Below are 72,089 nucleotides of genomic sequence, written 5' to 3'. Positions count from 1 at the left end.
GGTGTACATATCTAACAGAGTGAGCATAATGGAAGTGATTGACAACCTCTGAAGACCACTACCCCATTCGCAGGTGTCAATCAATTTTAATTTACAGGATCACAGCTTCAGAATTGAAACATTTTCAATAATAATTATTTACAACAAAATCATTGTTGTTATTCATTTACCTTAAACAGCTTACGTCCATTGATAAAGCCAATAGTTCTGGTTGGTTTCAGGTGCGTCAATTACTGTACTACAATACACGTGATTTGGTAATCAATGTATAAACATCAGTCTCTAATTTCTTTGTATTTGGTAACTTGTGAAGCACGAAGTTGCTGAATCTATAGAAAAGACACCAGAACTAGACTATTATAAGTTATTACAGCCGAGTTCTAATGTCACAGTGCCTGCTGCCAGAGTCAGCAGCTGAGTTGAAAGGCAGGTCTGGTCACAGAGCATAATTGAAGCTGTTGTTTAAAAAAGCTTTCTTCTGCTCTATTTTTTAGCTTATAATGACAAGCAGAAAGAACATGTTTATATTTTTACACTCCTTGGAGAAAAGCTAGACTCTTTCTGTGTGTTTTTACACATTCCAAGTTACTTTAAACTGACTTGTATTGAACTGTGTCTACCATCTATTAGCAACAAATATCTAAAAGGTTTTTGATGTGTTTAATTTGGCACTAGAGGTTTTATTTTCATTCGTCTTGTTTGCATACATACTCGCTCTATTATGTGAAAGAGCTATGTACCAAGGTTTTGAGTGGTTAGTTAGGAGGGTGATAGTGTGACCATTTATTATATAGGATAAAGTACCCCATGGTGGACATGATAAGGACTTTGCAAGTCACCTCGAAGTTCCATAACCTTATTATGGAACTTGGTCTCTTGCCTCATTCCTCTATATTGTTATGGAACTCCTCATCAATTTGCAATGTACTGCAGCTGGTACTTTATCCCTGATATGTATCTGGATGCAATAAAAAAAAACTCAGAGAGGATCCAGCATACTGGTTGGGTGGTACCCTATGGGAATCACAGAAATTTAGTTTGTGGTTATTCCACACTCTTATCTACATAGGCCACGCCCCGTTAAAGACACCCCCACTCCCACTTTTTCCACCCCACTTAAAGCTCTGATATAGGCTTGCGTTTCTGACAGAGGAGTTGTCCATGTGATGGCCCAACTCTGTTAGAATGGAATGGAGCATTCAGTTGCCTTTATCACTTACAGACTCATCCAGAGGGCAGAACCATGTTCTTAACGAGCATTTTGTATTATCATGCCACTAAAGTGCTTTAGGCCCAAGCTGCGTCAGACTCATTTCATGGTCCAGATTCCATACATCAGCCCCTAAGGTGGTCGATTGCAATGAAGGAAGTAAATGCTTCTGTGTTGGTCCATTCCCCACCAAGGGATAGATTTTTTCCATCGAGCCCAAGGCAAGGATGTCACATGGGTTTCTCAAATGTTTTCTATCATCATACATCTGGAAGGCTCCTGGAGATGGGTAGACTCTGCACATATGAGGGAAGACACCACTTGGATAGTGTGGGAGGCAATTCCACTCTGCACTTACAGCTTTTTTGCAGCAACAGCACAGTGTTTTGTGCTGATCTTTCACAACAGAGCCCTAGTTAGTGGAGATGCAACCCACGTGTGCACTACCACTGCATGAGGGTGGCTGCTTTATCCAGATGTGTGACTGCAGCAAGGTTGGGAGTGTAAAGCTGGTTGTTTTCTTTTACTCACAAAAAACTAAAAGTGAACTAGCCTTAGTGCTGATTTTTCAATTCATTGAATTCACTTCACAGTCTTTACATGGGCATCGATTCACCAAAATGCCAGGGGTAGTGGAGGTGACATCATGTGTCCTTTGACGCTCTGTGACATGACCAAAAGTGACATCACTTTATCATAATGACAGCCCAGGAAGTGACATCACATGACCTTTGACTCTGATTTTGTGATAGAAGAAGTGACATGATGCTGAATTGAAACAATGGACGTTGCACGATGTGACATAGTAGATCAAATACTATGCTACATTAATTAAATCACTTTGAAATTTGATTGGAGCACTTGCAAACATCCCAAAATAAACACAGTTAACTATAATGAACCCAAATCATATCAAATTGTTACCAAATACCCATAGGATAAAAAGATAAAAGTGTATACAGAACTCAAAATTAATATCCAAAGATATTAATAAACACTGCTCTAATTTATAAGGTATTCATGCCAGCAACATGTGCATTGTTACCCTGCAGGGAATTACCACAGTAGTCTCTATGCCAGTGCAGCTGGTGTTCAAATAAGGTGGTGACAGTGACGCTGTGCAGTACGCATGTAGCACAATAGTTCTCTAAATGTATAGGCTGTGTACTCCGATGAAACAGTGTTAGACGCAAAATGGGCAATACCTTCGTATGTCTCAGAGTTAGTAATACAGGGTGCAAACATCTGTATTAAACCATTCAGATTTTTCTGACAGATATAATTGAAATAATAACATGGAAAGGACCAGGGTACAGTCGTTAACCAATACAAATTTCTTGGAATGAAATAAATCTGTAGTTGCCTTTCTTTTCGCATATCGTCACAGACACTCCTGTTAATACAGGAACCCACATGCAGCTTTGCCTTGCACCTCCTGCCCTCCAGTTCCCACCTACTCTATTCCAGTTTTGGGACTTATGTACAGCTCCTTCCATGTGCTTCCTAACCCGAAACAACCGCCACCTATCTTTTAGTACTGGGACTTACAGGCAGCTCCACATTCACCTCATTCCATAGCAATACATGCACCAACATGGAGCTCTGCTGTTAAAGCCCAAGCCTCATGTGAAACACCCAGCCCAATTCTTCCAGCAATGGCACCTCACGTTTGACCTGCAGCACTCAACGCTAATCCTTCTGAGATGTGGTATGTTGTCAAATACCTCAGTCATAACTTACAGACAGACACTGCTGTTCTTTCAGTGCAGGGACCCACATGCAATCCATACATCTCAGTCGTAACATTTTTGTCCAACTCTGGTCTTCCAGAAATGGGACACACGTGTAGATCTGCCATTTACCTCACTACTTGCACTTAACATTCATAAATTTTTCCACCTATATTAGGATGCCCCACCTTCTCTATAATGTACCTCGTACTCCACCCAATGTTCTGCTAGGGCTGGATCCCAAAAGCACCTCTATTGTACTTCTGAGTCTTGACACGCAGCAATCAGCAGTGCCCTTCCAGTTGTAGGACCAAAGGAAGATGTGTAGTTCCCATCCACATACCTGCTAATTTTCCAGTTTGTCTATGTGTGACGTTTCCCTGTTTTCAGTGCGCTTGTGTGTCAACTTTTCAATCCCTTATGTGTGACATGTTGACACTTTATTGCAGGGCCAGACTGGGAACCCAAAGCAGCCCTGGAAAATGTTATCAGACCAGCCCCCTTATGGTGCATAGTAAATGCAGCGAGGGAGCCTCACCACTACATGGAGGGTTTGGCAGGGTTCTTCCCCCTCCACCCCAAGAAAATCTGGGCAAAAATGGTGCATTTCATTTGTTTTATATCACCTCTCTTACCAGTGTAGGGTATAGTAACACTTTACATCACACAGAAATTCAGAGACAATGAATTGTACATGTGTATAGGAAATGTTACATGAGACAAAGGGGACTACAAGGTGTAGGATTAATATCATTCATATTGATAGGCATTTTCTAAGAGTACTTGGCCTGGAGAAGCACAAACTCAAGATTCAGGACGTAATACAGTGGTTAGGGTTAGCTTTACTAATAGGAACTTATTTCTACCCAAACAAACAATTTTTAGCAACACTGTGATATTGAAAGGCTCGGAAAAATCATAACCTTCTAACCTGTCCCATGCAATTCGTATGGTGCTCTTTGATTGCATTTCATAGCTCAATGTGCTAGATTATGATTGTAATTTATGAACTGCAGAGTAACAAAAGGGTCTCTGTGAAAAAGCAATAACCCACTGAGCTATGAACATAAAATACTGTTCCGTGATATATGCATAGTACACTACTTTGCAGCAGGCATATTAACTCTCTGCGCTATTGTAGAGGAGTCAAAACTGTCACTAGACAATCTCTCTAGCAGAAACATCAATCACCAGAGTTATATTGACACTTTTATTGCTGTCTGAAAACTATTACATATACAAGGCACTTTGCAGCAGGTGTTTTGAAAACTGATGCACTGTTACAAAAATGGCCACCAATAACAAAACCGGCCCCATTTCAGGCGTGACTCGAGGGAGGGAATAGGGGCAGGGTGGCGCGGCCCGTGGCGAGGAGTGGAACCAGGAAGGGGAAAAAAACCCCAAAAAATGTAATCATAAATTTTTTTAAAAGCTCCTTTTTTCCACGTAGCAACGCCGCCGCCGCACCGCTACATCCACTCCGTCTAGCAGTTCCAGGCACAGGCACCCAGCCTGCCCTGCAGCCAATCCTGATGCTGCTCAGAGCAGCATTAGGATTGGCTGGGAGTGCCCAGCCAGGGCACTCCAATGCAGACTGGGAGCCTGTGCTTGCTATGTCCAGCCCAGCAACACAGTGCGGGGCTGGTGAGAGCCTTGTGCGCTTGGGTGTTTGACCATCCCTAGACGTCCGGCCAAACATACACACGCACTGTGGGGGAGTGCTGTGCACTCCCCCTCATCTTTGTCACAGCCCCATAGTCCCGCCCCTTTTACAAGAAAACGATGATAAACATAGTTTATTATTGTTTTCTTGTAAATGTTTTGCAGCTGTTGTTGCTGGCGGGGGAGGGAACGCTCATCTGCCATAGCGGAGGAGCCGCTCCTGTCCCAAACCCTTCCAGCCTCTCGGGGAAACAACCGATGCTGGGTATGGCCAGTCTGGCTTTGCTCTATTATGTATAGAATACAGCAATTATGTCAGGTAATCAGATAAATGGGATATTGCTGTCATTTCCACAACAGAATGGCCTAGAAAGAACCTTAAAACACTGCTAGTTCACCTGAAATGCTTATGTAATATTCCTTACCAATTTTGTTTTCCTAGCATGATTGTACTAGAAATATTTGTGATGAGGGTTCGACTGGCCTATAGGACAGTCAGGCAGTGCCCGAAGGGCTTGTATGACGGTTCAGTGTGTGGGCCAGTTCTTTTGCTGTTTGTGGGCAAGTTTTATGGTACTCTGGGCTGCTCTTTACTACTGATTTCCCTGATGCTGGCCCAATTGGCAAACACGGGCCATTTTTTTAACCATCTAATTAACCAATTGGGCCACTTTTATTATGGTACCTGGGCTTATTTTCTGCCCCAGCCCAACCTTGTTTGTGATGCTGGCATAAACAATATACAAACTCTTTTCGTGGTTGTCCTTTATTTATTGAATTTGTATGTTATTTCCAATACCAGTATGAAAATACAAGTCCACAGGATCCAATGTGTTATTGACTTAGAAGGCAGGGAGGTTGAAAGTGACACACACATAAGTTGGAGGTTATTGAAAGCTACGTCAAAGGTTGCCAAATCAGTATGTTTTTGCTTGACGTTTTTGTCACTAATTACTCATGGCAACGTTTAAAAAATGGTGCAAAATGTAACACTAACTAAAGGTTTACTAAATGAAAGTGTACAAGGTTTATATGCAAAACATATAACAAATATAGAGCATGTACCACAACCCTGCACACTTTGTGGCAAGAATTCATGACTTGACCTGTAAGACTTCATAATCAATATCATTTTTCACATACCTCACTCACAGATGCATGGGTTACTATCATGCATTTTAATAGTGAGTAACATTATTTTATAGTGACATTCACTAGAGGATATTTTCAACCCAGAAATTATCTGACAAGTAAGATACCTGTCCAAAATGATGGAATGTATATTTTTGTAACAATTGTAAACACTACCTAAAATATACAATTTTCTAGAAACTTGTATTGATTAAGCCAAAGTCTTTGACTAAAAGCTGCTACGAAAAATCACTGTGGTTGTTAGTGCAGCATTTTTAAGTCATGATAAGGTAAACAAGCTGTTTCTCATAGCTGCCAAGTGACCTCATTATGTGACATTGTCAGCAAGCACTGTCTTTTTGACTAATATATTGTTGCATTCAGGTTGATGTGGATTTTCTTATCATCATTGCAAGTATGGTGGGTTGGCTAAAATGCCTCAACTGGCTGAAGATATCACACATGACAGCTGTATATAATTTACATAGTTAAGTTACTTGATATAAGTGAAAGCCTAGGGGTAGGGTGCTGCTAACGGTGGCTCCGTTAAGGAACAAGCTGCTCTTAACAATCAACAATGCAAATAAAACATGTACTGGTGACTTTTGTTCCCATTTGTAGTAATTTGTGCACAGACAAACATATTGCGTTTTTAACACATGAAGTTGTGGAGGGTATTGCAATCCCAGACTGAGAGTGAGATGGCAGGCTACGAATAGTGGTGGATTCTTATGAGTGCCTCACACTGAACTCAGCGATGGTGAGCCCAGGAAGCATTTGTTACCAGACTCTCACCTTCCTCACAATACCTCAGTTAATTCTGTTTGCAGCTATTCATTGACCTAACCACCAATGCATGAGACAATAAATAATATTTTCCAAAATAAAACAATATTATGTATTACTTAGCACATTGCCATATCACTAACCATGAATTAATTAATTTTCTCTGGTAGCTAAACCTGCATGATCATGTTTCCCCGCATTCAGAGGATGACAGCTGACAGTCTGAAAGCTAGACTTTCACTCCATAGAACCAGACTTACCTGACGGCCTGAAGAAGTGTGACTAGCAGAGGTCTTGTAAGTGAAATGGACAGATTGTGCATTTTAAAGAAGCACCAGAAGTCTATGATAGTGTTAGTCATAGGCACCACTGTCTCAGACAGAGAGGGAAGAAGGGAATGAAAATGTCTGAAAAGCAGGTGCATTGCTATCTACGGTGCAACAGATGCAGTAGCACAATGTTCCAGAGCCGGAGTGGGCCTCATGAGCCTGATTACTGCTGTACTTTACCACTCAACCAGCAGTTAGGAGGCCCATTTTACTTACCTGCACGAGGGCCCTTCCACAAATAGTGCACCACTGCTGAACTATAGTGTTTTGGAAAATGTAATGCTACAGCAGTAGCAAACTAAATATGCACTGATCTAAACAGAAACAAAATAAATGAAAGCACCACTGACTATGCCAATGCTTAATTTGTAAAATAATAAGTGTCGGCGGTGCCCAAAGTATTCCAGGGCTAAAAAAATGTCTGTGTAGTCTTGATTTCACCCCTGCCTTTTTCATCCACCTCCAGACACTTTCTGCCACCTTATCAAACTATTCCAGATGTTTGCCCCCTTCTCAGTGGTGGCTGGTGAAATGTGAAAGTGGTGGGGCGTAAAAGTTGGGTATGACTGTTGTGCCACGAATGATCAAATTGTGTGATCCTGGGCAGAGACTGCAACTATGTGTAATGATTCAGTTGCATGAGACGACAGCTGTTATTAACAACTCATCTGCTTTACTGTGCAGGCTCGTGCCAATTACTTTTGTCATTCCAATATGGTTTATTTGTACACCATAATAAATTGTAAATAAGGACACACAGAAAAAATTGCTTTCACACTTATGATCACAAGTGTTACAGCTCTAGCCTTGACCACTATCATAATTTCGGACAGAAGACCGGTGTTAATGAGACAGTATGTGATAATGTGGTCTCTCTGATGATGTTCTGTAATTTCAGTTATTGTAGGCTCCTCTCACAAGCCATATGACAGAGACTCATTTCACGGCGTGGGCAGGTGGAGCTTCCATCTATGTCTGAGGCCACTGCAAAGGATAAACAGTGAAATATTTCACCATCCAATCACAAGATTAGTTATCTCTATCAATCCACGGTCACAACAATTTCCCACTGCCTATATGTTTCCACTTATCTATTTGGGAGTGGGTGTGAATGCCATAAGTTCTGTCCCTTCTCACAGAAAATGGAGTAGAAATGGAATTAAGTAAATGAGTTATTTTCAAATTATTCATTTTATGAAGGCTCATATTTATTAGGAAAATTCTCAGTTCCAAGATAGTTACTTAATTAGTTTTGATCTGCACTCAAATATATATCAATGCGTCATTTTTGCACCCACAGGTGAAGAAACACGATGCACTGTTTGAATACGGGTGTGAAATACAATGCGTCCCGTACCAGAATTCTATCAGTTTCGATCCATACCATTTTATCAAAAGTGCACCACTACTGCAAACTTAAAAAGCCTAACATGCAAGATATAGTCCGGTATATTCGACGATGGAGTGCTTCCCTTTTGATTTCTGCACAACGCCAGAGACTGTTCAATACAGCTGCCATCTGTCTGCTTCCTATTGCCCAGCTGTAATTCTCAATTGCAGGCAATAGTCACCAACAGTGGCAGCCGGCAGCTTTGGGAGGGGGGCGGGCGGGGCACACACACAAACACACACAGACACGCACGCACGCTCATCCATTAACAACACTCATTCCATTCAAACATACACGCACGCACCAAACATTCATTTTACAAGATCACACACATTCATTCTTTCACACACACATGCACTCACATCCATTACCAACCCTCATAACACTCAAACATGCACGCGCGCACCAAACTTTCAATGTAAAACATAACACATACACACATACATACACACACACACACACACTTACCTTTAGCCTCCAGGTCCCAGGAGGGTTGGGACTGCTGCCTTCCCTCACTGGCTGACCTGAGGTCAGCCAATGAGGGAAGGCAGCAGTCCCAGCTTTGTCACAGAGTGGATTGGGGTCAGTGAGACTGCTGACCCCACCCCACTCTGTGACGAAGTGTCACTGATTGACACTCGCCCTGGGCACTTCAGGGCTTAAACCTGAAGCGCCCAGGGAGAGTGTCAATGGGTGACGCTTTCCTCGTCACCCAGGGGAGGGCCTCGAGGCACCTTTGCTGGGCCGAGGAGGTCACGCCCATAGGGGTCGTGATCTCCTCAGCCCAGCAAAGTTCAGCTCAGGCAGCCAGGAGTCTGCGCAAATCGCGCATGTCTGCTCCTGGCTGCCTGACCTGAACATGCAGAGTGTCTGTCAGGCTGACTTTTGTTCAGCCTGACAGACACTCTTCATGGGGTGGGGGGCGTGGCCCCTCCGCCCTAAAGGACGGGCCGCCACTGCCCCTTCTTTCTCCCATCCTCACTGTTTTTACGTCTTTCTCCTCTTTATTTTCCTCTTTTCTGACCTTCTCTCTATTATTCTGGGCCAAAGTCTGGTAACGAAACAATTTTTTGATCCCCAAATATGAGTGTTGGTGGGCCCCACCTGAAATTACAGGCTCAAATTAACGACTGACTGTGGCTATATACAGGAATTGTGGCATTTCAGAGTGTAGAAGGACATCAATGATCCACTTCAAACACCTGAAACCTAAACTTCATGTCCCTGAAGACTAGTCTGTCAGTGGAGTCGCACATCATCATCATCAAATACTTTATACAGAAAATGTTATGCCATAAAAGTCAGATAAAAACAGAATACATAAAACTGATGAGTTGCACACTAACAGTGAGAGCCGCTTTTCAGGCTGAAATGTAATAGTTGCAAGTTGCAACTGTTACTATCTCAAGTGAGCTGCTGCCATGAGAAACTCCTGTTTTATGACCTCAAGAGCATTTTACTCCGCCAGGGGTTGCAAGGGCATTGCAAGTAGTCGCGGGGTTAGCAGTTGCGACCCCTGGTGGCCACCAAATGACACCCATGAGCCCTTATGGGGAGTTTCTGGAGTGGGGTTTAAGATGGGCTCTTATGAGAAAGCAAAGTCCAACTGTACAGATTACTCCACCCCTGAATTTCTGGGGGACGAGATGAGGCCTAATGCCAGAGCTGCCGACTTTGGACCTGGGGAACCAAGTTTGAGACTCTGCGTCTGGTTAACATGTTATTATTCTGGGCAAATCACTTTATTGCCCCATGCCTTAAAAAAAAATCTGATCTTGTGTAATGTAATCTAGTGGTTTCGTGAAGAACTCTAATGCAATGGTTCCCAACCTTTTGACTTCTGTGGACCCCCCTCTTTGTCATTACTGGAACCCAGAGCCCCCTATGAATCATTATAAAAATCAGGGGACCCCTACTGAGTCATTACTGGAAACCGGGGACACAGGCCTAAACATTGTTGATGATTTGAACCGCAAAATAATACACAGAAAATACAGAAACAAGTATTCCATCAAACAAAAACACAAATGATAACACATTTTATTCAATTTGCAAACAAATATAAATAGAACAGAATAAAAATTATAATTTTACTAGGAAAGTTGGAGCTTTTCTAAATTTGATTGAAGCCACACATCATCCATACTATATTTTGTTTGATTCACCTTCATTGCACCCATGAATCAATCTGAGGATACTAGTTTAATTTTTAGCCTCCAATTTCAAATTCCTTGACATTTACACACTTTATTAACCTGTTAATATTAGCTAATTTTCTAAGCAGTGGTGGACGCCCCGTGGAGGCTTCGTGGACTCCCAGGAGTCCCCAGATAGGAAATAACTGCTCTAATGCCCTTAGGCCAAGATAATGTTGCATAAAATGGAAACAAAAATATCCGATTTGTTTAGTAGATCCAATTTTGTACTGAAATCTTCTTGACAGCTTTAATCACAAAACAATACTTTGTTTTACACCTTTGGCTCCATTTACAAATCAATTCATGTAAGAACAACTCAGTACGACACACCTGTTCCTCTTGACTTATGAATGTGAACAGTAAGGCCCTGATTTATAATTTTTGATGCAAACCTGCGCTAGCGCAGGTTTGCGTAAAAAAGTATACCCCCGGCTAGCGCCATTCCTGGACGCCAGCCGGGCATCATATTTAAGCTATGCCGCTGGCCGGCGGTAAGGCGGTGGGGGGGAGGCGTAGGGGAAACTGGAGGTTCTGCGTGAAAGAATGGCGCTAGTTAGGTTACAGTAAAAAAAAAAGACTCTAACCTGATTAGCGTCATTATTTCCACGCACACCCCCCATGGACATGATTCCTGTCTAAGTAAACACAGAAGTAATGCCCCCCACAGCCTAATGGCCATGACTTAGGTCCCCTGGGCATGGCCATTGGGCACAGTGCCATGTAGGGGGGCCCAAGTTAGGCCCCCTATGGCACTTTGCAAAAAATAATAAAAATACTTACCTGGACTTACCTGGGATGGGTCCCCTCATCCTTAGGTGTGCTCCAGGTGTGGGTGCGGGTGGGTGGGGGCGTCCCTGGGGGCAGGGAAGGGCACCTGTGGGCTGTTTCCATGGTCTCTGACCATGGAAAAAAGCCCACAGGTCCCCTAACGCTTGCCCTGACCCAGGTGTTAAATAATGGTGCTGGGCAGGCTTAGCGCCATTATTTAAGGCCCTCCTCCTCCAGTGTGTGTTTTTTGCACTGGGGGATAAATAAGGCGCTAGGGCCTTTGAGTCATTTTTTGCCCGGGAATGCCTACCTTGCATTTCATTGATGCAAGGTAGTTTTTCCACAGGCACAAAATGACTTTAACTCCAATGTTTTTGTGCTAGACATGTCTAGTGTCAAAATATAAATATGGAGTTAAGTTTGCGCCGGATTTGCGTCAAAAAAATGGACGCAAATCTGGTGCAAACAGAGTATAAAAATGCCCCTAAGTATCTTTATCTTATGCTTTTCGTAGTCCCTGATGTTTCCGTGGGGCCCCTTTACATTGAAACAATTTTCTATGGAGCATAGGAAGGAGACGTATTGGCATTGTGCCCTTGTTCAACCGTCCAGTTATCAGTTTCTCACTTAATAGTGTGAAGAAAATGCATCTATGTTTTTTTTCAACTAGATGCACAAAAGGGAGTGAAGTTGTCTTCCAAATAAGAACGGTTGTGCACATTGAGTATGTCATTCCTGAATTCCTGAACAACTCTAGCTATTCCTCCATGTTCACCCATTCTTCACCCTTTTCTAAGTCTATAATGGAACCCAATTACTGAGATTGTATTTACACAAAATTATATATTGATGACTAAATAAATAATTGAGCACAGGAAATACTTGAAAAGAAAATCTTATAATAATTATTCCTAAGTACATCACAAATTGACCTCCCCTGTCCTGATGATGATCCAAACACTTGATATATGACCAAAACATATTGAACTAGTATAGTTGAGATCGTTAATAGTTTGTCAGCATCTTCTGGTACCTTTATACTCTGAAACATAAAATCCTTGTTGCAATCCACAATCAGCTATTTTCTGTTTGATATGTATTATGTTGTGAACACTAGACTTGTATGTTACATTATTGTCGGCATGTGTAATACAGACACCTATGCTAATGTTTTTTTCTAGGTGGGTGAAATAAAAATCACAATTTATGTAGATCAGTTTCAGGTTACATTTCCTATTTTACCGTTCTTCACATCTCTGATAAGTTATCTTAAAATATAACAATTGATTACGCTCAAGAATCTATTGTGCATAGCTATATGGCTGTTGTTTCAGGGTCAGGCTCTTTTGCCATTACCAATGGAAGGGGATGGGGATTGTACATTGTGGAGTCTAGGAAGCCCACAAATAACAAAACCTTGTTGGCTGGTTATTTTTTGCTCTACACGTTAAAATTGAAATCTGGTCAGGTTTCAAGGGCCCAGGTCCAAATCATTCCTCAATCAGATTCTAAACCTTCTTTTCCTCTACCCAGTCATCCACAGCTGCCAGCAGACTCTAACAGCGGATCTTAAAGTGTTTGTCTAATATTTTTATCAACCTATGATATGTTGCGTGCTTATGGGAGCTTTTTTGTATAATGAACCACCAAGCTGATGTTCCATGAAAGCTGGGAACTATCATAAGTTTGAACATTTCTGGAACAAGTAGACTAAGACATGTGAACACAAATCTGTAAAATATCTTAAAATTGTATAGGTTTGTACTCTCAAACCTGGTAGCTTGACTTTACAGGCTTGTTAGGAAAAGGCACAAACTACATTTAATTGGTACAGTCTGGAAATATAATTTTAGAAAAGCAACATGATCTAACTAAAGCTCAAAATTAGCTCCACCAATGTGGAGTCTCCTTCCCATGGAAGATTCTGCTATAGTGGCTCATACAATAAACTGATATATTTACTTCCATGGGTGATTTGTAGTACCTACAGAACCTGGCACACATTTCCATGGGTATATGTGATTCTCACTCTCCCTGCCTGTCCCATTTGTTTCTATTTTTCTTCATAAAACTATTACACATTTTGGAGGTAGGTAATATCACCATAGCATGTAACTTCTATGCTAACTGAAATAATAATTCATGGTTTTTGCGAGTGTATTTACTGTTCAATTGAAATAAAAAGTCCTCTAAATTATTGAATTTCTTTTCTGGTCAGTGTTTCTCCTCTTTTACCAGAGACCCACGCTAGGCCATCAATTCTTCATAGCTGTAAGATGAATAATTTTTATTTAGAATTCTTTCTCTCTCCATTTGGTCAACACTCACCCAAATGAGATTCCCAGGTTTCCATTTCCAGTAACTGTGTTATTTTGGCTACAATGCAGGCTCACAAATGAAACCTGATCTTCCTTGCCACTTCTGAGTCAGTTTTTGCCATGTGAACCACAGAGTCCCTGATCCTTATTGGTGCTATTTGTGATGGATTACGTTTGCTCCCAAATTTCGAGAATATTGAAAAATTCAAATGTATTCCAGTCCTCATCTCTTATTAGGAAATAGCTTGTTGCTGAACTTGTGCTGTGTGCAGTATAAGCTAGTCAGACATGGGTTCCCTGCTGACTGGGCCATAATCCTCTAGCTGCAGCGTACTGATGAGACCAAACAAGCCGAAACTGACCTGCTTATGTTCCTGTTCAGAGGGGACCTGCCTGGGCTGTTCCAGGAGCACGACCAAGACTTATTTGCATATTGGTGGTTCCTATTTGAGGTGGCATGGTTGGCAAAAGAGTGATGGACTGGATTGCAGCTGAGAATGATTACAAGTACCAGTAATTAACCAACTCGTGCATCACCTTTTTGCTGCTTTCCTCAGTGTATTGTAAGTTTTGACATTTTGATCACGTGTCAAATCCGTTTCAGGCTCGGATCAATGTGTTTTCACCGCCACAAAAATTTTCTTCTTCTGCCATGATGTGAGTTCTTGTGAAAAACATGCCTTACAGTGGCAGTGCACACATTTCTCAGCTCTTCCAGGGTGGTCATTCATCCTAGGTTGGTATAACAGCTCCAGCAATATTAGTGGTGGGAGTGTTGAGAGCCTCAAGCGGATGCTGCATCATTTCTCTCCGTTCATTTAATAACTGTTCAAATGCATAACTACTACTAATGGGTCTGTGTATTGATGGACCTTCGGAATGAGTCCTGGTAGGCTCACTCTGAGTTAGTTAGTGAGCCTAATTTCTGGCTTTCTATGACGGCCGAAAGCCAGAAACACGTGTACGGCATTCGCCGCACCAACTTATGGTGAAAAACTTTCTACAACGTTACAGCACTTGCTGCACCCATTTATGCTGAAAGACTTTTTGAAATATTATTCGAATTCATTCTAATGACTGCATTTATCATGATGCTTTGAGGCTATTCGAGCTGAAATATAAGACAGGGTGCTCCCTTTTTGGATTGTGTATTTAACGGCTCCTGTGAGCCTTTGAGCTGACGAGCTCTGGTGAAGCACCTGTGCGCCTACTGAGTGGTACAAAAACCTGAGAATACGTTTAGGCGGCATTTCAATCAACCCCGTCTGCCACACTTTGCTCTCCGCTGATGACGGCCGAAAGCCAGAAACACGTGTCTGGAGATACGGCAATCGCCGCACCAACTTATGGTGAAAAACTTTCTACAACGTTACAGCACTTGCTGCACCCATTTATGGTGAAAGACTTTCTTAAATATTATTCAAATTCATTCTAATGACTGCATTTATGTTGGAAGGTGGGTCATTAGTTGTGTGGCCTGCACAAGTAACGAGTCCGCACACGACCGCCACTGGGAACCAAACACCCCATTGTAGCGCTTGACTCTCATAGGGTAGCGTTGCAGAGCAGTCCAAGGCTTACTCAAGGGAGGTGGTGTGCAAGAATAACTCTCAATAAAGGACTGTCCAGTCTGTGCTTTTTCTTTTGATAAAGTAAAAGTACATTTATTATTCACACACACTACTCAATACTATGCAACAATCTACAAATATATACAAAGTGATAGAATCACTCTGGACAAACAGTATGTAATCTCTCAAATCTCTTTAAGGGAGAATATAATCCAACAATCCATTGAACATTTTGACAGCATTCATTTTGACAGTATTCAACACTACAGTGCAATGATGACACCTACAGTTGGGATTAAATACTTTCATCTTGCCAAGAAATGACTGTCAGTATCATTATTCAAATTAGCATCCTCAGGGAACATAAGAGACTAAATTCTAGCATTATAACCATCAAAATTACATTTGGAGTACTTTTAGATTACTTTAGGATTACTCCTACTTAACCATGAAATAGAAGTGGAATACATGGGGCCATACCAACCTACACCTATGGTAGGCACCCTTGCGCAAACAGGAACAAAAGTTCACTGAAGCTTGTGCTTGAAAAACCCATCCAACCCTTGAGGGGTTATCTCTCATGTGTCCCACCCTACCTAGGGTGGGGACACCAACAGATGTTGGGGGGAGGCTGCGCTGCTCCTGCAGCTCCCCCTGTCTCCCAGTTCTCCGTTGGTGGTGGCCCCCATCTCCCTGGGACCACCACAGGCGTTTTAGGGGCTCAAGAAGCAGCCCCTGCCCCGCAAAGCATGCTGGGGCGGCTGCATAAATGATTAGCGGCTCTCCCGCTGCGAGGGGAGAGCCGCAATTCCTTTTCTGTTCTTCTTTTCTTTTTGCCCTTTGTTTTTGGTTTTGGGGGTGCCGGTCCCACCCGGCCACCCCCCGCACCAAAACGGGGATCCCTTGTTGGAGGGCGGCTCAGGGAGCCCACCCCTGGCCGCCCCCGCCGGCTCCCCGCACGGCCAGCACCTCCGGGTGCTGCAGCGGGAACCGGCCAGCTGACTTGGGGGATGCCGGCGGCCGCTCGGGCCGCATTGGGGAGTGCAGCGGCACTCCCCCTTCCTCCTCACGTCGTCGGGGAACCGGGATGGGGTCCGGGGCCCCTCCTCCGTGTAACAGGGAGCGCGACGGTGCTCCCCGGAGTCCTCCTCTTCTCGGGGCCCCGGGATGGGGTCCGGGGCCCCTCTCCTCCATAGGGGGGAGCGCGACGGCGCTCCCCAGGCCCTCTTCTGCGCGGGCCCCAGGATGGGATCCGGGGCCCCTCTGGTCATATTCACGGGGAGCGCGACGGCGCTCCCCAACTTCTCTTCAGCTGGGGGTGCGTGACGGCGCACCCCCACTCCCGCCTCTTCTCGGGGCCGGGATGGGGTCCGGGGTCCCATTTGACCATCTTCACGGGGAGCGCGATGGCGCTCCCCGACTGCTCTTCCGCTGGGGGGTGCGCGACGGCGCCCCCCCCATTACACCTTTCTTCACGGGGAGCGCGACGGCGCTCCCCGGCTGGTCTTCGCTGCCGGGGGCCCCAGGATGGGGTCCGGGGTCCCCATTCCACAGCGGCAGGGGGTGCGCGACGGGCCCCCCCCCCCATTGATCATCCAACACGGGACCAGGCTTCACGGGGCCCCGGATGGGGTCTGGGGCCCCTTCTTCTTCAGAGAGGGGGAGTGTGACGAAACTCCCCTGTTCTCCTCTTCTTCCTGGGCAGCCCCCCCAGGCCCTGGCCCACCCTGGGGGCACAGTCTCAAGCAGCTGCGGAGCTCCACGCGCTTTGTAGCTGCTTTCACAAAGGTCGCCATTCTTTGTCCTATGATATCTCGGGCCCCCAAGGGCCGATTTTCTTCATTCTTGTGTCGTTCCGCTCCTGGTGACAAGCCCTTGCCACCAGGAGTACTCTCCTTAGGCCTCCTGGCCTGGAAGGGTCCCAGATCATCAGGGAGCCAGTCCCACTGACTTCTGCGCCACTCTTTCCTCTGGGTTCCCTCTTTTCCTTCTGGGCAGCGCGCTCTCCTTGCGCTAGCCCAGTCCTTCCCCCAACTAGTCCTCTGGGAGGATAAGGGGGCCAGCTTGCCTGGCCCTGGCATTCGCCTCGCTGGCCTGGGATCCTTCAGGGGCAGAGTCCCTGCCCCAAGGGCAGTCAGGAGGTTCTTCCTTCCAGTTGTCCATGACGCCCGTCTGCAGTCCCAGTGTCCAGCAGTGAAGCACAGCCAAGAGAGAGAGCTCTCCCCTGTGCAGGACCTTTTAAGTGGGGGCGGAAGTGTCCAGCAGGTCTGCACCTCTGGCCTATCCAGATGTGCTACATCACTTCCTTGCTCCCATCCCCTCCTTCTTGCACAGTCTTCTGGGATAGCTCAAGATGGCATCCTCCAGGAGTTAGTTGCCACATGTGCTCTGAAAGTCTCAGCCCCTCCTACCCGACATTCCTCGCAGGGCTTCTCCAGCCGGCTCCTGGCAAGGAATGACAGCTGGCTGATTGATGCTAGGCCCTGCTCCAGAAACTGGACAGAGCAGTAATTGGCCCTAATCCTGAGCTGAGGCAGAGAAAGATGACATCCCTGGATGACCCATAAATTGTACAACTATGCTCTTGTAACCTACTGCATCATTCTTTTCTTACAGGTTACAGTGTACTTTGGTGTGACTCTGGTCTCGGTGGACCCCAGAGAACTGGAGTTGCACCCTAGGCCCTCCTTTCCCATTGACATTCAATGGAGTATCCCCCCAATGCAAATATCTCAAGCACCCTGACATTGGCATTGAACTGGGTGTCCCTACAGTGAAAAGACAGTAAGCACACTGACTCTCCCTCACATGTATACACCCCTCTCATGAGACCTACTCCAGGTCACCACCCACTCTGCATAGTTCCTCCTGCACCATGACTACCTAAGCGCAGTTCTAGGGCTGCGCACACTAGGAATCGTCCTCTCACAGCCCTCACATGGATGCACATCCATGCGCACACATGATCACATGTAACCTGCCCGGGGCCTCCTGCCTTGCTGCGCCACAGCAGCCTTTCATTAGCACGGCGACACCAGCGGTAAACATGTGCAGTCCATTTTACCATGTGTTTATTGTGCGGGAGTCACCTCATAGGAGGCGTCCTCACAGTAAACAGTCAAAAACCAGGTGGCCAAAAATCGAAAAATCAGGGCAGTCCTGATGGTCAGAACCGTCCTCTAACAATTTATCATGATGCTTTGGGGCTATTCGAGCTGAAATGTAAGACAGGGTGCTCCCTTTTTGGATTGGGACCTTCAGAATGAGTCCTGGTAGGCTCACTCGGAGTTAGTTAGTGAGCCTAATTTCTGGTTTTCTATGAATCTCACTGCAGCAGGTGCTGAAATGGGCATACATGTTCAGTACCCCCGCATCTCCCCAACTGTCACCACATATCTCACCTGCTCCGCTTTCCTTTGTGGACAGACCTATTCTTCCAGCAACAAGCGCTGGTCGGGCATCGAGTGTATTCCATGTGATCACGTATCTGTCTTCCATTTTACTTCCTAAACCGTGAGTGCCTTCACTTACTATCCATAGAAATTCAGGTTTGTAAAGGGGGTATCTTGGTTAGCCAACAGGAGCGCAACCGTGCTTTAGATTATCGGACAGTGGTGGTAAAGAGAGGGGATGCAGCCACGCATACTGCCCAGTGGCCTCTGCCTGACCCGGACCTATATGACAGGCTGTACATCTGACTCGTCCAGTTCACCTGCCCCACCAAGTAGAAGTGAGTACTTGCTTTCGTCTGTCCAGCATTACCTCCGTCAGTCTGTGCACCTGCTCAGTCTTTAAACCCGTCCCAACCTGTACCCCAGCGACAATCTGTGTATCTGTCTTTCCATATGGGCCCCCTTGGCTCTGGCAATGTGCTTCTCCCCTTTTATTTCTGTTGTTTCTGTTTCTCTCTCTCACCGCCAAACTCCCACCCCCCCTTCATCTTTTGATCCATCAGCGTCTAATCAAACATGTTAAAAACAATATACCCTAACTGCAGAAATAATAGTGCGCTGCGCCCTCTTACTCCGGTTGGAAATCGAGAAGCTCTATTTCCATAGCAACTGGACAACTTCCTCTCCGCACAAAAAACCTGAAATTTCGACTCACGCTGTCAGAGATTCAACGGTTGCCATGACACCGGGAGAAAGCTGTGAAGTGCTGCTGAAGGGCTCTGCCACCCGCCTTCATCTGCATCGGCCAGGCGCCTGCACGTGGCACCGGCTAGAAGCTGCGTGCCGTATGCATCGCAGTGTGCAAGCACTCGCCAGAGCAAACCGCCCCCACCGCTGGCGACAGTGCCTCACTCTGGGCCAGTTATTGCACGTGAGCGGTACACAGATGTGTTCGGGTGCTGAGCGCACCTCGGTGATATGCGGACACCCGGGTACTCGAATATATGTATCAGAGCAGAAAAACCGAGGAGACGTAATTTATAGGTGCGCTTGATGCAACGTGTACCCTTCTCGTGCAAGTGAGTAGGAACACTCAGGAGACGTATTTTATAGACGAACATATGGTTCTTCGTAATGCTCTCCTATATTTTATATAGGAGCGCTGAGAAGACTGCATGTGTATGAGAATGCTAATATGGCGCAGAAGCAGGTGCCAGGCAGCGGCGTAGGAACGGCATCATGGGCCCGAATGAAAGCTAAGAAATTGAGGGTCCGCCAGTGCTTAATTTGTAAATAAAGAGGTGCCGTGCTCAATGCCCTTCTCTTAAACACGAGGCGGCTGTAATTAAATCTGCCAGCACTGAATACTGAGGCAGCGTAATTCTGAAGCTATCTTTGGCCTCTTCAATCCATTTACGGCCACACCTGCCCCTTCAGCTCTTCCTGCAACTTTCTACCTTCTCCCTTTATGGCGCTTTTTAGTTTTTCCTTCTTCCGTCTTTCACATATGTGTCTTTTGTTCGCAGCAAATGCTTGAGGCATAAGAATAAGCCCCGGCCCTCACAAATAAGTGCCGGTGCTCAGCACCGGAAACAACAAGCACAAATTAAGCACTGGGCTCCGCTGTGCCCTGATTTGGTAGTAAAAAAACAATCACTAAATGAGACCTTAGTCCCCGGCGCTACTGCACCTGTTGCACTAATGATAGCTCTCCCCATGGTACTAGGTGTTCAGCTCCTCTGTGGCCTGTTAGCACTGCCAGACACAGACGGGCAGATCCGCCTGAAGTCCTGCTACCCTGTCACCCTGCATGAAAACAAGGGCACAGGAGTGGGTGGCACATCACCCGTTAGCATTGTGCAGGTCACAAAGTGCCTCTTCTCTTTTATTTAGGCTCATCCATGGGCAAGGCAAGGAGGGAAATGAGGGCACATAGCACCCCATCTTTGGGTAGGGTGATAGAAAGTAAGCTGAAATCCCCCCTCTTCCTAGGCCATGGCATGGAGTTCATGGAACAGGACACACACTTTCCACAGTTTTGTTCAAGGCAAGGACTGCAATTATTACAATAATTCCCCGTTTTACCTTGAGCACGCTGGTGGAGTAAGAGGCCTCTAAAGTCAGGTTTCATATTAACCCCCTAGATATTATTGAAATCACTCGCAATGTTCTGCTAACTTCGGGAGATATTTTATAAAAGAAATAGAACCTGCAGTTCAGGGTGTGCAAAAAAAAACCTCACAACTGATCCTTGGGCTCATTTTAAAAGAACAAGCATTGGCAAAGTAAATAGGTCTCGCCTGTCTAAGAGCTATTGGCTTTGGGAATGTGTTTTGCCATGTTGTACACCAGCATGGATACTGTTCATTATGGCTAAAAGTTAGTGGTGTGGGGTGTCAGAGTGGAGTGGATATGTTGGATTGTCACACAGTGGACTACGAGAAGTATAGTTTTGTAGAGTTGGGTAGAGGGGAGTAGATTTCAGTAGTTTAGTGGCAGAGAGTGTTGTGTAGTAGGGTGGAGTGGGTTGCAGTGGATTGAGGGAGTGGATTTGAGTAGAGTGGGGTGGGTCTGGTAGAGTGGGATGGATTGAGTGGGGTAGATTGGTATGGGGTGGGTTAAAGTGGAGTGGATTGAAATGGGGTGGGGTGGTTGAGTATGGGGTGGATTTGAGTGGTATGGCATGGATTGGATTGGAGTGGGTGGTTTGGATTGGAACAATAGGGCTGGAGTGAGGTGAATTGGATTGGGGTGGATTGGAGTGGGGTGGAGTGGATTAGATTGAATGGGAATGGGGTGGATTGAATGGGAATGGAGTGGATTGGATTGGCGTGGGTTGGATGGATGGATTTGAGTGGGGAGAGCTGGATAAACTGGAGTGGGGTGGACTGATCTGGGAAGAGGTGGGGTGAAGTTGATTGGGACAGAGTGGGTGGATTGGAGTAGAGTGGGGAGGATTCAAATGGGGTGGGTGGACTGGAATGGGGTAGACTGGATTCAAGTAGGGTGGATTGAGATAGGGTGGGGTGGATTGAGATAGGGTGGGGTGAATTGGATTGTGGTGTGGTGGGCTGCGTGGAATGGATCAGGGTGGGGTGGAATGGATTGGGGTGGGGTGTGTTGAATTGGATTGGTGTGGGATGGATTGCATTAAGGGAGGGTGAACTGGAGTGTGGTGGGGTGGATTGGAGTGCTGTTGGGTGGATGGATTGGATTGGAGTGGGGTGGGTTGAATTGGGATAGAGTGGGGTGGATGGGATTGGGGTGGGTGGATTGTAGTGGGGTAGATTGGAGTGGACTGGATTGGAGTGGGGTAGATTGGAGTGGAGTAGGGTGGATGGATGGATTGGAGTGTGGTGGACTGCACTGGGATGGGTGGGGAGGATTGAAATGGGGTAGAGTGGGGAGGATGTAAATGGGTAGAGTGGGGTGGATTGGGGTAGCGTGGGGTGGATTAGAGTAGTGGAGTGGGGTGGATTGAAATGGGGAGGTGTGCTGGGGTGAACTGGAGGGGGTAGATTGGATTGGGGTGGAGTAGTATTGGATTGTATTGGGTTGGTTGAATTGGTGTGGGGTGGATTGGAGTGGGGTGGATTGGACAAGGGGGCATTGCACTGAGGTGAGGTGGATGGGAATGGTGTTGGGTGAATTGGATTGGGGTGGGGTGGACTGTACTGGTGTGGACTTGATTTGGGGATTGGATTGGGTTGGGGTGGATGAGTGGCATGGATTGTAGTGCAATTAATTCGATTGAATGGGATGGATTGGATTGAGTGGGGTGGATTGGATTGAGAGTGGTGGTTTTGGGTGGGGTGGATTGGGTGGGTTGAATGGAGTGGATTCTGGTGGATTTGACTGGAGTGAGGTGGACTAGATTGGAGTGGTCTGTATAAAACTAGAGTGGGGGGTCTGGATTGGAGTGGGGTGGATTGGATTGGTTTGGGGTGGATTGGATTGGTTTGGGGTAGACTGGATTTAAGTGGGGTATATTAAGGTGGTTTGTCGTGAGGTGGATTGGACTGGAGTAGGGTGGATAATGTGGACAGGATTGGCCGAGAGTGCAGGGATTGAAATGGATTGCATTAGAGTGTGATGGACTGGGGTGGATTTGATTGGCGTGAGGTGGATTGAGTAGTGGTGGACTTGAGTGGGGTGGATTGATTTGGGGTGAGGTGGGTGTATTGAAGTAGGGTAGGTTGGAATGGAGTGGGGTGGGGTGGACTGGATTGGGGTGAGGTGTATTGGATTGGAGTGGGTTAGATGGGACCGGGCTGGATTGGATAGGTGTGGGGTGGACAGAATTGTGGTGGGGTGGATTGTGGTGGATTGGAGTAGGGTGAACTGGGATGAAGTGGGTTGAATTGGGATGGAGTGGGGTGGATTTCATTTGGGTGAGGTAGATTAGATTGGGGTGGGGCAGATCGTTTTGAATTAGAGTGGGTTGTTTGGGACTGGAGTGGGGTAGGGTGGTGTGAGGTAGGTTGGAGTGGGGCAAGTAATTTAGGATTAAAGTGGGGCAGATTGAAATGGATTGAAGTTGGGCAGATAGTTTTGGATTAGCAGTGTGCAGATTGAAGTGGGGAAGATTGTCTTTGATTGGAGTGGGGCAGATTGGAATGGGGTGGATTGTTTTGGATTGGATTGGAGTGGGGTAGATTGGTTAGATTGGAATGGGGTGGATTGGAGTGTGATAGATTGTTTTGGATTGGAGTAGGACAGATTGGAGTCAGGCAGATTGTATTAGGGTTGATTGAAGTGGGGTGGATTGGATTGCAGTGGGGTGGATTGGGTTGCTAGGGATTGAACTGGAGTGGGGTGGATTAGATTGGGATGGGTACAATTGTTTTTTTTTGGATTAGAGTAGGGCAGATTGGAGTGGGGTGGTTTGAAGTAGGAGAGATTGTTTTGTATTGGAGTGGGGGAAGAGTGGGGAAGATTGATTTATATAGGAGTGGAGCAGATTGTTTTGGATTGTAGTGGGTAGATGGGAGTGGGGCAGATACTTTTGAATTGTGGTGCAGCAGATTGCAGTGCGGCAGATTGTTTTGGATTGTCGAACACTGGAGTGGGCAGATTGTTTTGGATTGGAGTGGGGGGACTGATTTGGAGTGGGGGGACTGTTTTGGATTAAAGTGGGGTGAATTGGAGTGGGGCATATTGGAATGGAGTGGGGTGGGTTGGATTGGAGCGAGTGGTTTACATTGGAGTGGGGTGGATTGGTGTGGGGTGAAGTGGGGTGGATTGTAGTGGGGTGGATTGGGATTTACTGCACAATTTTGTGGTAAGGCATTATTTCAGAAATGACACATAATAAATAAACTATGTCGCTTTTCAATATTTTGAACAAGATAATGATCGTCTTTTGAGAAGAGCACCCAGGAGTGAAAACAAAAGAAAACATGAGAGGAAAGTGAGAAAGGACGACTTGGTAAAATAATAGTAAGTTAGCTATGAAAAATAAAACTTTGCAATTTTGTTTACCCTGCTGGGCACATTTTTGCAGGTCACAAGCCTTCTGTTTACAGGGCCCTAGAAGTTAAAAAGAACAAAATAATACCTCAGTCACGTTGGAGGCAGCGGACTGACACTGATTAATTTCAGTCACTCAGTGCTTGGTCCCTGCCCCAGAGAGAAAGGGAAATGATGTCAGGCCTGCAGTGACAAATTACAAGGCTGTTAAGAAGTGTGCCATGCAACCCAACAAATAGTAGGCGACATGCAGGCTCCAAGTCCTCTACTGTACACAATAGGGACTCACAAGCGACACATATGCACCAGCACATGCGCTTGCAGGCTCGACTCTAAAAAATATTGGGAGAGATAAAAAAAAAAAGTCCAGGAGGGAAGTTTAAACATTCCGACCCCTATAGACTTCCATTATTACCATCATTGCCACCAGCACTACTACACCATTACCACAACCAGCACTGTATGCAATACTCAAAACCAACAAGAAACCAAACAAAAACATGGCACTCCCTTTAAAAACCACAGTTAAATAGGAGTTAATGTTTAGTAATATGTGATTAGGACAGGAAGGTTTTCCTGCATGACTCTGAAGAGCTTGAACCCCTGTGTCGCATTCATAGTAGCAAGATCTGTAGATTTTGTACTTTAATCCCAGCTCAGGCAACAATCTTGTATGTGTGCTGTGGGCTTCCTATTTTATGAACTTCAACTCAGAGTGAATCTCTGTGGTATGGAGGGGCACACCATGTGGCACCTTTCTCTTATCCAAGTACAACTACTGCCAGCTCATTGGTCTTCCAAGGACTGACATTGTGGCAGCATCAAGATTAAAGTGGGAGAGAACGATTGCTACCTGTCTTTTGCTAGATAACATTGCCAACTGGCTTCTCCGGTATTAATTTGGTCTGCCACTCCCCTTTCACTAGATCTTTCCACCATGGTTGTGGGACATGATTACATGTGCATGTGTTATTTCTGTGTGTACGTCTCCTTGCACAACCTGTGTGTTAGGCTGTGCATGGATTGTGTCTGTTACATGTCACTGTAGATACAAAGGAATTCGTTTTGATTTCCTAAATTCAAGTGGTACCATAGATGGATAGTGAAGAGAGCCTCAGAAAGCAGGTCAACTGCAGGGCTCCTCTAGAATATTCAAGGATGTTTCAGAGATTCTTTGTAGTGGGTCAGACTGTATGATGTGGAGGATATGAGTGAACTTTTAAGCTCAGGGAAATTCCTCTGCCATTGTCTGTGTCTTTGTTTAGTGGAAGGGCCATCACCCATTGGTTAAATTGTAGTTAAGTGGGACAGCCTCTGCATCTCCACCTGTTGTGAAGTGTTGGAAATGGTCCTCTCTACAAGATCACCCCCAAACGTTTTGCCATTTCCTACTTTTTGCTGTATTTTGCTTGTTGGCCTTAGGACTCTGTACACTTTACTACTGCTAACGAGTGCTAAAGTGCTTGTGCTCACTCCCTAAAACATAGTTTGATTGGCATGTACCTGATTGGCATATTTCATTTACATGTAAGTCCCTTGTAGAGCTGTATACCACATAACCAGTGCCTGTAATTTAGATGCTGCCAGTGGGCATGCAGCACTTATTGTGCCACCCACTTAAATAGCACCTTAAACATGTCCCATGCCTGCCTCTGCAACCTGAAGACAGTGTCCCACTGCCATGTCGACTTGGCATGTAAAATCCCTTGCTAAGCCTTGAACTCCCCTTTTGTTACATATGTCGCCCCTAAGGTGGGCCCTAGCTAGCCTACAGGGTGCTGTGTAATTAAAAGGTAGGACATGTATTTTTTAGTTTTACATGTCGTGGTAGTAAAAAGCTCCCAAGCTCATTTTTTCACTACCGTGAGGCCTACTCCTCCAATAGAATAACATCAGGGATTCCTTATTAGATTTAATAAGTTGTAATTCCAAAAACAGAGGTGGTAGATATATCATGTTTGGTATCTATGAACTTGTAATGATAAACCCTCTTTAATGGTAAAGTTGGATTTATCATTACAAGTTTGAAAATTTCACTTTTAAAAAGTTGGCATTATCCTGTCCTTAGCCCTCTGTGCCTGCAACCTGCCTAGGTCACATGACTGGGTGTGACTGACTGTTGTGACTTTGTGAAGTCACCCCCAGACAGTCACACAATAGTGGGATTTGCAAAGCAGAAACGGGCCATTAACTGACTTGGGGAGGGGTGGGGGGGGGAAAGCACAGCCCCACTTGCAGCTGAAAGGACTGAGCTCTGCTGCCACACAATAGGCTTAACAACCCTGCATTGTCAGCGGAGCCAGCTGGGAGCCAGGGCATGAGAGGGGGGATTCCTGGAACTTCAAGCTTATACAAATAGGCCTCTGAGACCTGCTCCTCAATTCACTACTGTACCTGTTGAAGGATTCTCATAGGACTGCCTGCTGCTATGACCTGCTGTGCTCTCTGCCAGACTGCTGCTGTACTTGAAAGGAGTGCTTTGCTACCTGGAGCCTTCTTGAAACTTTCAGAGGCCAGCCCTGCATCACCACCTGTACCCAGGACTTCAGAACTGACTTCAAGGGGATAGTTTAGCTGGTCTACTGTTTTGAGCCACAGGGGCATAACAGGCTCCCCCCATTTTAAACCTGCTCTTGGACCCAGCCTGAGGGAATCTTGAACCCCTAAAGAGTTCTCCATCCATTCCTGGTCCCTTGGTTGTAGTGCTAAAGGTGCCCAGGTGGCCATTTTCCAAAACCAACGACTTCCTATTTTGAACCTTAAACTTTAAAAATTCATAACTACGGTTCTACTAACTGGATTTTGATGGTTTTGGAGTCAAATGATTTATTAACATTTCTCTTTTCTCTAAATAGGTTTGGGCTTTTCATTGTGTTGTGTTTTCACTGTGTTGCTGTTTGTGTACTGCATAAATACTAAACATATTGCCTCCAAGTTTAGCCTGACTGCTTTTTGTGCCAAGCTACCCAGGGTTAAGCACAGGATAAATTAGTGACTTTTTGTGATTTATTCTTCAAACAATTTTGGCTGCTTCTTGACCAGGGCTCACACCCTAGTCAACCAACAACCCACTTTCTCACATTGGTGCTCAGCGGTGTGGATCGGAACTTGTGTTTGTGCAGTACCATACAGAGATTTGTGTTGCACAATATTCCCAGATAAATTATTTGGCATCAGAACTATTTTTTTTATTCTCCTTAGTCCTCACTGGCTGTTTATGATTTTTCCCCCAAATTTAGGGAAACCCTTCCTTCCATTGCTACCATGGAGATGGGTCTGATCAATGTTGACAACCTCACTAAGGTTGATCTGCAAAGGCTCTGCAAGAAGAGGGGGGCTGAAGGTGGGCAAGAAGGCTTCCAAAGTTGACCTACAGATAGCCCTCCAAGCCTATGAGGAGGTCAAGAAGCTGCAAACAGTGACAGAGGGTTGGTCCTGATGGGGACCTGGGACCAGATGGGAAAGAGAACCCAGAGCCAGAGGTGTAGGAGGAATACCTTACCCCCATGAAGAGACTCAGGATACCCAGGAATGGACAGTGAGCAGTGTATCTTCCAGAGGCCTGTCTCAAGTAGAGTTGGAGGACAAGAGGGAGGAAAGGAAACTAAAGCTGGAGAAGGAGAAAGCTGAGGCTGAGAAGGCCTTGGCTGAAAAGAAACTACTGATGGAGCATGAAAGTAAGCTTAAGGGGTTGGACATAAAAGGCCAAGCAAGTGGAGTCCAGCAACAATGGTGGCAGTTTTATCAGCAGTGTCTACTGGAGAGGTGAGAGTCTGCATACCCAAAGACCTGGTGCCCAGTTGTTGAGGTGGGGGGTGATATAGATAAATGGTTTCATCCTGTGAGTTAACCCTGAGGGCACATAGGGTTACAGAGGAGTACTGGGGAGATTGCTTGTAGAGGTATATGCCACGATAGTGAGGAACACAATCTTGGCACTAGAGGTAGAGGACCAGACCAAGTATGACCCCCATGAAGGCCATTCTACATTCTAAATTTGGGTTAACCTAAGAGAAACACAGACAAAGGTTCAGGGACAGCCACAAACTTCTAACCCAGTCTTAGATGAACTTCATTGATCATGCTAGCAAGTAACTGAAGGGCTGGGTGAGGGGCAGAAAGCTAGATTATTTCAGTGGGCTATACAACCTAATCTTGAGGGAGTACATGCTCAGTACTTGTTTTACAAAGCCGTGCTAACACCTGGTAGATAGCAAGCTTGCTAACCCTAGGAAGCTTGCTGAGGAGGCAGACCTCTGGGTCAGCATCAGAGTGTCCAGAAGGGTAGCTCTGGGCCCCTCCAGTAGAAGGAGGGAAGGTGAAGGGGGACCCAGACAAGTCTTCAGGTAAGCAGGAAGGAAAGGGTTACCATGTACTTTCTGAGAGGAAGGAGGGAAGTTCTGGTGTGCGGTGGCCCAAGGCACCCCATTTCCAACCCCCCCTGCTTTGGTTGTTCTCAACTAGGACGCAAGCAGGGTCCTCTGTCTGTCCAAAGGACCCACCCACTGGTATGAACGCTACAGGAGTGGCTCATTTGGCCTTAGGGGGAGGTAGTGCCCAGGGGCCAGAGATAGAAGATGTCCCAATCTACCTTAGTTGGGAGGTAGACTCCGAGGGTGAGCTTGTGATCCCTGAGGGTGGGGCTCATCACTTCCACCAGATCAAAGTGAAAGGGGTACCTGTCACTGCTCTGAGGGACATCGGGCCAACCAGACAATGGTAGTGGAAAGGCTGGTTTCCCCAAACCAGTACACCGGTCAGGTGTGTAGGGTAGCCCAGGCGTAAGTCTCTGCCTGCCCATTGGCTATGGTTTCCCTGAAATGGGGTGGGGAGGTGACCCAGAGAAGGGTCATAGTTCGTCCCCAGATGCCCACAGACTGCCTTCTGGGAAATGAGTTGCCACTTCTGATAGGAAAGCCAGGAAGGACAGCTGCCCAGAGTGCACTGAAAGCTCAGACATCTGGGCATACCTCTCCCAGACAGAGGGTACAGAGGCTCGGCTGGAGGGTAGGGGGAGGAAGGACTCACTTCTGACCATTTTAAGGCTACCACCCCTGAACTGGTGGGAGGGAGAGTGGAAAAAGTGTACAAGTCACCTGAGGGTACTGCCCCCCACTCTGAGAAACTTTAAAAGTCAGAGACCCCAGGGAGGACTGGGGCCTGGCTGTTAACACTGACAGCTGTCAGCGGCCTATGTTGGTTGTTGTCCTTATGGACAGAGTTTTGCTTTGGTTGGGTATGGAAGTCTGATCCAAGAGGTGGAATGGGCCATTTCACTTGGTTTGTCATGGTGGTACTGCCTGCCTACTTAGAAGCATCTGTGAGCAAGTTAAGTTTAGCTGCTGCACAGATGGGGCCCACAGGTGAGGAGAGGGGTTCTCCATGAGTCAGTTCAGTGGCTTAGGAGAGTGTAACAGAGGGGTCCAACGGAATTCAGAAAGGAGTAAAACTGACAGGTGCCCTTGCAGTAGAGGGCCACTGTCCATGTTCTATTGTCTAAGCTGGGAAATACATCTAGGTCTTGATTAGTCTACCCTGGCTTTAGGCTGCAGAGGGGTTGTGTTGAAAATAGCCTCTCTACAGGGTGACCCTCAAACTTTTTGCCTTTCTACTCCTTCTTTTTGCCGCATTTTTGCTTGTTGGCCTTAGTACTCTGTGCACTTTACCACAGCTAACCAGTGCTAAAGTGCTTGTGCTTTCTCACTAAAACATGGTTTGATTGGCGTGTAGCTGACTGGTATAGTTAATTTACATATAAGTCCTTTGTAGGGTTGTATACCATATACCTAGGGCCAGTAAATTAAATGCCACCAGTGGGCCTGCAACACATATTGTGCCACCCACTTAAGTAGCATTTTAAAACATGTCCAAGGCCTGCCAATGCGGCCTGAAGGCAGTGTCCCACTGCCATGTTGACTTGGAATATAAAACCCATTGCCAAGCCTTAAACTCCCCTTTTATTACATATAAGTCACCCCTACGGTAGGCCTTGGTAGCCCATAGAGCAGGGGGCCCAAATTCATTTTCTCACTACTGTGAGGCCTACCCCCACCCATGTAATAACATTGGGGATTCTTTAATAGATTTAATAAGTTGTAATTCCTTAACCAGAGGTGGTCGATATGTCATGTTTGGTGTCTACGAACTTCTAATGATAACCCTCTTTAATGGTAAAGTCAGCTTTATCATTACATGTTTGAATACGCCACTTTTAGAAAGCTGCCATTTTCCTGCCCTTAGCCCTTTGTGCCTGCAGCCTGCCTAGGTCACATGACTGGGTGTAACTGGCCATTGGGGCTTTGTGAATTCACCCTTGATAGTCACACAATAGTGGGATTAGCAGAGCCTGAATGGGCCATTAACTGATTTGACAGGGAGGGGGTCGGAACTAAGCACACCCCCACTTGTAGCTGAATAGGCTGAGCTCTGCTGCCACACAATAGGGTTAATGACCCTGTATTGTCAGTGCAGCCATCTAGGATCCAGGGAAGGCAGGACATTCCTGGAACTTCAGAGTACCCTTCTGGAAACTTCACACAACTTCTAAGAGCAGGGCACCAGGGTATATAAATAGGTCTCAGACCTGCTCCTCAGTTCACTTCTGGACCTGTGGAAGGACTCTCAGCTGTTACCTGCTATAGCTCTGCCAGACTGATGCTGTACCTGGAAGGTCTGCTTTGCTGCCTTGATCCTGCTTGGGACTTTCAGAGACCAGCCCTGCTGAAGATTCTTGCATCATCACCTGCACCCAGGACTTCAGAAGTGACTCCAAGGACTAGTTTAGCTGGTCTCCCGTTCTGGCCCATAGGGAAATAACAGGCTTCCACCATCTTAAACCTGCACCTGGACCCATCCTGAGTGAGTCTTGAACCCCATAGAGGCCTCCATCCATTTCTGACATTTGATTGTGATGCTAAAGGTGCCCAGGTGGGCATTTTCGAAAACTGAGGTCTTGCTATTTTGAACCTTAAACTTTAAAAATTCATACCTACAGTTCTACTAATTTAATTTTGATGGTTTTGGTTTGGTGATGTTGTCTATTTTTCTAAATTGGTTTGGGATTTTTATTGTGCTTTGTTTTCACTGTGTTGCTGTTTGGGTACTACATAAATACTTACACATCGCCTCTAAGTTAAACCTGACTGCTTTTTGTGCCAGGCTACCCAGGGGGTAAGCACAGGTTGAATTAGTGACTTTTTGTGGTTGACCCTTCAAGGGATTTAGGCTGTTGCTTGACCAGGGCTCACACCCCAGTCAACCAACAAACCAATTTCTCACAGGAGACTTCAAACACCATCCCATCTTCCCGCTGAAACTGGAAGACAAAGATCATGTTAATATTTACTGGCTACAATCCATACTAGTGAAACAGCAAAGGCTGTTTCCCCCATTTGCCCCATGACCTATATATGAGATATCAGTGCAATACATACGGTGTCCTATGGATTTTTTATAATTATTAGATTGTGTCCAAGAGCAGTTTTCTCTTTTGTAAGTAAAAACACTGGCTGGACATTCATGTATAACTAGTTATTAGATTGTCTCTTGAGTTTTGGGTTCCATACCGCTTCCCTAAGTAAGTCTTGGACTGCTCAATTTTGCTACCCTGAGAGTAATGTACTGGTGCTCAGTGGATATTTTGGTTCTCACAGGTTGTACTGGTTCTCGGGGGTTGCACTGGTAGTGAGAGAGTACACTGGTTCTCAGAGGGTGTACTGGTGATCCGTGGGTGCACTGATTCTCAGAGGGTGCACTGGTGTTCACTGGGTGATCTGATGCTCACTGGGTGTACTGGTTTTCAGAAGGTGTACTGGTGCTCAGAGGGTACACTGAGACTCAGAGTATGTACTGGTACTCAGTGGGTGTTATGGTTCTCAGAGGGTGTACTGGTGCCCAGTGGGTGTTATGGTTCTCAGTGGGTGTACTGGTGCCCTCCCCTCACATCCCAACCGCATGATACAAAATGAGTTAAATACCCACCCGTTAACACCCTTATAACTTCTCATTGTAAAGGGAACATCTGTAGAAGACAGCCGAGGAGGTGTCCTGTTCAGATGAGAAGAATTAGAAACAGGCGCCCAGAGCTTTGCAGGCTGAGGCAGATGAGGAGGACGAGGAATAGGTGCAAACAAGCTTTACAGGCTGAGGCGGCTGTAACGAATGGAAAATAGACGCAGAGTGGCCTCTGGAGGGTGAGGCAGACGCAGAGAATGAAAAATATGCGCAGTGACTCTTACAGCCTGGGGCAGGTGAAGAGGTGACTGGCCGATGTAGAGTGAGTGTGACCTTTACAATCTGAGGCACATGTAGAGAATGTGAAATTGACTTCGAGGGACCTTTACAGGCTGAGGGAGATGCAGAGAATGTGAAACTGGTGCAGAATTACCCTTACAGGCTGAGGCAGGTGAGGAGGTGGGAAACAGACCTGGAGTACCTGTACTAGCTGAGGCAGATGCAGAGAATGTGAAACTGGTGCAGAATTACCCTTACAGGCTGAGGCAGGTGAGGAGGTGGGAAACAGACCTGGAGTACCTGTACTAGCTGAGGCAGATGCAGAGAATGTGAGCTATGTATAATATTAAACGGTCCTACATCTAACTACTAAGAAGGATCTAGCTCACAACAAACTGACCACCTCTAGGCGTTCCCTCACGGTCTATTGCAACATAAATTGTGGTGTACATTTAAAAAAATGATCACTGTCCTCGTGAAAGATATGGGGACAGGCGCCCAAGTAATGGAACTTGTTAGCTCGACCCATATGAACATCTCACTCTTCTAACCAATTACAGCGCTCCGTGAAAATGCAAGTTTTTCAGAAATACCGTGGCCACCCGTTGCAAGTCTTTTTCTTCTAACATCACCTAACAAAACACCTTTTAGCTTTAAGCTTTCAATCTGACTTTTAAACTGAAGATAATGACTGTATTTATCTTTCCCTAAGTGATGTATAGCGATAACATTTGAGCGCGTGTAATGGTTTAGAAAACGGGCACAATGGAGAGCCTACGGAATTGTTATGCTCCCATCTAATGTATGTCTCACAGAGGAGGCACTTTATTCCGCTTGAAATGTTCTGAACTCAATGGACTGTATAAGGATCACTCTTCACTCATTGCCTTACAATCTCTTCCTGCCTCACCTGTAACTCAACGGCATCGCTATCTCTACAGCCATCTCCTACCTCACTTCTGTCCCTGTGCCCCCTCATTTCCTTTCTGCCCAACCCCCATTTCTCCTAGTTAGCAGAGTCAAGGGTGACTGCATAGCCAAAGAAGTAGAAAGGACAGAAGAGAGAATGCAGGGAAGAGAATTAAGCCTAAAATTGTCCCATCCCACCCATTGAATTGGAAGAATATTCAGAGCAGCGCTTTGATTTCCACTATTACAGAGAGAATACACGTTGCCATAGGTGATTTATTTGTAATGATGAATTTCCAGCAACTGAAGTTACAGTTCGAAGTTTACAACGTACATGTCTTACTTAAAATTATGCAATGCTCCACTAAATATTCAACTGTACCCCGCATTCGCTGCAATGGAAGGAATACCTGGTTTCTGAATTCTTTGTTGAAAACTTTGTTGCTAAACAGAAAATCTAGAGGCGCGCACTATAGAGGTTGTTTTTATTAATGCGGATGCAAGCTTTCTCTAGATCCTGCTTGGATGGCAGGTGCTGGGTAGCTTGATCGTCTGGCTCTTTTTGTCCGCCTCACTTCTGAAAGTTTAACATATAATTCAATACTCGTTAGCAGCAGGAGGGCTTGAACCCGCTGAAAACCGGTAATAAACTCCTAGTTATTAGGGACAAGAGGTCCATGTTATGCCGGCAGAGACCCCAAAATTCTTAAGCTGGCACTGCTGTGTTCTGTTATTGCAGCTCTTGTGCAACCCCTCCTCAGCGTAAACTAGTGCATGACTGCTTTGGCCTTTCAATACTCCCGTATTTAAACTGTAATTCTGTCAATGTAGTCCTCTCCCCTACACCCTTCTGTGCTTGTGTGTAAGGGCCCCAGTAACCTGAAGTTCATGACCCAACCTAGCACCTTGTTTCAACTCATTAACAAACTGTGAGGGGGCCTTGTCTCCACCAATAGAAAACCACAAAAGTAAAATAAGGCGATAGATGTATAGCGTGAGGCGCATAAAGAGAATCAGAATTATGTATAGACTGATAGATGTAGAGACTGGGGTGGGTAAAGAGAATGAGAAGTACGTAAAGACTGACAGCTGCACAGACTGGGGCACATGTACAGACTGAGGCAGATCTACAGAAAGAAAAATACATGAGAATCGACAGATGAACAGGTTGTGGCACATATACAGAATGAGAAATGCATTAGTATTGACAGATGTACAGACTGAGGCAAATGTACACATTTATGGATGTACAGACTTAGCAGATGTACAGATTTGCAGGTGTACGGACTGAGGCAAATGTACATATTGACAGGTGTACAGTCTGGGGGCAGACGTATAGATTGACAGGTGTGCAGGCTAAGGCAGATGTACAAATTGACAGGTGCACAGCCTGAGGCAGATGTACAGCCGGGGATGTACAGACTGAGGCATATGTACAGTATGAAAGGTGTACCGTCTGAAGCTGATGTTCAGATTGACAGGTGCACAGTCTGAGGCAGATGCACCAGCGGGGATGTACAGACTGAGGCAGATGTACAGAATGAAAGGTGTACCGTCTGAAGCTGATGTTCAGATTGACAGGTGCACAGTCTGAGGCAGATGCACCAGCGGGGATGTACAGACTGAGGCAGATGTACAGAATGAAAGGTGTACCGTCTGAGGCTGATGTACAGATTGACAGGTGCACAGTCCGAGGCAGATGTACAGCCGGGATGTACAGACTGAGGCATATGTACAGAATGAAAGGTGTACCGTCTGAAGCTGATGTACAGATTGACAGGTGCACAGTCTGAGGCAGATGGACAAGTGGGGATGTACAGACTGAGGCAGATGTACAGAATGAAAGGTGTACCGTCTGAGGCTGATGTACAGATTGACAGGTGCACAGTCTGAGGCAGATGTACAGAAGGAAAGGTGTACCGTCTGAGGCTGATGTACAGATTGACAGGTGCACAGTCTGAGGCAGATGTACAGACTGAAGCAGATGTACAGAAGGAAAGGTGTACCATCTGAGGCCGATGTACAGATTGACAGGTGCACAGTCACAGATGTACAGACTGAGGCAGGTGTACAATTTACAGATGGACAGAGAGATGCACAGACTGTCAGATGCACAGATTGCCAGATGGGCTTTCTCTTTCCTCTGGCACTCGAGCTGTCGTTTTCCACTTGTGTTTCAAACCACATAATGCCTCCCCCAACACTTTCTATCATTTTGTGCCATAATTAAAATGACATCACGACGCCACCTCCGCAGCTGTGGAGTCTTTATGAGAGGATGTGAAGAGGGAGGGAGGTATACAGGATGGGAGCCAGAGAGCCATTCTATGAGAGGGGCAGGGTAGGCAGGAAGAGGGAGGGAAAGTGCCAAGGCCAAGATGAGCAGGTGCCGAAAAAACAGAGGCAATTGGTAGAACGAGGAACAGAGGCCCCCAGTAGAAGGGAAATGCAGAAATTAGGTGCAGTCACATGGCAATTAATCGATTAAACAATTAAAGTCACACAAACAGCACAGTGAGTGCCAGTGCTTCTCAGGTAAGTGACAAACACATGATAAACGTGATCAACTGTGTTGTTTGGCCAATGGGGCTTCGTTGCTCCTGTAGCCTGTTTCAGTCCCCCCTGGTTGCTGCCTGCCTCATGTTAATTCCACACACAGGCACTCACAAACAATCCCACTCAAACGGGCCCTGGCTTCTGTTGCCCATTTTGGAATTCAAGGCTATTCTGACAAATTATTTTTCCATGGATGTCTGTCGGGGAGGTATCGCTCTTCTCAGTGCCTTCTAATAGGGTCTCGGGTTCATGATAGATGTTAGAGTCCGTAGATCATCCTGGTATTTGTTGAGGGTCAAAACACTGTTGACTGATTATAATGCAGAGCCATTTTTGAATATATGATTTAATATGACAAGCTGTGTTCTTTTAAGTTTGACACACAAGATGATCACGTTTATCACACGTGTGTGTCACTTATGAAGGAGCACTGAGCACGCTGTTCGGCACTGGCACTCACTGGGATTTTTCGTGACTTTAATTGTTCGACTGACTAAAGTTGTCATGTGACTGCTCAGACTTTATGCTAATGCTTTCATTTGGAGATCTCTGTTCCTTGCTCTACCAACTGCCCTAGTTTCCTTGCAATTACAGGGTTTCACCTATGTTCCTGTATACCCCGAAAAATAGGGGTGCCAATTGTGTCCTCTACTGTGAAAAGGTAAAACACAGAATGAACTACACAAACTAAAAGATAGTGCAAATAAATGAGAGATAACACAGTGATGCTTAGCAGTGTAAAACAAAGGTAAGGAGGACGGGAGCACTAGTGAGCATGGCTCCAAGATGGTCGCACATTATTGAAGGCTTCTTGCACCGGGAAAAGATACCGCCACTACCTGACGGTGTGATGGCACAAGCCGTGCTCCCAGTGCCGGGAAAACGGAGATAAACTGGAAGACAAAAGTCAGAGGCGATAATTGATTCTGCTGACTTTACATGGATCCTGGAGACCGGTGGACTGCGGCCTGGTCCAAGATGACAATGTTGGACAGGGAAGTTTGTGTCCAAAGGCAGTGGGATGAGAGCTTGAGTTCGCTGAGGAGAGTGGGTAGGGGCAGCATCCATGCATATCATTGCAAGGCAGTGAGTAAGTGGCATTCTGGCCCGGTAGCCTGGTTGCCCTGCTGAAAGAGAAGCAGGTGCCAGTGTATCCTGATTGTTGGGAGCCTTGGTGCATGCTTGCATGGTGCTATACCTTGTCCTCTGCCTTGTGGGAGATTCCTGATTGAGGCGGACTCCAGCCATAAAGAAGATAGCTGGCGGCCTGCCTGAGGTCCCCAGTGAGTGCTACAGGCCGGGGGTGGTGGAGCATAGTGGTCTGCCTTTCTATTAGACACAATGGGCCCTGCTCTTGGAGTTTGGCTGGGCCTAGATCATGGTGTGGAGTGCGCTCTGCTCTGTTCAAGGAGGCTCTGTATCTCTGCCCGCTAGGATGCATGATGGAGCAGTGAACATAGCGTGTTCCAGAGACTGTAACAATAAGCAGCGACTATCTGACCAGCTCACTCCTTGGTGGCCCCGGGTTGATGTAAAGTTCCTAATGTTTGACTTCATATTATGTAGACCCGACTCCATTTTGGCTAATGGAGGTCACCATCTTTCCCCTTTCAAACAATTTAAGTCACCATCTTCCCGGATTTATGAAGAATTGCTGTCATGTCTGCCCTTAAATCCGGATGTTGTACGACTTTATCTTTCTAAGAAATTTGAAAGCGTCAAGTCATTTGATTAATGACATATATACAACATTTAATGTAGCATTCGTCTGGGTCAAATGTCTACTCTTCACTGTGTCAGGGTTAAATAAAAACACATACATACAGATAACCAAAATAATGGAAACGTCTGGAACTTACGTCTTGATGCCCATCATCTAGAATACTCATGTAAAAAATTCCACTTTCTAATAACTTTTAGGGCCATGTTTATGAGCCCGTTTGCGTCGCTTTTGCACCAAACAATGTGGTGCAAGAGCAACGCAAACATTAAGTCAGATTTTTTAATCCACACAAAGCCACTGTGTACAACGAAATAAGGATTGTTATTGTTACCACAGTGCCCCTGCTCCCTTTAAGGAATTGTTAGTAACCCAAAAGCAAAACCTCTATGTCAATTACGTACTGAATCATGTTTTGTAGGGCTACAATAACTTGTTTTCACATACATCGCTGGTGCATTGAACCAAGTTCACCCATGTCACCTGTGGGTGGCAAAGCAAACCTTGTAGAGTTACTCCAGAGTTGTGACATACACAATAGTTGGTGTCTAACATGGGACTTGTATCTTATGGTTATGCCTTCAGTCATTTTTTCACATACACGTGGACCATCATTATGGAGCAGTCTGTAGTGATCTTGGTTACCTCCTTTTGGGAATAAGGGAGCACCTATTTCAGTAGGTTTGTCAAGCTTTACTTATGAAAGATTATTTTCTATTCAGTAGGGTTTCTAATTCTTTGATTCCAAATTTCAATTGAATCAATTCATTATGGTGGCAACTTGTAGTAAAGCAGTCACTCAGCATCTCAAAGATTGAGGTGTCCCCGGTGAAGGGGGGGCAGTTACTTTTGTAATAGCTGCACACCCTGTGCATGTCCTTGAGTCATTTTACTCATGGGTGGAGTTTGAGCCTATTGACAATGCCACAGGGCAGTTTCAAGAATATATAGCGGTAGACCCGCCAGCACACTATAGGGATTACCAAGACTTGGAAATCCCTTTAACATACAAAGAACACCAAAACCGGTTTGGTGGCAGTTGCCACATACACAAAGACATTTCTGTTTGGGGCCTTTGAGCAATGATAGGGATACATGCCCAGCTTTGGCTGGCTATACTCCTGTTTCTCGCCCTGACAACCTAGCACAAGCTGAGGTGGCAGGGGTGCTAAGTTATACAGTTGCCTTATACAGAAGACTGGTACGGTTTGTAAAACGTACTTTGAGAGCCAGACCTCCTGTGCCAGCAGGACCTGCTGCTCCTTCACAAATACAAACTATTAGTCCATGGACTATTAACACTGTCATAGGGAAATCACACACAAAGCATGATTAAATGGCTTTCTGGGTTGCTTGTGTGACTGATCAGTTAGAAGCAGTATATCCAAACTCTACCCACCCAAGATAAACACAGAATATTGTCTTCCTCTTGGGCTGGTATCTCCGGTAGAGGAGTCTAACACCTGGAGAAGCATCTTTGCATGCATTTACACCAATATGCATGGTACCCCTTCACTGGCAGACCTCTGTGATGTACTTAGTCAGGTACAAAATGAGCATGGGGCAGCACCAGTTCTGGACTTAGTAATGGAGTTAATGGGAACTTCTCTACAGTATCCTCTAACATCTTAAGCAACATAAAGGGAGAAGTTTCAGTTCTTTCTATACAAAGCAGTTTGAGTTCAAGACCGTGAACGGAAACTACCAAAAATAAACACAGACGTTTATATCTCTGCAAGTAAAGATACCTTGGGTACTCCACACGTTAAGCCATACTTAAAACCTACAAATAATACTGAGAGTTTCCTTAGAGAAATCTGCAACAGAAGAGAAGAAAAAACAGAAAGATAAAGATAAAAGATAGACTGGATCACATTGTTGAAGAGTGGATTATTGGTAAGGGAAGGTAGGTACCTACACTTAGCAATAGGCCACAATCCCTCACTCGTCCAGTCAAGGTCTCAATAAATTAATCCTTACTCAACCCTTGGTAGCTTGGCCCATGAGCAGTTATGCCTAACTTAGGAGACAAGTGTGTAAAGCATTTAATATCAGCAAAACAGTAAAAACACATACAAAAAATCCAGCACCAATTTATAAAAATAGGAAATAGTTTTATCTTTAAAATTACACCAAAACGACAAAAATCCAATGTAGGGAACTAAAGATATGCATTTTTAAAGATTAGAAGTAAAAGTATTGCTTAGAAGCAAATAGCGTTGAAAGGGTTAAAAAAAGTTGCACTGGACAGGGACAAAGTCCAGCGATCAAGCCACCCATGATGTAACACTTTTACACTTATTGTCAGAAGTGTTTCTTGATTCAGTAAAGTGGTTCACAGCACCAGCCAAGGGTTCAGAGGCTCTGGTTTGCCCCTTGGGGTCTGGAACTACAACTCCCACAAAGCACCTCTTCAACTTATGTAACGTTTTACAACAGTTGCTCCAAACTTATGTCTTTCTTCCAGAAGTCCTTTTGGGTCATTAAAGTGTCCACAAACTTGATCCAAGGCTCCAGAAGCTCCGAGTTGCTCCTCAGGAGTTAGAACTACAATTTCCAGAATGCACTTGGTCAGAATGCTCAAATGGCCACTGGATGCTGGTCAGCTGGGCTTGTAGCAGGACTTGATGCAGGGGACTCTGGTCAGCTCCTTTGTACCTGTAGCGTACATGGAGCCCACTTCTGGAGTTGCAAAAGCAAGGTAAAGTCATTTTCTTGGTGAAGCCCAAAGTGTGCAGCTGGTGCAGTCCTGGTAGGTGCAGTCCTCCAGGGGCAGACCAGGGGTTTAGGAGGCAGTCCTTCTCCAGCAGGGATCTGAATTGTGGGGCAGTGGGCAGCTCTGCCATATTTATCCTTCCTCCTGGGGTAGAAGCGGGGGAGAGGTGCCCCAGTCCAACGGGGAGCAGGCCAACACCCTCTGGGGTGACCACTTCCTGTGAATTGTAGCAAAAATCAATCCCAGAAAGCAACATTCTCTAAAAATCCAAGATGGCAAAAATCCATCCTTGGAGATTAGATCTGGCTGAGTCCACCCACTGGTGTGGCTAAGTTTCCCTTAACACACGCCTTACATCCCTTATCCTAAATGTAATCAGTGGGGCTCCCATCTGTCTGGAGCAGCAGGAAATGGGGTCAGTCCAGTTTCTGTACTTTGAAGACCAGTTTGGCTACTCTTTCCCCCATCCTGCTCTGCAATCTGCTGCAGCAGTTTTCCGCCCACCAGATGCTTCCTTTGTCTCAGCCCAGGCCACTTCACACCTCGTTAAGGTAGCTTGGCTCAGGCTGCCAGAGGCTGTGCTTATATTTACTCTACAATCAACCATGGGGGTATCTGGGGCAAACCTTGGGGGTGACTTATATGCAAAAATAAGGTGGTTTGAGACTTTAGAAGTAATTTTAACTCCACAGTCAAATTTGGGATTAATTTTAACTTAAAAGCAGCCAGCGAGGCAGACCTGCCTTTACAATGACACCAGAGACCACTGCAGTGCACCGTCCCTAAACCTACATGTCCTACATACCAGGGACTTATAGGTAGGTTGTCAGAGCCAATTATAATTAGGCCTAATTTGGACATATCATTTTGAACAAAACACTAGCCCTGGGACTGGTCAGCAGTGCCCAGGGCACAGTCTGAGTCAGGAAACACCAGTTTAAGGTACAAATGGGGGCAAAAAGTGAGGGGGCTTCTGCAATCAGCCCAGTTTTCTCACACACCTGCTTCTCTGGAATCTGGCAGGGGTGGTTATCATTTGAGAGACTGCAAAAAAACCTGAACAGTATTGGTATTCTGATTTTTCTGATAACAGTTCTTCATGTTCTTTTCAGGACGTTGAAAGTAAAAGAGCAGAAAGGGAGAGCCAATGCAAGTACCGAAGAAAAGAGGAATATAGAATAATAAGTGAAGGAACACGCAAGACTGACACAAGAGTAAAAAAGGAAGGAGAAACAATTAGACTCTAAAACCCCAGTAAAAAAGCAGAAAGTAGCAGGACTTTCTAAAAAACATGCTGATACAGCAGCGAGTTCTTCTGCGAAACAGGACTTGGCCAGTCTTCTGGACACAATTATCTGAGGATTGTGACATCATGTTAGCAGAAAAAGACTGGCCTCCAGTCTTTCTTAGGGAAGCACCCTGGGAGAGAGGAAGTCATAAGGGTAGCCTTCTCTCCCATAGTATTTGAGGATGTCAGGGAAATTTATGCCAGAATGTGAGACAAGCTCCAGCCTTATATAGAATCATGTTGTAGGAGCCTGGACTGGCTTGTAGTGAGTACCAAGGGGTACTTACACCTTGCACCAGGCCCAGGTATCCCTTATTAGTGTATAGGGTGTCTAGCAGCTTAGGCTGATAGATAATGGTAGCTTAGCAGAGCAGCTTAGGCTGAACTAGGAGACAAGTGAAGCTCCTACAGTACCACTAGTGTCATATGCACAATATCATAAGAAAACACAATACACAGATATACCAAAAATAAAGGTACTTTATTTTTATGACAATATGCCAAAAGTATCTCAGTAAGTACCCTCAGTATGAGGATAGCCAATATACACAAGATATATGCACACAATACCAAAAATATGCAGTATAGTATTAGAAAACAGTGCAAACAATGTAAAGTTACAATAGAATGCAATGGGGACACATAGGGATAGGGGCAACACAAACCATATACTCCAAAAGTGGAATGCGAACCACGAATGGACCCCAAACCTATGTGACCTTTTAGAGGGTCGCTGGGACTGTAAGAAAACAGTGAGGGTTAGAAAAATAGCCCACCCCAAGACCCTGAAAGGTGAGTGCAAAGTGCACTAAAGTTCCCCAAAGAGCACAGAAGTCGTGATAGGGGAATTCTGCAGGAAAGACACAAATCAGCAATGCAACAACAATGGATTTCCAAACGAGGGTACCTGTGGAACAAGGGGACCAAGTCCAAAATTCACAAGCAAGTCGGAGATGGGCAAATGCCCAGGAAATGCCAGCTGTGGGTGCAAAGAAGCTGCTACTGGACAGTAGAAGCTGAGCATTCTGCAGGAACGACAAGGGATAGAAACTTCTCCTTTGAAGGATGGATGCCCCACGCTGTGGAGAGTCGTGCAGAAGTGTTTTCCTGAAGAAAGACCGCAAACAAGCCTTGCTAGCTGCAAGTTGTGCAGTTAGGGTTTTTGGATGCTGCTGTGGCCCAGGAGGGACCAGGATGTCGCCAATTGCGTCAGGGGACAGAGGGGGTACCCAGCAGGACGAGGAGCCCTCTCAGAAGCAGGCAGCACCCGCAGAAGTGCCGGAACAGGCACTAAGAAGAGGAGTGAAACGGTGCTCACTCGAAGTTGCACAAAGGAGTCCCACGCCGCTGGAGGACAACTCAGGAGGTCGTGCAATGCAGGTTAGAGTGCCGTGGACCCAGGCTTGGCTGTGCACAAAGGATTTCCGCCGGAAGTGCACAGAGGCCGGAGTAGCTGCAAAAGACGCGGTTCCCAGCAATGCAGTCTGGCGTGGGGAGGCAAGGACTTACCTCCACCAAACTTGGACTGAAGAGTCACTGGACTGTGGGAGTCACTTGGACAGAGTTTCTGGATTCAAGGGACTTCGCTCGTCATGCTGAGAGGAGACCCAGGGTACCAGTGATGCAGTTCTTTGGTGCCTGCGGTTGCAGGGGGAAGATTCCGTCGACCCACGGGAGATTTCTTCGGAGCTTCTAGTGCAGAGAGGAGGCAGACTACCCCCACAGCATGCACCACCAGGAAAACAGTCAAGAAGGCGGCAGGATCAGCGTTACAGAGTTGCAGTAGTCGTCTTCGCTACTTTGTTGCAGTTTTGCAGGCTTCCAGCGCAGTCAGCAGTCGATTCCTTGGCAGAAGGTGAAGAGAGAGATGCAGAGGAACTCTGATGAGCTCTTGCATTCGTTATCTAAGGAATTCCCCAAAGCAGAGACCCTAAATAGCCAGAAAAGAGGGTTTGGCTACTTAGGAGAGAGGATAGGCTAGCAATACCTGAAGGAGCCTATCAGAAGGAGTCTCTGATGTCACCTGCTGGCACTGGCCACTCAGAGCAGTCCAGTGTGCCAGCAGCACCTCTATTTCCAAGATGGCAGAGGTCTGGAGCACACTGGAGGAGCTCTGGGTACCTCCCAGGGGAGGTGCAGGTCAGGGGAGTGGTCACTCCCCTTTCCTTTGTCCAGTTTCGCGCCAGAGCAGGGCTGAGGGGTCCCTGAACCGGTGTAGACTGGCTTATGCAGAAATGGGCACCATGTGTGTCCATGAAAGCATTTCCAGAGGCTGGGGGAGGCTACTCCTGCCCTGCCTTCACACCATTTTCCAAAGGGAGAGGGTGTAACACCCTCTCTCTGAGGAAGTCCTTTGTTCTGCCTTCCTGGACCAAGCCTGGCTGGACCCCAGGAGGGCAGAAACCTGTCTGAGGGGTTGGCAGCAGCAGCAGCTGCAGTGAAACCCCTGAAAAGGCAGTTTGGCAGTACCCGGGTCTGTGCTACAGACCCGTGGGGTCATGGGATTGTACCAACAATGCCAGGATGGCATAGAGGGGGCAATTCCATGATCTTAGACATGTTACCTGGCCATATTCGGAGTTACCATTGTGAAGCTACACATAGGTAGTGACCTATATGTAGTGCACGCGTGTAATGGTGTCCCCGCACTCACAAAGTCCGGGGAATTGGCCCTGAACAATGTGGGGGCACCTTGGCTAGTGCCAGGGGGCCCACACACTAAGTAACTTAGCACCCAACCTTTACCAGGTAAAGGTTAGACATATAGGTGACTTATAAGTTACTTAAGTGCAGTGTAAAATGGCTGTGAAATAACGTGGACGTTATTTCACTCAGGCTGCAGTGGCAGGCCTGTGTAAGAATTGTCAGAGCTCCCTATGGGTGGCAAAAGAAATGCTGCAGCCCATAGGGATCTCCTGGAACCCCAATACCCTGGGCACCTCAGTACCATATACTAGGGAATTATAAGGGTGTTCCAGTATGCCAATGTAAATTGGTAAAATTGGTCACTAGCCTGTTAGTGACAATTTGAAAGAAATGAGAGAGCATAACCACTGAGGTTCTGATTAGCAGAGCCTCAGTGAGACAGATAGTCATAACACAGGTAACACATACAGGGCACACTTATGAGCACTGGGGCCCTGGCTGGCAGGGTCCCAGTGACACATACAACTAAAACAACATATATACAGTGAAATATGGGGGTAACATGCCAGGCAAGATGGTACTTTCCTACACAACCCCCCCCCCCCCAAACGAAGGACAATAAGACTAGCCATGACCTGATGAGTCTTCATTGTCTAAGTGGAAATATCTGGAGAGTCCATCTGCATTGGAGTGGGTACTCCCAGGTCTATGTTCCACTGTATAGTCCATTCCCTGTAGGGATATAGACCACCTCAACAATTTAGGATTTTCACCTTTCATTTGTTTTAGCCAAAGTAGAGATTTGTGGTCTGTCTGAACAATGAAGTGAGTGCCAAACAGGTATGGCCCCAACTTCTTCAGTGCCCAGACCACAGCAAAGGCCTCCCTCTCTATGGCAGACCAACACTTTTCTCTAGGGGTCAACCTCCTGCTGATAAAAGCAACAGGTTGATCCTGGCCCTCAGAATTAAGTTGTGAAAGGACTGCCCCTACCCCTAATTCAGATGCATCAGTTTGGACAATGAATTTCTTGGAGTAACAGGGGCTTTTCAGGACAGGTGCAGAGCACATGGCCTGCTTCAGCTCCTCAAAAGCCTTCTGACAGCTAGCTGTCCACAATACCTTCTTAGGCATTTTCTTTGAAGTGAGGTCATTAAGAGGGGCTGCAATGGAGCCATAGTTCTTTATGAACCTCCTATAGTACCCAGTGAGGCCTAAAAAGGCTCTCACCTGAGTCTGAGTAGTAGGGGAACCCAATCTATAATAGTTTGGATTTTCCCCTGCAGTGGTGCAATCTGTTCTCCACCTTCCAGGTGTCCCAGATAAACCACCTTCCCCTGCCCTATCTGGCACTTTGAAGCCTTGAAAGTGAGGCCTGCCTTTTGCAGGGCCTCCAAAACTTTCCATAGGTGGACCAGGTGATCATCCTAGCTGGAGCTAAAGACAGCTATATCATCTAGATATGCTGCACTAAAAGCTTCCAGCCCTTGCAGGACTGTATTCACCAACCTTTGAAAAGTGGCAGGTGCATTTTTCAATCCAAAAGGCATTACTGTGAATTGGTAATGGCCTCCAATGGTTGAAAATGCAGTTTTTGCTTTTGCATCTTCTGATAATTTGATCTGCCAATACCCTGCAGTCAAGTCAAAAGTGCTTAGATACTTGGCAGATGCCAGTGTATCTATGAGCTCATCTGCCCTGGGTATAGGGTGAGCATCAGTTTTGGTTACTTGGTTGAGACCTCTATAGTCTACACAAAACCGCATTTCCTTCTTTCCATCTTTGGAATGAGGTTTTGGTACAAGTACCACAGGAGAGGTCCATGGACTTTCAGAGTGTTCATCCACTCCCAGTTCAAGCATTTTCTGAACTTCTTGTTTTATGCAGTCTCTGACATGGTCAGGCTGCCTATAGATCTTACTTTTGACAGGCAAGCTGTCTCCAGTATCTATAGTGTGCTCACACCAAGAAGTGGTGCCTGGCACAGTAGAAAAGAGTTCAGAAAACTGACCCAGGAGATTTATGCAGTGGTCTTTCTGCTCAGCAGTAAGACAATCTGCCAGTACAACACCTAGAGCATCTTGTTCTGTGGAAGAGAAGAGATCAGGGAGAGGGTCACTCTCTTCTTCCTGTCCCTCATCTGTTGCCATGAGCAGGGTGAGATCAGCCCTGTCATAGTAGGGTTTCAGGCGATTGACATGGAGCACCCTAAGGGGACTCCTGGCAGTGCCTAAGTCAACTAAGTAGGTGACTTCACCCTTTTTCTCAACAATTGTGTGGGGTCCACTCCATTTATCTTGGAGTGCTCTTGGGGCCACAGGCTCCAAGACCCACACTTTCTGCCCTGGTTGGTACTGAACCAAAACAGCCTTCTGGTCATGCCATTGCTTTTGGAGCTCTTGGCTGGCCTGAAGGTTTTTACTGGCCTTTTTCATGTACTCAGCCATCCTTGATCTGAGGCCAAATACATAGTCCACTATGTCTTGCTTTGGAGCTTTTAAAGGTTGTTCCCAACCCTCCTTAACAAGTGTTAGAGGACCTCTCACAGGGTGCCCAAATAGGAGTTCAAAGGGGCTGAAGCCCACTCATTTCTGGGGTACCTCCCTGTAAGCAAAAAGGAGGCATGGTAAAAGGATATCCCATCTCCTGCGGAGTTTTTCAGGGAGTCCCATAATCATGCCTTTGAGAGTTTTGTTAAATCTCCCACCAGTCCATTTGTTTGTGGATGATAGGGTGTAGTGAACTTGTATGTAACACCACACTCCTTCCACATGGCCTTTAAGTAAGCAGACATGAAATTGCTTCCCCTGTCTGATACCACCTCTTTTGGGAAGCCCACCCTGGAAAAGATTCCCAGGAGGGCCTTTGCCACTGCAGGAGCTGTAGTGGTCCTTAGAGGAATTGCTTCAGGATATCTGGTGGCATGGTCCACTACCACCAAGATAAACCTATTGCCTGAAGCAGTAGGAGGGTCAAGGGGGCCAACTATGTCAACCCCTACCCTTTCAAAGGGAACCCCAACCACAGGCAGTGGAATAAGGGGTGCCTTTGGAGTGCCACCTGTCTTGCCACTGGCTTGACAGGTTTCACAGGACTTACAAAATTCCTTTGTGTCCTCTGACATTCTAGGCCAATGAAACAAGGGAAGAAGCCTGTCCCAAGTTTTCATTTGCCCCAAATGTCCAGCTAAGGGAATGTCGTGGGCTAGAGTTAGGAGGAACTTTCTGTCCTCCTGAGGAATCACCAATCTCCTGGCAGCTCCAGGTTTTGGATCCCTTGCTTCAGTGTACAGAAGATTGTCCTCCCAGTAAACGCTGTGAGAGTCACTGACATCCCCATTTGCTTGTTTGACAGCTTGCTGCCTTAGACCCTCTAGTGTGGGACAGGTTTGCTGTGCCACACTCAGCTCCTCCCTGGCAGGCCCCCCTTCACCCAAAAGCTCAGCAGTGTCTGCTATCAGCTCCTCTGGTGTAGGTTCTGCACAGGGTGGAAATTCTTCTTCCTCAGAAGAAGAATCCACTGTAGAGGGAGGGATAGTAGGTAGTGCTTTACTTCTACTAGCCCTAGCTTTAGGGAGCACTTGGTCCATTCTTCCAGGATCCAAGTCACCCTGTCCTTTTTGCTTTTTGGCCTGAGCCCTTGTCAAAGCAAAAATATGCCCTGGGATGCCCAGCATTGCTGCATGGGCCTCCAACTCCACATCTGACCAAGCTGATGTCTCTAAATCATTTCCAAGTAGACAGTCTACAGGTAAATCTGAGGCAACCACAACTTTCTTTGGACCAGTAACCCCCCCTCAGTTGAGATTTACAACAGCCATGGGGTGGCTAAGTGTGTTGTTGTGAGCATTGGTTACTTGGTACTGGTGACCAAGTAGGTGTTGCTCAGGGTGGACCAGTTTCTCTATTACCATTGTAACACTGGCACCTGTGTCCCTGTAGGCCTGAACCTCAACACCATTTATTAGGGGTAGTTGCTTGTACTTATTCATGTTAAGGGGACGAGCAACTAAGGTGGCTAAATCAATAGCCCCCTCAGAGACTAACACAGCCTTTGTGGTCTCCCTAAAAAGACCAACCCCAACTAAGTTACCAAAAGTGAGCCCAGCTACTCCCTTGGATTGGCTATTAGTAGGTTTGCTCCCACCACCACTGCTATTAGTAGGGACACTAGGTGTAGCAGTAGGGGTTGTAGTGGTAGGAGGCTTGGTGCTTTTCTTTGGACAACTGGGATCTGTTGTCCAATGGCCTTTTATTTTACATAAATAGCACCATGGTTTCTTTTCTTTGTTTTGATTTGAAGAGGATTTGGACCCACTACCCCAACCAGAGTGTTTTTGTGGGCCTGATGAAGACTCATTTTTAGATTTGTCCCCACCCTTGTCAGAAGACGTACCATCCTTCTTCTTGCAATCTTTGTCACCCCCTGTATGAACTTTTCTGTTCACCCTTGTTCTGACCCATTTGTCTGCCTTCTTTACCAATTCTTGGGGAGAGGTCAGATCAGAGTCCACCAGGTACTGGTGCAACAAATCAGACACACAGTTATTAAGTATATGCTCTCTCAGGATTAAGTTATACAGGCTTTCATAATCAGTAACTTTACTGCCATGTAACCACCCCTCCAAGGCCTTCACTGAATGGTCAACAAAGTCTACCCAGTCTTGTGAAGACTCCTTTTTGGTTTCTCTGAACTTCATCCTGTACTGTTCAGTGGTTAAGCCATAACCATCTAGGAGTGCATTCTTAAGAACTGCAAAATTATTGGCATCACTTTCTTTTACAGTAAGGAGACTATCCCTACCCTTTCCACTAAATGATAGCCATAGGATAGCAGCCCACTGCCTTTGAGGGACATCCTGTACAACACAGGCCCTCTCAAGTGCAGCAAACCACTTGTTAATGTCATCCCCCTCCTTATAAGGGGGAACTATCTTGTGCAGATTCCTGGAATCATGCTCTTTTGCAGGATGACTATGGGGGATACTGCTGCTGCCACCATGGGTTTCTAAACCCAATTTCTGTCTTTCTCTTTCCTCTTCTAAGGACTGCCTATCCAAATCCAGCTGTTGCTTCTTGAGCTTCAGTCTGGTTTGTTCCACTCTCAATCTATTGAGCTCCCTTTCTAACACTCTGTCATCAGGGTGGGTGGGTGAGGCATGTCTAGAGACAGAAGTATGCTGAGATTGAACAGAAGGAGACCTGGCCCTAACAGATGGCACCCTAATAGCTTGACTAACAGAAACAGCACTTCTACTATGATGAGAAGGGATACTCTTAGTGTGATGTGAGACAACACTATCAGTATGGTGTGACTCTACATCAGTACCAGCTATGCTAGGTGGCTTGCTAGGGGGCAGGCTTGGAAGTTTCCCTCCCACATCTTTTGCTAGGGGTGCCCCAGAATCAGAGTGGGAACCATCAGCTAACTTTTCAACAGGAGTGCCAGCTCTGGCCTTATCCTGTTCAACAAGCATTTTCACCAACAGTTCTCTAGGGGGATTCTTCCCTACACTTAAACCTCTTTCTATGCAGAGACTCCTTGCTCCTTTCCAGCTAAGGTGATCATAAGCAAGTTTGGACAGATCAACAGTTTGGCCTGTGCCAGACATTTTAGAAAGTGTTTAAGTGATAGAAAAAGTGAGAAAAAAGTTTTTCAGAACTTTTGGAAAGACAGAAAAAAACTTTTTAAGAACTTTTTAGAAAGTTAGAGGTACTTTTCAGCACTTTAGAAAAGAGGTGAGAAAAGAAATGCAAAACTTTTTGGTTAGGTTTACATACACTGAACTTGTTTTGTATATTTTTCTCTTATGAAAAGTACAATGACAAAAGTGGTAAGTAGTTACAAAGTACTTATCCCATCGCTGCACAACCAATATAGGAGGCTGGACTGGCTTGTAGTGAGTACCAAGGGGTACTTACACCTTGCACCAGGCCCAGGTATCCCTTATTAGTGTATAGGGTGTCTAGCAGCTTAGGCTGATAGATAATGGTAGCTTAGCAGAGCAGCTTAGGCTGAACTAGGAGACGAATGAAGCTCCTACAGTACCACTTGTGTCATATGCACAATATCATAAGAAAACACAATACACAGATATACCAAAAATAAAGGTACTTTATTCTTATGACAATATGCCAAAAGTATTTCAGTGAGTACCCTCAGTATGAGGATAGCCAATATACACAAGATATATGTACACAATACCAAAAATATGCAGTATAGTATTAGAAAACAGTGCAAACAAGGTATAGTTACAATAGGATGCAAAGGGAACACATAGGGATAGGGGCAACACAAACCATATACTCCAAAAGTGGAATGCGAACCACGAATGGACCCCAAACCTATGTGACCTTGTAGAGGGCCGCTGGGACTGTAAGAAAACAGTGAGGGTTAGAAAAATAGCCCACCCCAAGACCCTGAAAAGTGAGTGCAAAGTGCACTAAAGTTCCCCAAACAGCACAGAAGTCGTGATAGGGGAATTCTGCAGGAAAGACACAAATCAGCAATGCAACAACGATGGATTTCCAAACGAGGGTACCTGTGGAACAAGGGGACCAAGTCCAAAAGTCACAAGCAAGTCGGAGATGGGCAGATGCCCAGGAAATGCCAGCTGTGGGTGCAAAGAAGCTGCTACTGGACAGTAGAAGCTGAGGATTCTGCAGGAACGACAAGGGCTAGAAACTTCCCCTTTGGAGGATGCATGCCCTACGCCGTGGAGAGTCGTGCAGAAGTGTTTTCCTGAAGAAAGACCACAAACAAGCCTTGCTAGCTGCAAGTCGTGTGGTTAGGGTTTTTGGAGGCTGCTGTGGCCCAGGAGGGACCAGGATGTCGCCAATTGCATCAGGGGACAGAGGGGGCGCCCAGCAGGACGAGGAGCCCTCTCAGAAGCAGGCAGCACCCGCAGAAGTGCCGGAACAGGCACTATGAAGAGGAGTGAAATGGTGCTCACCTGAAGTTGCACAAAGGAGTCCCACGCCGCCGGACGACAACTCAGGAGGTCGTGCAATGCAGGTTAGAGTGCTGTGGACCCAGGCTTGGCTGTGCACAAAGGATTTCTGCCGGAAGTGCACAGAGGCCGGAGTAGCTGCAAAAGACGCGGTTCCCAGCAATGCAGTCTGGTGTGGGGAGGCAAGGACTTACCTCCACCAAACTTGGACTGAAGAGTCACTGGACTGTGGGAGTCACTTGGACAGAGTTGCTGGATTCAAGGGACCTCGCTCGTCGTGCTGAGAGGAGACCCAGGGTACCGGTGATGCAGTTCTTTGGTGCCTGCGGTTGCAGGGGGAAGATTCCGTCGACCCACTGGAGATTTCTTCAGAGCTTCTAGTGCAGAGAGGAGGCAGACTACCGCCACAGCATGCACCACCAGGAAAACAGTCGAGAAGGCGGCAGGATCAGCGTAACAGAGTTGCAGTAGTCGTCTTCGCTACTTTGTTGCAGTTTTGCAGGCTTCCAGCGCGGTCAGCAGTCGATTCCTTGGCAGAAGGTGAAGAGAGAGATGCAGAGGAACTCTGATGAGCTCTTGCATTCGTTATCTAAGGAATTCCCCAAAGCAGAGACCCTAAATAGCCAGAAAAGAGGGTTTGGCTACTTAGGAGAGAGGATAGGCTAGCAACACCTGAAGGAGCCTATCAGAAGGAGTCTCTGACGTCACCTGCTGGCACTGGCCACTCAGAGCAGTCCAGTGTGCCAGCAGCACCTCTGTTTCCAAGATGGCAGAGGTCTGGAGCACACTGGAGGAGCTCTGGGCACCTCCCAGGGGAGGTGCGGGTCAGGGGAGTGGTCACTCCCCTTTCCTTTTCCCAGTTTCGCACCAGAGCAGGGCTGAGGGGTCCCTGAACCGGTGTAGACTGGCTTATGCAGAAATGGGCACCATGTGTGCCCATGAAAGCATTTCCAGAGGCTGGGGGAGGCTACTCCTCCCCTGCCTTCACACCATTTTCCAAAGGGAGAGGGTGTAACACCCTCTCTCTGAGGAAGTCCTTTGTTCTGCCTTCCTGGGCCAAGCCTGGCTGGACCCCAGGAGGGCAGAAACCTGTCTGAGGGGTTGGCAGCAGCAGCAGCTGCAGTGAAAGCCCTGAAAAGGCAGTTTGGCAGTACCCGGGTCTGTGCTACAGACCCGTGGGGTCATGGGATTGTACCAACAATGCCAGGATGGCATAGAGGGGGCAATTCCATGATCTTAGACATGTTACATGGCCATATTCGGAGTTACCATTGTGAAGCTACACATAGGTAGTGACCTATATGTAGTGCACGCGTGTAATGGTGTCCCCGCACTCACAAAGTCCGGGGAATTGGCCCTGAACAATGTGGGGGCACCTTGGCTAGTGCCAGGGTGCCCACACACTAAGTAACTTAGCACCCAATCTTTACCAGGTAAAGGTTAGACATATAGGTGACTTATAAGTTACTTAAGTGCAGTGTAAAATGGCTGTGAAATAACGTGGACGTTATTTCACTCAGGCTGCAGTGGCAGGCCTGTGTAAGAATTGTCAGAGCTCCCTATGGGTGGCAAAAGAAATGCTGCAGCCCATAGGGATCTCCTGGAACCCCAATACCCTGGGTACCTCAGTACCATATACTAGGGAATTATAAGGGTGTTCCAGTATGCCAATGTAAATTGGTAAAATTGGTCACTAGCCTGTTAGTGACAATTTGAAAGAAATGAGAGAGCATAACCACTGAGGTTCTGGATAGCAGAGCCTCAGTGAGACAGTTAGTCATAACACAGGTAACACATACAGGGCACACTTATGAGCACTGGGGCCCTGGCTGGCAGGGTCCCAGTGACACATACAACTAAAACAACATATATACAGTGAAATATGGGGGTAACATGCCAGGCAAGATGGTACTTTCCTACACATGTGAGGTGGGACAAGTACTCTGGTCCATATGTTATTCCCTTAAGCATTGAACCACAAGCTCAATATCCTTTAATACCAGAAGCAAAATGTGGTATAAAAGCAATACTAGATCAGTTGCAGTACTAGAATATAATAGTGCCTTGTCTTTCACCAATCAACACGCCCCTCCAAACCAGACAATTTGTAAGATATAGTCTTAGACAATAGAAATTTTAATTTGCAGATGCAAACATATGCAGTACAAAATGCAATTAGACAAATAAATGCATAAGAGGGTCTGCAGTTCCGCTCTCAGAACCTGATTATTTTCCTCTTTGCAGATGACATAACTCTGTAACTGAAGAACCCAGCAAAAATCCTGGGTCACATTATCTGAGAATTCTCACTCTTCAAGATTTTGGTAGGCATTTCCATTAACTTGAATAAATCAACAATCTACCCACTAACCCTGGGGACAGACTTGACAGCTAGAATACCCCTTGCCTTGGGGTCAGTCGGCTATTAAATATTTAGATTATGGCTTATCTATGATAAAATGTCAATTTTGAGCTATAATACTACTGTGCACAGCACAAGTGCAACACGCGCACTCCTGGATATCCCCAACCTAATATATTGTAATGATCAATTACAGAAGTATTATGCTATCTTTCTCCCAGTAGCAGACTCAGGAGCATGTGGCACCCTTCACAAATGCATTTGATCGGTGCTGCCCCTCTGGATTAGAAACACCCCTTGGATGTCATGGACTGAGTGTTCTTTGAAGAGGATAGGGACATTTGGTGGAGATCTCGTACACGCATGTCCTGTGGTCGGGTGCGATATTTGCCTGAATGCCTGCACACCCGATTCCACTGTGGGCTTCTGCTCAGATGCATGCTGGTCACTCACTGATACTGGTTTGGTTTTGAGACTTACTGAAACTTGGTTAGAATGGTGTCCGTCTGGCTGTGCGAGGTTGAAATAATGACTTGTATAGTTGGTGGGCTTTTAAATATATCTCGCTTTGCTGTCTGGTATGTTTGTGTACTGTTTGAGAAAAATAAATAAAGAGAAGAACAAAAATAAAGAGGAAAAACAAACTGAAAAAGAATTGGAAGAAATTAAGTTTGGATGGGAAGAAGAATGGAAAGAGAAGTAAGAAAATAAAACGAAATAAACAAAATGGAAGGAGGAAAGGAAAACGGAAGCAATGGAAAGAAAGAACGAACGATCGGAAGACATGAAAAGAAAGGTACTATGCTGTATAGGCAGAAAAAACGGGAAAAAGCAAAACTAAAACGCGACAGAAAGAATGAGTAAGAAGAAAGTAGTAAGAAAAACTAAAAGAACAACATTTAAAGTAAAGAGAAGGGGATAGATTCAACAGAGAAATACATGAGCTAAACAGTCTCGTGCAAAGGAGAAAGAAAAGGGGAACGTGACTAGTATGAGAAAAAAGATGGCCGCGTACAGACCGGGTGTAACGTGCGAGAGAGGGAGGGGGTAGAGGGAAGTAAGAGGAAGGCGAAATGGGAACGTGAGAGGGAGGGGGCACGAAGCTATGCCGATGAAGCATCATTGAATCGGACAGAAGTGAGACTGATTGAATTGCGAACACATGCGCCCAGAGGGTGACATCCCTGCTGCTTTCACTGCAGGCCTGGAGCGCAGGGCCTGCTCCCTGCTCAGCGTGCATTTCTCGTGTCTAAACATTCAGAGAGCTGGGGACGCCGCCAGCATACTAATGAGGAGAGAGGACAACAGCCCCCCGCTCCTCCAGCTCTCAACGCTCCTCGGCGTCTCTAGTGTGGCACTGTACCTCTATCAGAGCTCAGCCTATGTATCTCCGTCCTGTACTGCGGCATGCGGGTTATTTCTCACAGCTGTCAGTGTACACCTGTGGTATCTGCTAATCTTCTACCACTGGTCACTCTTCCAGCTCAGTCAATGCACCTAAGCCCAGTACCGTGGTTTGCGGTACTCTTCTGGGACTGTACCCCATCACAGCTCAGCCATTGCACCTCAACCATGCATAGAATGCGCCTTCTGCCACTAGTGTAGCACTACCTCCATCACAGCTCAGCCATTGCACCTCAACCTTAGAATGTGCCTTTTGCTACTAGTTCAGAACTGCACATCTGGCACAGCTCAGCCAATGCACCTCAACCTTAGAATCCACTTTCTGCTGCTAGTGAAGCAGTGTAACTCCACCGCAGCTCAGCCATTGCTCCTCAACCACAGAATGCACCTTCTGCTGCAAGTGAAGCACTGTAACTCCACCGCAGCTCAGCCATTGCTCCTCAACCATAGAATGCACCTTCTACCACTAGTGTACCACTGTACCTCCACCGCACCTCAGGCATTGCATCTCAACCTTAGAATGAGCTTTCAGCTGCTATTTTAGCACTGTACCTCCATCACAGCATAGCCAAAGCACCTCAACTTTAGAATGGACCATCTTCAGCAAGTGTAGCACTGCACCTCTGATACAGCTCAGTTACAGCACTTCAACCATCGAATGAGCTGTCTGCCACTAGTGTAGAACTTTCCCTCCATCACAGCTCAGCCCGTGCACCTCAGCCTTAGAATGCACATTCTGCTGCTGTTGTAGCACTCTACCTCTGTCACAGCTCAGCCAATGCACCTCAACCTTAGAATGCACCATCTGCAAATGTAGCACTAAATCTACGTCGCAGCTCAGCTGCTGCACCTCAACCTTAGAATGCACCTTCTGCCGCTAGTGTAGAATGGAACTTCCGCCACATGTCAGCCATTGCACCTCAATCACAGAATGCACCTCCTGCCGCTAGTGTAGCACTGTACCTCCACTGCACCAAAGCCGTTGCACCTCAACCTTAGAATGTACCTTCTACCACTAGTATAGCACTGCACCTTCATCACAGCTCACCAATTTCGCCTCCTACAATCCCTAGTAAAGTGCACTAGAGGTGCCAATGGCCTGTAAATCAAATGCTAATAGTGGGCCTTCAGCACTGATTGTGCCACCCACGTGTGTAGCCCTGTAATCATGGCTCAGACCTGCCACTGCAGTGTCTGTGTGTGCAGTTTTAAACTGCCAATTTGACCTGGCAAGTGTACCCACTTGTCAGGCCCAAACTTTTCCTTTTTGTACATATAAGGCACCCCTAAAGTAGGCCCCAGGTAGTCCCATGGGCAGGGCGCAGTGTATGTTAAAGGGGAGACATGTACTGGTGTGTTTTTCATGTCCCAACAGTAAAATACTGCTAAATTCAGTTTTCACTGGTACAAGGCCTATCTCTCTTATAGGTTAACATGGGTACTGCCTTCAAATAACTTTTAAGTGCAGTTTCCCTTTGGGAGCAGATAGAGAAATGGAATTTGGTGACTCTGAACTCACAGTTTAACAATACTCTGCTGGCTTGTGTATTCCCTGTCTGGGTCAGACTGACAGTTGGGCTGTTTGTGTCTGGAGCCAGGCCTGGGCAAGGCAGGATCTTGTGAACAACAGAGACTTTCCTTTGAAGTTTGCAGAAAGGGTAATAAGTAGTGGACTCGAACCCCCAGATCTTTAGATTACTTCTGAAAACCAAGATGAACCTCTGCCAAGGAGAAGAGCTGGAGGAGGAGTACTGCTACATTGTCTGTGACTCTGCTTTGCTGGGTTGGCCTGCAGTTGCTGCTTTTGCCTGAAAGAGAGCAAAGACTGGACTCTGTGGTATAGTCCTGCTTGTGAAGTGTCTCCAAAGGCTTGGACTGAGCTTGCCTCCTGGTTAGAAGTTTCAGGGCCATCAAAGACTTCCTCTGCCAGCACCTGGAATCTCTGTTGAGACTCCTGCCAAGTGGTGTCCTATCCAGTCCCTGGGCCCCTGAAAGGTGCAGCTGGCAGAACCAAGGTGGAAATCCAGGCACAGGAGCAGTGCGGGGAAAAGTTTGACGCACCACCTGCAACGTGGCTGTAAAAACAACACACCACCTGCATCACGGCTGAGAAATAGCCATAACACCTGCATCGTGGCTGGGAAATCCACGCATCCTCTGACTTTTCTGATGCACGCTCGGCCGTACTGCTTTATTTTCAACACAAATCAGGTACTTTGTGTAACAACAAAGTTTTCTATTGTTTTCCATGGAGTAAGATTTTATTATTTTAAAAATGCAAACCTTTACTTGTGTATGTCGAATTTTTGTTGTTTTGGTCTTGTTTGATTTAGATTAATATTGGTTATTTTTCTTAACTGGTGTGGTGCCCATTTTGTAGTGTTTTCACTGTATTACTCAGTGTGGTGGTACAAATACTTTACACATTGCCTTTAAGATAAGCCTGACTGCCTGTGCCAAGCTACCAAGGATGTGTGCAGGGGTCATCTTAAGTGAGTATCTCCTTTACCCTGAATAGAGGGAGGGTCCCTGCTTGGATACAGTACAAACTGACTGCCAACCAGAGACCCCATTTCTAACAGCCTCCAAAGTAGCTCAGCCATTGCACCTCACACTTAGAATGCATCTTCTGCCGCAAGAGTACCTCTGTAATTCACTACACCTGAGCAATTGCACCTCAACTTGAGAATGCATCTTCTGCTTATACTGTAGCACTTCACCTCATTCACAGCTCGGCTATTGCACCTCAACAATAGCATGCATCTTCTGCCACTAGTGTAGCACTGCACCCCAGCCAGTACCTTAGAATGCACCTTTTGCTACTAGCGTAGCACTGTACCACCACTGTAGCTCAGCCAATGCACCTCAACCTTAGAATGCACCTTCGGCCACTATCCAGCACTGTACCTCCACTGCAGCTCAGGCAGTGCACCTCAACTTTAGAATGCACTTTCTGCCGCTAGTGTAGTAATGTGCCTCAATCACAGTTCAACCATTGCACCTCAGCCTTTGAATGCACCTTCTGCTGCAAGTATAGCACCATAGCTCCTTCACAGCTCACCCATTGCAGCAGTTCAGCCACTGAATCTCTGCCTTAGAATGCACCTTTTGCCACTAGTGTAGGATTGTGCCTCCATCACAGCTCAGCCAATGCACTTCAACTTTAGATTGCACCTTCTGCCCCATTGTAGCACTATGCCTCAATCACAGCTCAACCATTGCACCTCAGCCTTAGAATTCCCCTTCTGACACTACTGTAGCACTGTACCTCTGTCACAGCTCAGCCAGCGCACCTCAAACTTAGAAAGCACCTTCTGCTGCTTGTGTAGCACTGTCTCTCTGTCACAGTTCAGCCACTGAACCTCAGCTTTAAAATGCACCTTCTACTTTCAGTGTAGCACTGTACCTCTAACACAGCTCAGCCATTGCACCTCAAATTTAGAATGCACCTTCTGCCACTAGTGTAGCAGTATATCTCTGCTACAGCTCAGCCACTGTACCTCAGCCTTAGAACGCACCTTCTGATGCTAGTGTAGCACTTTACATCCATCACGGCTCAGCAAATGCACCTCAACCTTAGAATGCACCTTCTGCCACTAGTGAAGTTTGTGTACCTCCACCTCAGCTCAGCCATTGCAACTCAACCATAGAATGCACCTTCTGCTGCTACTGTAGCACTCCACCTCCATCACAGCACAACCATTGCACTTTAACCTTAGAATGCAGCTTCTGCTGCTAGTGTAGCTCTGCACCTCCGTCACAGTTCAGGAATGGCACTTCAACCTTAGAATGCACCTTGTGGTACTAGTGTTGCACTGTAGCTCTACCACAGCTCACTCACTGAAGCTCAACCATAGAAGGTGCCTTCAGCCGCTAGTACAGCACTGTGCCTCGAACGCAGCTCAGCCATTGCACTTCAACCTTGGACTGCATCTTCTGCAGCAAGGGTAGCGCTGTATCTCTATCACCACTCAGTTATCGCATCTCAACTTTAGAATGCATTTTCTGCCACTAGTGTAATTCTGTACCTCCACTGCAGCTCAGCCATTGCCCCTGAACTTTAAAATGCATCTTCTGCTGCTAATGTCACACTGCACATCTTTCACAGCTCAGCTTTTGCACCTCAGTCATAGAAAGTACCTTCTGCCGCTAGTGTAGCACTGTACCTCCACTGCACCTCAGCCAGTACACCTCGACCTTAAAATGCACCTTCTGCTGTTAGTGTAGCACTGTATCTCCACTACAGCTCAGCCAATGCACCTCAACCTTAGAATGCACTTTGGCCCCTAGTGTAGCACTGTACCTCCACTGCAGCTCTGCTAATGGACTTCAACTTTAACATTTTAGAATGCTCCTTTCGCTCCAGTGTAGCACTGTACCTCCATCACTGTTCGGCCATTGCTCCTTAACCTTAGAATGCACCTTCTGCCGCTGGTGGGGCACTGTACCTCGCCACAGTTCAGCCACTGCACTTCAGCCTTAGAATCCACCTATTGCAACTAGTGTAGCTGTGTACCTTCGTCACAGCTAAGCCATTGCACTTCAACCTTATAATGCACCTTCTGCCACATACCTCCATGCTATCTCAGCCAGTGCATCTCAACCTTAGAATGCACTTTCTGTTGCTAGTGTAGTACTGTACCTCCACTGCAGCTCAGCCAATGCACCACAACCTTAGAATGCAGCTTCTGCCGCTAGTGTAGCACTGTACCTCCACTGCAGCTCAAACAATGCACCTCAACCTTAGAATGCACCTTCTGTCACTAATCTAGCACTGTATTACCACCAGAGCTCAGCCATTGCAACTCAGCCTTTGAATGCACCTTGTGCCACCATTGTAGCACTGTACCCCTACCACAGCTCAGGTATTTCACCCCAATCATAGTAGCACTGTACCTCTACAACAGCTTAGCCAATGCACCTCAACCATAGAATGGACCTTCTGCTACTAGTGTGTCACTGCACCTCTATTACAGCTCAGTCATTGCACCTCCACCTTAGAATGTGCCTTCTGCCACTAGTGTACCACTATACCTCCACCACAGCTCAGCCAATGCACCTCATACTAAGAATGCACTTTCTCCCGCTAGTGTAGCACTGCACGCCTTTCACAGCTCAGATTTTGCAACTCAATGTTACAATGCACCATCTGCCACTAGTGTAGCACTGTGCCTCTATTACATCTCAGCTATTGCACCTCATCCTTGGAATGCATCTTCTGTCACTCGTGTAGCTCTACACCTCTGTCCCAGCTCAGCTATTTCCCTTCAACCTTAGAATGCATCTTCTGCCACTTCTGCAGCATTGTATCTCCACCACAGCTCAGTCATTGCATTTCAACCACAATAGTTCAGTCATTGCAACTCAGCCTTAGAATGCACCTTCTGCTACTAGTGTAGCACTGTACCTTCACTGCATCTCATCCATTTCACCTCAACCATAGAATGCACCTTCTGCTGCTATTGTAGCAATATACTCCCACCACAGCTCAGCCAATGCACCTCAACCTTAGAATCCACTTTCTGCTACTAGTGTAGCACTGTACCGCCACCATAGCTCAGCCAGTGTGCCATAACCTTAGAGTGCACCTTCTGTCGCAAGTGTAGCACTGTATCTTCATCACAGCTCAGCCAATTCACCTCAGCATTAGAATGAACCTTCTGCCGCTAGTTAGCACTGCACCTCCATCACAGGTCAGTTATTGTGCCTCAACCTTAGAATGCCCCTTCTGCCGCTGTGTAGCTCTGTACCTCCATCACAGCTCAGTCATTGCACCTCAGTCTTATAATGCATCATCTGCCGCTAGTGTAGCACTGTACCTTCATCATAGCTCAGCCATTGCTCCTCAAACATAGAATGCACCTTCTGGCCCTAGTATAGGTAGGCACCTCTGTCACAGCTCTCCCAATGCACCTCAACCTTAGAATGCACCTTCTCCCATTAGTGTAACTTTGCACCTCCATCACAGCTCAGCCATTGCACCTCAACCTTAGCACGCACCATCTGTCGCTAGTTTAGCACTTTACCTCTACCACAGCTCAGTCACTGTATCTTAACCACAGAATGCCCCTTCTGCCACTAGTGTAGCACTGTGCAGCCGACGCAGCTCAGCCACCTCACCTCAACTTTGTAACGCACCTTCTGCAGCAAGTGTAGCACTGTACATCTATCACAGCTCAGCTACTGCACCTCAACCTTAGAATGTATCTTCTGCTCCTAGTGTAGCTGTTAACCTCCACTGCAGGTCAGTCAGTGTGCCTCAACCTTAGAGTGCACTTTCTGCTGCTAGTATAGCACTGTACCTCCACTGCATGTCAGCCAGTGCACCTTGGCCTTTGAATGCACCTTCTGCTGGTGGTGTACCACTGTACCTCGGTCATAGCTCAGCCAATGACCCTCAACCTTAGAATGCACCTTTTGCCGCTAGTGAAGCACCGCATCTCAGCAACTGCACTTCAGCCTTCAAATGCACCTTCTGCCACCAGTGAAGCACTGTACCTCCACCACAGCTTAGCTATTGCAACTCAACCATAGGATGCCCCTTCTGCCGCTAATGTAGTACTGCACCTCTGTCACAGCACAGCCATTGACCTTCAACCTTAGTATGCCCCTTCTGCCACTAGTTTAGCTCTGTACCTCCTTCACAGCTCAGCCATTGCACCTCAACCACCACAGCTCAGTCATTGCACCTCAGGCTTAGAATGCATTTTCAGCCGCTGGTGTGGCACTGTACCTCCGCCACAGCTCAGCCACTGCACCTCAACCATAGAATGCATCTTGTGCCACTAAACTAGCACTGTACCTCTATCACAGCTCAGCCATTGCACCGCAAACATAGAATGCACCTTCTGCTGGTAGTGTAGCTCTGCACCTCTGCCAAAGGTCAACCAATGCACCTCAACCTTAGAATGCAACTTCTGCCACTAGTGTAGCTGTGCACTTCTACCACAGCTCAGTCATTGCAACTTAACCATAGGATGTGCCTTCTGCCACTAGTGTAGCACTGTACCTCCAATGCAGCTCAGCCATTGCACCTTAACCTTAGAATGCATCTTCTGCAGCAAAGGTACCACTGACCCTGAACCACAGCTCAGCTACTGCACCTCAACCTTAGAATGCACTTCTGCCGCTAGTGTAGTTCTGTACCTCCAACGCAACTCAGCCATTGCATCTCAACCTTAGAATGCATCTTGTGTCACTAGGCTAGCACTGTACCTCCATCACAGCTCAACCATTGCACCTTAACCATAGAATGCGCCTTCTGCCACTAGTGTAGCACTGTACCTCCAACGCATCTCAGCTATTGCACCTCAACCTTAGAATGCATTTTCTGCTACCTGTGTAGCACTGTACCTTTTTCACATTTCAGCTATTGCACCTCCAACACGGATTGCACCTTCTGCCACTAGTGTAGCACTGTCCCTTCACCACAGCTCAGCCGTTGCACCTCAGCCTTAAAATGTAACTTCTGTCGCTAGTGTAGCATTTTACCTCCGTCACAGCTAAGCCACTGCACCTCAACCATAGAATGCATCTTCTGCCGCTAGTGTGGCACTGTACCTCTGTCACAGCTCAGCCATTGCACCTCAACCTTAGAATGCTCCTTTTGCCACTAGTGTAGTACTGTACCTCTACCACAACTCAGCCAATGAAATTCAACCTTAGATTGCACCTTCTGCCACTAGTCAAGCACTGTACCTCCACCGCAGCCCAGCCACTGCACTTCAGCCTTCAAATGCACCTTCTGCTACCAGTGTAGCACTGTACCTACACCATAGCTGAGCTTTGCAAGTCAACCATAAGATGCATCTTCTGCCGCTAGTGTACCTCTGCACTTCCGTCACACCTCAGCCATGGCATCTCAACCTTAGAATGCACCTTCTGACGCTAGTGTACCACTGTGCCACCACTGCAGCTCAGGCAATGTACCTCAACCTTAGAAGGCACCTTCTGCTGCTAGTTTAGCATTGTACCTACACTGCAGCTCAGGCAATGCACCTCAACCTTACAATGTACCTTCTACCAATAGTCTAGGACCACACCTCCACCACAGCTCATCCATTGCACTACAAGTGTAGCAATGTAGGTCTACTGCACCTCAATCATAGAATGCACCATCTGCCACTAGTGTAGCACTGTGTAGGAGAGTGCCCCTTTTGGTATGGTTCCCCCCCCCACGTTTTGCCTGATATTGTTCCCACAATTGTCACACCCCTGGCACACAGTTAGGTCCCTTGTAAAAGGTACTAATTGTACCAAGGGTCCTGTGGCCAGGAAGGTCCCCAAGGTCTACAGCATGTATTATGACACCCTGGTGGGCCCCTCACCAAGCACATACACACTGCCTTTGCAGCTTGTGTGTGATGGTGGGGAAAAAAAGGCAAAGTTGACATGGCACCCCTCTCAGGTGCCATGCCCACAAGGCATAGGTAAGACACCCCTCTAGCAAGCCTTACATCCCTAAGGCAGGGTGCAATATACCACAGGTGAGGGCATAGCTGCATGAGCAATATGTCGCTACAGTATCTAAGTTAATTCTCAGTCATTGTAAGTGCAGTGTGGTCATATAAAGTATATGGGCTGATAGTTTGTCATTACGAACTCCACAGCTCCACAATAGCTTAATTGAAGTCTGGCAAGTTTGGTATCACACTTCCCAGCACAATAAACCCACACTGATGCCAGTGTTGGCGTTACTGAAAAATGCACCCAGAGGACATCTTAGAGATTGTATTTTAGCCAAACTTCTAGTGCAGGACTGACCGGTCTGTTCCCACCTGCCACTTTCAGACGAGATTCTGACTACATGGGGTGAGAACGTTTGTGCTCTCTGTGGCCAGAAACAAAGCCTGCACTGGGTGGAGGTGCTTTACACCTCCCCCTGCAAGAACTGTAACATCTGGCGGTGAGCCTGAAAGGCTCAGGCCTCTTGTTACAGTGCTTCAGCACACTCCAGCTAGTGGAGATGCCCGCCCCTTGGACAAAGCCCCTCTTCTGGTGCTAAGTGTGGTGGGAAAATTAAGGAATATAAGGAAGAGTGACCACTTCAGCTGGGACCACCCCTAAGGTGTCCAGAGCTTAAGTAACCCCCTCCATGCAAAATCCTCCATTTTGGTTTGGAGGACAGGGGCCAATAGGGTTAGGTCTGTGTCCCCTTCATCAAGGTGAGTGGACACTGGATGGGTGTAGTCACCCTCAGGTACATTAGCCATTGGCAACTGCCCTTTGACCCCTGTAACACCCCTGCATCCAGGATTTAAGGGATCCCCTGAAGCTAGCTTGTCAGATTCATGGCAACCTCAAGAAGAAGACAAGAAGAAAGAAGGACTGCTCGGGCTTGGGGGTGGCGGGGGCTTGTGTAGGAAAATGGCTCCTTGTTGCAGTTACCCCCCCACTTTTTGCCTGATATTGATGCTGTCTTGACAGAGTGTGCTGGGACCCTGCTAACCAGGCCCCAGCACAACTGTTCTTTCACTAAAAATGTACCATTGTTTCCACAATTGGCACACCCCTGGCACACAGATAAGTCCCTGGTAAAAAGGTACCAGTGGTACCAAGGGCCCTGTGACCAGGGACGGTCCCTAAAAGCTGTAGCATGTGTTGTGCCACCCTAAGGAACCCCTCACCAAACACATGCCATGGCAGATTGTGTGTGTTGGTGGGGAGAAAAAGGCAAAGTCGACATGGCATCCCCATCAGGGTGCCATGCCCACATAACACTGCCTGTGGCATAGGTAAATCACCCCTCTACCATGTCTTAAAGCCCCAAGGCAGGGTGCACTATACCACAGATGAGGGCATAGCTGCATGAACAATATGCCCCTACAGTGTCTAAGTCCATTCTTAGACGTAAGTACAGTGTGGACAAATTAAGTATATGGTCTGGGAGTTTGTCAAAACAAACTCCACAGTTCCATAATGGCAACACTGAATCCTGGAAAGTTTGGTACCAAACTTCTCAGAATAATAAACCCACACTGGTGCCAGTATTGGATTTATAAAAAAATGCACACAGAGGGCATCTTAGAGATGACCCCTGTATTTTACCCAATCCTTCAGTGCAGGACTGACTGGTCTGTGCCAGCCTGCCACTGAGAGACGAGTTTCTGACCCCCTGGGGTGAGAGCCTTTGTGCTATCTGAGGCCAGAAACAAAGCCTGCACTGGGTGGAGGTGCTTCACACCTCCCCCTGCAGGAACTGTAACACCTAGCAGTGAGTCTCAAAGGCTTAGACTTCATGTTACAATGCCCCCGGGCACTCTAGCTAGTGGAGATGTCCACCACCCTGGACACAGCCCCCACATTTGGCAGCAAGTCCGGGGAGATTATGAGAAAAACAAGGAGGAGTCACCCCCTCAGCCAGGTCCACCCTAAAATGACCAGAGCTGAAGTGACCCCCTCCTCGGAAAATCCTCCAATCCTGCCCTGTGAGGAGTAATAGTGCTTGGCTATTCCGGCCCATGAACAATACTTTGAAGGTGAAAGGAAGCCTCTACTTTATATTAGCTTCAAACTGCAAGGAGGTATATGGTGTAGAATTGTGTGTGAATTGTATGTGTATGTCCTGATGAATGTAGTGCACACCAACTTGAAAACCACCTAAACGCCGTGACAGATTTCTTATTTTTCACTCATTTTAATTTTAGTATAGTATAAATTGGCAAAAAAACGTAATTTATGATTATACTATATACAGTGTACCATAAGACATATTGATGTATCATACGTATTAATGGCGTGGATGCAATTTTTAATGCGTTATTATATTGTTTTGATATATGAATAAATTAATATTTTATAAGAATATGGATAGACAGTTTTTTTACTTAAATTGTTATATTTGTTTATTGCAATTTGGAATTAAGACTGTTAAATTTGAGTAAATAGCAAATTGAAGATGGAAATCGGGTGTTACAGGTGAAGGGTGTGGCTCGAGATACCTTCACAAAAAGGGAATCCCTTTTGTTTCACCTGTCTCACATCTTACCTTGCCCCACTAGGAATGGTGAATGTTACAGCAAATACATAGAGAACCTGCACTCCCGTCCTTTAAAAAACAAACAAAAAACCTGGGTTGAGCCTCCCCTCAACCTTTTTCGGGCCCCAAACCTTGGAGCTGCATTTTATTAAACGGTGAGTGGGCATGTGCTGCCCCCTTCCGGATCTGGAGTCTTTTTCAGGCCTCAGGGACCACAATCCCAGGGACTGCATTTCAACTTTAAAGGGGAAGGAGGGCATGCAGGTCCCCCTCTCCAAGCCTTATCAAGGTTGCAGTGATCCCAAACCTCAGGTCGTGTGAACTTTAATGGGAAAAGGAGTATGGGGCCTCCTCTTCCCTGAGCCACGCTATGGCCCAGAAGATTCAATTTATTGGGCCAGCTCTGTGAGTGCCTCGAGGACACAGTCTTTTCTCTTTCTTTGACACCATCATTACGAATGTCTCCTGTGCGCCCACCGGATGGGAGCACAAATGTTTTTCTTGCGGGCAAGAAAACACAGAATTGCTCCATCCAAGGAGGAGCAGAAGGAAAAGCTGCTCCCAACAGGTTTGAGAAATGCCTGGCTCGTGTCACAACCGGATGGTTGCTGGCAGTGGAGCCAAAGGAGCTGTGGGGGCCATGGGCAACTCCCGGCATCCCCCAAAGTGGCTAATTTTGGGCACCAATGCACCACACTGTGAAAAACGGGTTCTTGCTCCTGTGCAGCCTCATTGAATGGGGTCACTTGCAGGGAGCCAGAGGTGCCACGGTGGCTGAGGGGCTCCCTAGCCCCTCACAACTTAAAAACTGTTGTGGGGTGCCCAGGGTGGACACTGTGGCACCTAGAGTTAGAAATAATAACAAAAAAGTCTACGGGCGCTTATGCTTGGCCCACTAGGTGCAAATGGGGCAGCTTGCAGGGAACCAGCAGGGGCACGAGGCCCTGAGGATCCCCCCGCTGCCCACTACAAAAATAAAATCTGTGAATGTTCCAGGAGGCACCGGATACCCACAAAAAAAATACGGGGTAGTATGTTATTTGTCATTTATCCCCGCCGTAGCTACCACGCCACCTAGAGCTGAGTGCACAAGTGGTAAGCCTGACAAGAACCGGGATAAATAGCTCCTGGTGGCCAGTGTGCCTTACAAGTGGGCTGCAAGACTGCGGCACTGCCAGTCATGAAGACCAAGTGATCTGAGAAGTCTCTCTAGGGGGCCTTGTGAAGAATCAAGGTCGTTGCCTCGGATCACTGTGTGTCAAAGATTGCTCACAACGACTGCCACGCCAAAGAACAATCCGCTACGGGCATGTCGTTGTGTCATTCAAGAAAAAGCACCAGGTACTCATCAAAGTGCTGAAGTGACTTGCGCCACGAGCAGAGATATACCTCCAGCCACTCAGAAGAGGGACACCCACAGAAACCTTCCCTCCTACCACTACCATCTGAATGACGGCCTGCACAGCCAGCAGACACGCATCTCCTTTGAAGACTGCATGATGCTGCTTGGAAGCTCCCGTTACTGGTGACGGCTGTTCTGGGAGGGCTGAACATGGACCCTACAATGCTCCTAGGAGCTGGGTGAGGGACTAAAACGGCCTAGGTCCGAGAGACTGAGTGCTAACACCAAACAGGAGGCTCGGAAGAGGAAAGCACGAGCTGCTCAAATCGTCCTTTATACAAAGAAAAGCACTGGGCTTGGCATTCATTTTATTGCACTGTCGGGTAGTGTTCAGTACTGAGCCTCAGTACCCCCCACAATGACCCACTAGAAGCCTGTGACTGCTCGCTTTCATTACCTGACAGTCAAGTGCGGAAAGGGTTGTACTTGGCCAAGTCTGCAGAGCCATAGTAGGACAGACCCAAGGACAGCAGCGGGAATAGGCCACAACTCCTACCGTTCTAGCCCAGTAGCCTATTTGTGCCCCATCGCACCCTCAACGGGGTCTGACAAGGAGACCTGGAAAACGAGCTAAAAAAGCAGCTTTCTCCCAGATCTCAAGGCACAGGCCATTTAAGACTGGCCTGTACTTTATTTTTAATGGGTATTTATTAATTGCGAAAGAACACATTTAAGTACTTTGGCTCAAAACAAACAAGGGCTGATCAATGTGGGAAAACGGAGAGCTTCATCAGGGTTCAGACTGCAACTTAAGAGGCTTGTCTACTGGAAATAATCCGATCTTTAACTTCTTTCTAAACTTTACATGCAGTGATTCCCTCTGCAGTTATAGCTTTGCTGTTGCCGCGGAAAGGCCCCACCACCTAAGGTGAGATGCTGAAAAGTCAGAACATTAAGTCAAAACGACTTCTCTGATCTAAAGTTACAAATTGTACCATAAAACAAATCTTTTCAATAAAGGATTCGGTACCTTACAGTGCAATGTTTTATGTACTAAGCATGAGATTCTAAATTTCATCTTATGGTTTACTGGTAGACAATGAAGTTTCTCCAGTACCTACGAGATTGATTCAGATTTCTTTATGCTTATCATCATTCTGGCTACAGCATTCTTATCTATAATTTAATTGGGAACTTTGCATCCAGGTTATTTTTCTTAATGTGTGGTTGTACACAGAAGTCTCGAGTCTTGCTGGAAATATGACTAATTAGAGAGCTCTTGATTATGTTGATGGTCTGAATTGCAGGCGAAGGGGGTCATAGTATTTTCCATAAAATTTGTGGGAAGCAAGGGGCTGTGTTGCCCACTGCATTTACACGTAGTGGAACTCCGGAAGGGTCAGTTGCTAAAAGGAAGTTGGAGTAGGGAACTTCCTCACTGGAGTTTTAACTTTAACCTGGTGCCCAGAGAGAGATCTGGTAGTCTTGCACTGTAGATACTGATCTAACGTTTTGCTTTGGTAACAAAGTCATCTGCAACGCATCACAGAAGCCACGTGATTGAGGCATGGTCATGTGGATGCAGTCCAGATTGTCAAATTATGATAGTAATTTATGAAATCCTTTTGTGGGAGCAATTGGCTTGCTTGAGTGATAAGATTGTTCCTTTTTTATTGGCTGATTTATGGCTAATTAATACATTCTGTTAGGTCTTTGGGCACATATTTTGCCTTGATTGACTTTAGATTGGCTTTGAAGACTGCATAGTTGTGTTTTGTTTACTTTATAGTTCAACCAAGGGACCGTCCACTTCCATTTTTGTGTAGAGGTTTTCATGGGAATTATACTGTTGAATACATTGTTGATACAATCATATAGTTTTTCCAATGTGGTTGTCTATTCAGGGCATAAGCTACTCCTAAAGTGAGTTCAACAATTTCTGTGTTGAGCTGTTACACTGTCTATAGGTTGTCGAGTGCAAGGAAAGTATGTTTATATTTCTTGATGTGATATTATGGATGAAATACATTAAGTGGCTGTCTTTCCAGGGTAAGGGGGTACATCTATTTGATGATGATTGATTTGGGTTGCTGAAGATCAGGCCTAGATGGGTATGTCCTGATATAACTTCACAGAAAATGTGAGTTTTCAAGTTAATTGTGGTGCCATTACTTTGATGCATTGTTTGTTCATCAGACCATCTTCAAGTCATCAAAGATGCACAAGTTGTGGTGTATTAGCTGGATATGTCTGATATGGCCTCTCCGAGGGTGTCAAACTCTGTTGTTATGCAGTAGCCTATAGTAAAAGTGTGCAGTAGAAATTAGGTGCAGGTTTGTATCTAATTTGTAGGGACGCTCTGTTGGATAGAAACATATACTCAATCATAGTATTAGAATTCAATTTCTTGAATATGATTTGCAATACTCTTCTGGATTTCCCTTGATGATTCTGTGTATGGCTTCGGTATCCTGGAGAACTGCCTCACGAAGCTCTGGTGTCATGTCATCTTCTGGCTATGTTTTAGTAATGAAAAATAGGGTTGGCGTGAGTCTCTTATTAAGTACTGGATATACTGTATATTCTTCCATATGGCTAATGCATTGATCACGAAACAGTTTAAAAGAGGCGGTTGGCGTGTGAGTGAAAGTGGAGGAGGTTGAGGAAGATTTTGAGGTAAAAGTAGTGGTAGCCTGAGGTGTTGGAGGGGGCTGATAGGTGTGAAATGTGCTTGGGTAGGTGTGTTTGTAAGGACAGTATTCAGTAGGAGATTTAGAAGATATTTCATTGGGCTAGCTTGATAAGTTGACTGTTGTGTAGTTACTGATCGGTATTTGAGACTCCGGAATAGTAAGTGTTATGTGTCATGGGTGTGTGTGGTTACAAGTATTTATGATGAAGCATGGCACAAGATAAAGATTCAGTTGAGGAAGGTGAGCTGCATTGTTTCCTACTTTGCCGCTGGAATGTATAAGGTGTGTTTGTTATATAACTTGAGGCTGTAGACTGTTAGTTTGAGAGTGTAGGTGGTGGTTGAGGTGTTGTGGGGTGCTTATTGTTGTGTAATGAGAAGGTTGAACAAAATAGAGCAATACTGGCAGCAGGTGGTGGTGGTATAGCATGTTTTAGTAGCATAGAGTAGGTGTTGACTGGAGATTTGTTGGTTGTTAAGATAATGGTTTGGTTCACCATTAAAAGTGTCAGATGAGATTCCTCACCTGATGGACAGCACGCTTTGAAGGCCTTGATGATGTATGGATGGATATGGATATGGATGGATGGATATGTGGGAATGAAAGGAGTGATTAGGAGTTGGGGTTGGCTGGAGCCTGTTTTCAGTGGTGCATGAGGAGCAACGGGTGCTGTGTGTCAGAACCCCTTTCAGAGGGCCACAGGACAAACAGGAGCTAACGGGCCCAGCCATAGGAATTGAGGCCTTTTACTCCTGATGTCCCAGGGCCTGATTTATTGTGGGTCCTAACCAACTGGGCCAAGTATTCTTTCAGCACTTGTTTCTCTGTACTGCCATGAATCGAGCAGTGCAAGGCTTCTCTGGGGGGAGGTAGATACAAAGGGGTGAACACAGGATCACAACTCAAAATACATTCAATAGCAGCAAAAAATGATTGCTCAGTCAAATGCTGGCTTTTATGAAAAAAAATTAGTATTCATATATGAACACAAAGTTAATTACTGCATACACAAACAATACTCTGAGGTCAGAGCTCTGGTGTTCAATAGGCAGATTCCAGAGCCCCACTTCCCTCTTAATAGCAAGAGTGGTTATTCCCTGTTCACAATAGGCGACATTCAGGTTAAGCCCCACTAGTAGTCTGAGCCTCAGGAGTCCCACTCTAACTCTTCCAAAAGTGTTCACTCCACACATGGGGTACCACCTGATTGGCACGGTATTCAAGCAATCTTTACGGCGGTCCCCACTCTGGCATATGGGTCACCAACTTCACTGCATACATGGGCTATGGCCTGATCAGCGCGGAAGTCAACGCAGTCATACGGGATCATCATCTTGAATGTGCACACGAGCAATGATCCGATCGGTGCAACAGTCATCTCCTCACATCTCCCTCCAGGTATCCACTCACCAGGATCCCTGACTTGACCTCCCTCCTTCCGTGCGCTCTCTTCCTCACAGGACAAACATGTCTTGGCAAGCAGGCAGGCACTGGTGCTCCAGGTTTCATGGGCGGGTGGTCTTGAATTACCCTGGATGATGTCCCTCGCACAGCTGGAAGACTGGCAGACCTTAGACCCTAGTCCTGGTCACAGGAGAAGTCTTGCAGAGCTTCTCCTTCTCAACATACAGCCTGACTGTCTGCTTGACAGTTTTGAATGCCTTTTTATAGTCTATTGCAAGACAACAAATGTGATTGAAGTACCCACCCCTCTCTCCTGCCCTGCCCTTCCTCCAGAGAACCGTCTATCACAGCAGGAGCAACTCTAAATCTAATAGCCATAGAGCACCGGCCATGGATGTTTCTAGAGGTTCATGCCTGGATGTGTTATGGATGTTATGTGCATCAAAAAAGTATCCCAGGGCCACAGCCATATTCTTTATGAATCTATTATTAGCCCTGTCTCCTTCCTGAGCTGTACACAGGCCCCTTTCCAGTTATCTCTTCCTAAATCAAAGAGTACCCTTTGAAGTGTGCTGATAAGCTTGTCTTGCTTTCCTTAAGTGTGCATCCCACCCAGTTCTCAGGAATACAGCAGTCCACAAATCTGTCTTTTGGGGGAGGGGGGGTGTGTGTTCATCTACTTCATCATGGTCCTCCAGTCAGCCCTGGGTCTGCCAAATCAGAGAGCCCAGAGTCTTCCATGTACAGTACCATTCACAGCCACACATACAGACAGCACACACATGCAGCTGCATGCACACTGCACAACTCTAGATACTAACTTGATGGAGACCAAGGATGAGTTTAGCACACAGCAGTAGGATTTTACATGAGTGAGTCTGTAGGCCTGACTCCAGTAACACAGTTAAAAATCCCTGTTCATTTCTACTGATCACT

The sequence above is a fragment of the Pleurodeles waltl genome, chromosome 6 (genome assembly GCF_031143425.1).
Source record: "Pleurodeles waltl isolate 20211129_DDA chromosome 6, aPleWal1.hap1.20221129, whole genome shotgun sequence".
Classification (NCBI taxonomy): domain Eukaryota; kingdom Metazoa; phylum Chordata; class Amphibia; order Caudata; family Salamandridae; genus Pleurodeles; species Pleurodeles waltl.
The sequence above is the reverse complement of the archived record's forward strand: the minus strand, read 5'-3'. Positions refer to the sequence as shown.